We start from the raw sequence: 51,055 nt of genomic DNA on the forward strand, positions 1-51,055 counted from the left end.
TGGAAACAAAACATATTCCTCACACTAGAGTTTGAACTTTGCTTTTGAAGTACAATATCCAAATGTTGGATTGTAAAGACTTCCAGAAGGAGCCCCGTGGTGTTGGGGATATGCAACATGTGGTTGTATTTTCTGTGATGGTGTGTTTTCTGTAATGTCGTCAAGGTTTTGTGAAATGCTGCTTTGTTGTCTGAAATGTTGTTGTGTTCTCTGTAATGTTGTCTGAAATGTTGTTGTGTTCTCCGTAATGTCGTCATGTCTGTAATGTTGTTGTGTTCTCTGTAATGTTGTCTGAAATGTTGTTGTGTTCTCTGTAATTTCGTCATGTTGTCTGAAATGTTGTTGTGTTCTCTGTAATGTCGTCATGTTGTCTAAAATGTTGTTGTGTTCTCTGTAATATGGTCATGTTGTCTAAAATGTTGTGTATTCTGTAATGTCGTCATGCCGTCTGAAATGTTGTTGTGTTCTCTGTAATGTCGTCGTGTTGTCTGAAATGTTGTGTTCTCTGTAATGTCTTCATGTTGTCTGAAATGTTGTGTTCTCTGTAATGTCGTCATGCTGTCTGAAATGTTGTTGTGATCTCTGTAATGTCTTCATGTTGTCTGAAATGTTGTTGTGTTCTCTGTAATGTCGTCGTGTTGTCTGAAATGTTGTTGTGTTCTCTGTAATGTTGTTGTGTTGTCTGAAATGTTGTTGTGTTCTCTGTAATGTTGTCGTGTTGTCTGAAATGTTGTTGTGTTCTCTGTAATATGGTCATGTTGTCTAAAATGTTGTGGATTCTGTAATGTCGTCATGCCGTCTGAAATGTTGTTGTGTTCTCTGTAATGTCGTCGTGTTGTCTGAAATGTTGTTGTGTTCTCTGTAATGTCGTCGTGTTGTCTGAAATGTTGTTGTGTTCTCTGTAATGTCGTTGTGTTGTCTGAAATGTTGTTGTGTTCTCTGTAATGTCTTCATGTTGTCTGAAATGTTGTTGTGTTCTCTGTAATGTCGTCATGTTGTCTGAAACGTGTTGTGTTCTCTGTAATGTTGTCGTGTTGTCTGAAATGTTGTTGTGTTCTCTGTAATGTCGTTGTGTTGTCTGAAATGTTGTTGTGTTCTCTGTAATGTTGTCGTGTTGTCTGAAATGTTGTTGTGTTCTCTGTAATGTCGTTGTGTTGTCTGAAATGTTGTTGTGTTCTCTGTAATGTTGTCGTGTTGTCTGAAATGTTGTTGTGTTCTCTGTAATGTCGTTGTGTTGTCTGAAATGTTGTTGTGTTCTCTGTAATGTTGTCGTGTTGTCTGAAATGTTGTTGTGTTCTCTGTAATGTCGTTGTGTTGTCTGAAATGTTGTTGTGTTCTCTGTAATGTAGCTGTGTTGTCTGAAATGTTGTTGTGTTCTCTGTAATGTCGTTGTGTTGTCTGAAATGTTGTTGTGTTCGCTGTAATGTTGTCGTGTTGTCTGAAATGTTGTTGTGTTCTCTGTAATGTCGTTGTGTTGTCTGAAATGTTGTTGTGTTCTCTGTAATGTTGTCGTGTTGTCTGAAATGTTGTTGTGTTCTCTGTAATGTTGTCGTGTTGTCTGAAATGTTGTTGTGTTCTCTGTAATGTTGTCGTGTTGTCTGAAATGTTGTTGTGTTCTCTGTAATGTTGTCGTGTTGTCTGAAATGTTGTGTTTTGTGAAATATTGTGTTTTGCCCTTAAGGGCCACCGTAGCTATAACAAACTTTTGTGGCATTGACAAAGTGTGTGAGCTTTTCTTCTTTTTTCTGCTGATGTTTTGTGAATGCCCCACACTATGTGCATTATATGCATATAACTATCTCGCCTTTATTTCAATTGTGTATGCTTACCAAGACCAATGTCCCACATGTGGCCTGTACTCACCCATTAAAATGACACTTGTTTTAGTTTACTCTTTGGTACAACAACTTTTCTTGCCCACTCGGTTTCTTTCATGCTCTCAGCCCTCTTACCTGTCCTCTCCTATTAGGTTTTCGGGGAATTCTATCTATTCTAAATGAATTTCCTGTGGAGCTCATCTGTTCCCTCTGTGGTCTGCTTGCTTTTTCTGTTGGTTAAATTAGCCCACATGGGGCATGGATATGGAGCAACATGTCTTTTTGTCTTGTCATTTTTTCTTAAATGAAAGGTGACTGTACTTATATGCCTTGTGATAGCCTTCTATGTATGTGCATATATTTATATAATATATATAGTCTACGGTATCCTCTTGTTAAGGGGAAGGATCTGAGTGACAGATTACCAAGCCACTGGGCAATAACATTGAAAACAAACTATACTAAAGAGTCTATATTTCTACCAGGTTACAACTTCCATTCCTAAAGCCAAGCTGTTTACATTTAGCTTATTAAAAATGTCCTATCCTGTATCCTGACTCCTACATGCTTAGCTCAGAAAAGCCTTTCTGATAAGCTCTTGATAACTTTAAATTGACAAATCAGAACACAAACTCACTAGACTTCTTGTTTCTTCTTAGTTAGTCAAGAGATTGTTGATCTTTTCTTCACAGCCGTTTAATTTCATTATTGTTAGGAAAAATGTCAGGGGCAGCATTAGGTCAGCAAAACACATGTTGAAATGTTGTGATTTGACACATAATTTATATGTATTGTACATATCATGTTTTTTGAGGCAAAATCCCCTGCATTGACTTTCTGTGTAGTCTCTCTTTTCTATGTTGTAAGTCAAGTTGTTTCTGACAATTAACTTAAAGAAACTAGTGAAACTGCTTTAAAAACAGTAAAGCATGGCTGGCATCCACTGGCATTTTCTCAAACTTATACTAATGCACAAAGAGAAACAAATGTGATGTGTGCACAGATATGGTTGTGCTGCCTCTTTCTGTATACATGCACACGTCCATCCTCCCACACACAAAGACAAGCAATCAATATAAGAGAGCATTTCGCATTGTTTTAATGACTAGGCAATCAATGAAGCAATTGGTGGAGGGCACTTCTGATAGAATTGCCCACAATTGTTCCACCTTCATGTCAAAGTGGAGTGCTGCCTGTAAAATTATTATTTTGTGTTTTTTTTCTCTCTTTAAATTTATGCTCACTAAGTTTACACTGCCATAGATTTAAGCTGTTAGTACTACCATTTTGTATCTGCTTAAATAACGTCACAAGTGTAACAGATGGAGCTATTTTTGAAGGTGGAAATGAGCTTCAAGCTCAGGTTTCAGCAGTGACTTAATTCACACTTGCACTATGCTGCAGGCAAATTTAGCCCAAGCTCTTTAATTGCCCCCCCTGAGAAAACAACAAAACACTGCATCCAATGATTCACGATGCATTTAACAGATGATTAACAGAGGTGCATTATTTCTGTGGAGTTTTATTGGGATTTGTCCCACACTTCGCCTAATTACATTGATAGCATTAAACTAAGGGTATAAATGCAATTCAATTCATCAAATATTGGCAACACAGGAAATCAAATACAACTGCCCTTGAATATCCCCTGCTGATTGTATTCCACAGCCTCCAAAATAGATATTTTTGGTTTTAAAAACAAGGTTGATTTAACCTTTTGGGTGGCCAGATTCTCCAGGCTGTAGAGACCACCTAACAACATTTAGTTGCATATTTTAAAGTTACTGGTGGGACTCACTGGCTCACTGTCCTATAATGCTGAGAGTGTATTTGTTTTACTATAAGGTTTCTGAGGCTTTACTTGCTTGAAGTTCAACTTGCCCTATGTGTTGTGGATCATCAGAACCCTGGGTTACTCAGAACTGAGACCTTTGAAATCCGAGTAGATGTAGCATATAGTTTTCCTTCGGAGGACAAATGACCCACCATTAGCATAATGTGTTCCATTATTCAATTATTAGTTATTTTGACAAATTTTATAAAAGGAAAATCTTTCAGTGTGAATGGCTTTGTGAGATTGTGAGAGCTTCAAACGTCTCAGTAATCAGACTTTTGTAGAAATAGAGATGTCAGCTGACTGGTGGAAGGTTTTAGTTAGCTTTGAGGTAACATTATTTTACATTAGAAATAGGACGATTTGTTCGTAAAAAGGCTTGACAGCACTCTTCACAGTAAAGTATTATGACTTTGAATAATTTTTCTGTTAGCAGCCCCTCAACATACAAAGACATAAACGCACGAGGAAGTTTAGATTTTGATATAATGACCATGTAACCAGAGAAAAATAAACATTTATCTATTGAAAACAATAGCTTGTAAATATCAACAACAATGCTCAACCAAATGTTGATTTGGTTGCACACTATAGGTTGTGCATTAGGCATGTATTATCATAGAAATGACTCAACAAATATATTCTGTTTAAATGCATTTTTTGTTTAAATCCTTAGCAAAACAAAAGCTTAAGTTTCACAGTTCTTCTGTGGTAGTTTTTGTGTATACATCTAGAGTTTTCAAGTTTGCTCTCATCAAGTCTCAAACTGTTTGTCAACTTAACTGTGCACTAGCTTTCAAACAAATCTCCGCAATGACAGGTGCAAGCACATCTGTAACTATGGCTGCTACTTTTCTATGTTGACATGGAACTTTTTGAATTTTTTTGGTAAATCTTAAGTCTGGAAAATTATACAAGCTAGCTTTCTACCACAGTGTAATAACCTGTATCAGTTAATTTATTCTCTATCCAACCACAACCACGGCACATTCCCCAAACTTCTTTTTTAATTAAAATTTTTAATTTATATTTCGGGATAAATGTATGTATGTTTGTGTGAATGTGATAATGTCTACATTGCTGCTGTGCAGTTATTGGCCTACCGTGTTCTTATACCACTGCTCTCTGGCCGTTTAATTGCCCCCGGGGATAAATAAAGTATTTTGAATTGAATTGAAATGAATTGAATTGAATTGAATTGAATTGAATTGAATTGAATTGAATTGAATTGAATTGAATTGAATTGAATTGTATGATTGCAAGACCTGCACGGTGTGGTACCGTGAAATCTGTAACATAAGTTGCACCACTAAGTCAGACATAGTCCTCTATTCGGAGGCTCAAAGAGAGAAAAAGGCTTAAACTTTGTTCCTTCGCAAAGACTTCCACTGCATTTAGCAACGTGCATTTTCGCTACAGATGTGTAGCTCTTTCTAGTGCCATAATAATTACAGCCCTTTCAGCTACCTAAACCGTAAAGCCTATACCTAAAGCTCATCCTATGGTGGTGTTGAGAGTCATGAGGTAAAGTTGGACCCAATGCCAGCAACCAATTTGCAGAGACTTGTTTTATCCCTCATGCTGGTCACTTATCTTAAATTGAGGAGTCTTTTCAATTAAACCAGAACTCCACAAGGTTTCTTGACTCCAATGTACACCCCCATTTTCTTTAATGCATGATCATAACCTAATGAGGGAGAAAAGTGTTTAAAGGTGGCACTGCTAGTGTGGTCGGCCTCATTATGTACCCAGCATGCTTCCCAGACATCATGCAGAAAAATGTCTGCCTGCTTCAGGGGAAACACACCATAAGGCATTTCATACAGGTATATTGGACGCAGCTCACTTTTTATGACATTCCTTACACTGTATACTATTATAGCTACAGACTCTCTCTCCACCTCTCTATGCTCGTGTTTAGAGTATTCCGTATTAATACTGTCTTAAGCTACAGTTTTATATTCTATAGCATGTCAAAAAAGAGGCATGAAACCTGGCTAATGAGCGCTAGGTGCCAACTTATTTCACCCTCATTGCAAAGATTTTCCACTTTAATACCTTTGGATGTGTGCAGTGATGTTTTAGTGGTTCCCTTCCTTCAGGTTGTTGAACTTGTCATTGTTTATTCAGGCTCTTGGGATTTCTCTTACTTGGCTGGAAGCATCCACTGGTGGATGGAGGTGGGGGTTGTCATGGTAACAGGCCACTGGAACGGGACTTGGTGCAGACTCCGGCACATGCTTTGAAAAGCTTTCATTGATAGCTGTTCCAATGAGCTGATTTCTAGTCTGTTACTAGGCTACCCTCTGAGACGACATAAAGACCTGTCCATTTTGGGCACACTAAAGGACAGCTGCAGATTTTGTTAAAGTAGCAGTTTTAATGTACAGGTTGAGAAATGTCAGACTGCTGCTGCTTGGTTGTCCTTTCTGCATCATTCTCAGCAAAAAGACACAGGTCACTAAAGGATCCATGACATTCACTGTCGACATCTACCGATATTTCCATACATGAAATTAAGCGAAAGAATAAAAAGTTTTAATCCATTTTATCATCAATTTTCTAAAAGCATAATACACTCAAAGTCAAGTCAGTTACTGGCTGTAGTGTTACATTAGAGTCAAGGGATTCTATTAAGGACCTATTATTTATTTCAATCGCCTCTTTAAGAGGGTTGAATAAAACAATTTATATTACAAACATTTTTATTACAGTCCAATGTAGCATTAAGTTTATGTTTTTAATAATTAGTTAATAATCTAATGCCTGGTTTTATCAGATGCATCTCATGGTCTCCATCAGGGAGTAATACGAGTAAGACAGTATATAATCGATTAAAGTCATAAAGAATAAACTTGTTCAAATATAAAAATGGCATTACCGTGGTCATAATATTTTTTGAGAAACTGTGATCACGGTTGTGTTTTTTGGCAATCAATTATTAATTGTTAAAGGACAAACACTACACAGGAGAGCATGAAAGAGAATAGGCATATGGTCAGGGGAGGCTGAACAGCAAATATATAATTGCATCACAAAGCCCAAAGCTGTCACTCAATACCAGAAACAAATCAGAGTTTCCAGGCTGCCACAGACAATCCTCTATTTTTGTAGACAGCAAAGCACTGAGATCAGGATTTGCAATATGGTCAAGCTATGGACTTGGCAAAGGCATTGATATGTTGTAAGTAACTCAAACAAATTACCTTCACCATTGTTTATACTGAGCGAACTTATTTTTAACTTACATGTATATTTTAATGAGAAAAGATTAACAAAATGTGTTCATATAGTTAAATTAAATAAGAATTTAAAACAGCAAAATTATACATAACTGGAGTCTCAAGGTTTACAAGACTTCCTTACCACATACAGTATAATGCGCGTATAATGTAAAACTTTGTTTGATTATAAAGAGGCTGTTGGTGACAAATTATTTTTGTTACCTGCACTTGCTGTAACCATCCTTTATGTTTCCAAAGTTTCCTTCTTCATTTGCACTTTTTTTAAAATTTTGTTCTCTTTATGAGTGGTGTCTGGTGTCATAAAGAAGAAAGTCTACAAGATGCTGGCAATATATCGACTGTCTTAGTTTGGAGGGAGTAATTTCATTGTTCCTCATATGACTGAATTCTAAGGAATATTGTGCATTAATTATATTCTACCAGGGCTAGAATTTCAATGGTTCCCCATAGGTTGCTTTTCAGAGGCCAACACTCCAGTCTGCATCTTCCATTTTTTCTCAACACTTTTGTTGTAACATAACCCCCATAACCATGCATCACACTGAATTACGAAATCAAAATGTAACATTAACAAACATTTTTTCCCCTTAGCATTATATTATGATTTAGAAAATGTACTTCCGACCTGCTAAATATGAAATGTGTTTAAATACAGCATATAGATTTTGAGTGTTTTTCAAAGTAACGATTCTCTGTATGAAATAATTGTTTGAAAAATATGAGGAAAGATGATTTTATTAAATTTGCTCCTCAAAACAGCATGTTAAAGTGGGCAAACCATAACAAAACCAGTGATTGTTTACATAATGTAGTAAAATAAGAAAATAGAAAGAAATTTCAAAAGCCTTACTTCTGCTTATCTAGTCAATAACATTCATTTTCTATTGCTGGTTTACAGTAGCTGCTCTGCAAACTTAAAGTCTGAATCAAAAATACTGTTATTCAATGTACAAAAAGTAATTCAATTCATAGCTGATACAACATTACAGAGGAATAGCTAACATTATTCAATAGACAGTATATCAAGTCTAAACATACTTTGCCAGCTTATATTTGAGTTGATAGACAAATTAGTATATATATATATTTCAGTGCACAACAGTCAACAGTAAAACTGTTTAACAAGAGAAAAAAGATAACTGTCTCTAACAGTTCTGCCAGAAAATGTGAAAAAAGATGCTTTGAGATCAGCTCCTCCTTTGCTCTTGTATGCTACATCTGTGACAATGCTCATGCTGTGTTAATCAACACAAGTACTAAAGAAAGCACAGTGAATACTAAGTCCAGACAGCTAAACAAAGCTGTCAAATCATGTTACAAAGTGGAGGTACAAAAAAGGTGTATGCTAAACTAAAGATCTATAAATCTCAGTTTGTGAATCACTTAAAGAAAAAAAGTCTTTAAGATCTGAAGATAGAAATGTAAACAGAAACGAACAAAAGAGTCAGTTCACTTTTACACTAAGAAGCAAGTATTTCTATTTGTGCTCCTGAAAGAATCTTGTCTCTGTATCTGCCACTGGAATGCAGCTCTCACCACATGTAATAGCTGCGTGTAGTGTCCACCTGACTGGGTTTGGTCTCAGATGAGCCCTCCTTCTCCTTTTCTGTGTCAGCCTCCCACAAGTTGATAAGAGGAGGGTACAGTTCATTTAGAGGTATAGAGGAAGTTTTCTGCATGTACTTCTTCAGAGAATGATGATAGTTTTTTCTCTTCAACCTCTTAGCAATGTACACTCCCAGACAGGTCAGACTTATGATTGTAAACATTGTTGCCATAACTGCTGCGAGGGCAGTGTTGGTACCCTGGTCAGAAATCTCAACAGTGAAGGGTAACTGCTTTGTTGTCACATTCACACACGACTTCTGCGTTTGTTGATAGATATTGGAGACAGTGAGGCACACCTCGTACTCAGTTGCTGGTTGTAAATGCGTGAGGTTGTACTCATGGACATCCACAGGTACTCTGGCAGTGTAAGTAATATGTGGGTTGTCTATTTTCATGGTGGCAGATGACCACTTAAGGTTAGAGGTCATTACATTGGAGTTTATTTTCCATGAGACCAGTAAAGAGTGGGATTCAGTTTGTTTGACATAGATCTTCATAAGCTGAGTGTTGTCTAACAGAGTTCCATTCACCCGTATAGCTATCACTCTTGTATCAGCGCCCTCTGAATTTTGAGCTACGCAGGTGTATCTGCCAGATTCTTCTACTTGGATTTGAAAAATCCTCAATGTGCCTTCATTGCTGAGGCTGTACTTTTCAGATGCGGTGTCCATCATTAATTTGCTCCCCAATGGTGTTACCCAGTAGATTTCAGGTTCAGGCTGGGACATAGCTCTGCAGTCTAAGTCCACAGTCATGCCAATGTCAAGGTTTAGGTGGCTTGGGAAAGTATCATGAGAAATCATAGGCAGACACATGTTTACTAAATGATTCTGCAGAACCTCCCTCACATGCATACCTCTAACCTCTGCTGGCATGGCACAAAACATGGACTGAGGTTCCATGAAACGTACAGTGGTTTTATTTGAGCTCATCCATTGGATGACACAGTCACAGCGCAGGGGATTGCTGTGAATGCTAATCTCACGTAAATTTGGGAGAGAGTCCACTGTGGACTTATAGAGGGCATTCAGGGCATTGCTGTTCATCATTAGACTCTCCAAGGCCGGAACATCACGAAACGCTTGACGGTCAATAAAGGAGAACTTGGGGTTATTGGTGGCCTCCAGCTTTGTAAGCTCAGGAAGGTTGTCCAGGCCGTGCCTGTCAATAGAAACTAGCTCTCCCATATTATTTATGCCCAGCTCCTTCAGTCTCAGCATGTTCTTGAAATCTCCTTCCTGAATCTTGTGGACTGGGTTTTTGTTCAAATCCAAGAACTTGAGGTTTGGTAATTTTTGGAGGGCTGTCTGAGGAACTTGTACCAACTTATTGTCATAGAAAGAAAGGCTCTCGAGATTGTCAAGTCCTACAAAGGCATTTCCAGGAATTTCAGTCAAATCCATCCCAGCCAAAACCAAGCTTCTGAGATTGCCCAGTGGCTTGAAATTGAAGTTCACTATTCCAACAACAGGGTTCTCCCCAATCATGAGGATTTCAAGATTGGGAGTAGATTCAAACCACTGGCTGCTTATGGTCTTGAGCTTGTTAGAATTGAGGTGAAGTCTGAGCAGGTTGTGGAGCCCAGAAAAGGCATTAGCAGAGATGATGCTGATCTGATTGTGGTTTATGTAGAGCTCTTGCAAGTTGCTTAGATCCTGCAAACAGTAATCAGGCATTGCAGTTATTTGGTTTTCCTCCAGATGAAGCGTGGTGAGCTGAGACATATTGGTAAGGCCAACATCCTGAATACTACTGAAGTTGTTTTGCGACAAGTCCAACTCAGTCAGGTTGAAAAGCTGCTCCAACTCCTCACTGGTTCTTGCGATGTAGTTGCTCTGTAGGAGGAGAACCTGAGTTTCACTGGAGAGGTTCCCCGGAATGCGTGTCAAGCGAAGGTCATTGCAGTCCACAGTAATGGCTTCTCTGTAGGTGGACTGCGGGGTAAACCAGGGTCGGATCTCACATACACACAGCTGGGGACACTCGTTGCTCTGGACAAAGGACTGTCCTACCAATAATAGTATCAGGCCACTAAACACCTGGTCCAAAAGAAAGCAGTCTAACCTCCGTCTCGCCATGCTGAGAAGGGACAGGAGGAGGGGCAGAGGACCTTGGGAGTGAGTGTGTTACATTCATCAACCAGCTTTCCACAGATGCAGTGCTTGAATGGAGTGAAATGGTCAGGACTTGAAGCAGAGGGCCGAATTTTAATCCAGATCTTGGAGCCTCGGAAATCTATAAAGAAAAGACAAACATATATTTAATAAGAGAGAAAACAGAGTCGCTCAACTTATAAGACTTTTTTTCTTACAGCTTGTACCATGCTGCCCAGTGGATGGATTCTACCGACAGTGATGAAGCTGGTGTCATTGGCTTTTAGCCTAATGACTTTGTTCTGTAGCTGTCTTTGCCCTTCACACTTACGCAACCAACCAATCATATCCACTTGTATGACAGACTTTATGCCCAAGGGATGGAGTTGTCAGTCTGTCATTCATGAGTTGGACCTACCATTAAGACTATAAAATGTCAAGAACCTCTTTTTTTTTTTACTTTATTTATTCATTTTTACAGAGTCATGGTACCAAGAGCCGGCATGAAGTCAACACATTTTGATTTGAGTGAAATATATCAGCCAGAATTCAATTAACTTGTGAAATCTGGCACTGCCATCAGGTGATATTTAAGTTTGACAAATGTTGTAGTTTATACCAAAATATATTCTGAATGAAGCAATACAATTTTATTCAATGTGATGGTAAACGATGTAAAAAATACCTACTTAACATCCTCAACATACTGAGCATTGGCAGCATAATGACATTTGACTGCTCAAAGCATGACTGCACCAATTAAATGCCTTGCAGATTATCTAGTATGGCTGTGGACTCCTCTTCTATTTGTGTCATAACGAGATGCATTATCACACTATCTTTCATGTTGCTTGCAACATAACAATATACTAAAACAAGCAAATGCTTCTTAACGGTCCATTTGAGAAATAAAGTTATGTTCAGTAACGACAGTTTTGAAAAAATGGAAGTTCAGTTTATTCGAATGAAAGTACAAAACATATCTGAACTACCTGGAAACAGATTCATTCCATTGAGGGCTTCTGTCCGTTAAACAGACCCATAAGCAATTGTTCATTAGATTCTTGAACATCATTGGGCACTATGAGAAATAAGGATGAACCACACCCTTAAAAGAAAACAAACAGATGCATGTTTTAATTTTTAACACTATTTTAGCATTATGAATTTGGGGCAATAAACAAAAACAGTTTTGGTGATACAGAGTTTTTCAGAAAGATTAGCTTAAGGAGGATTTTTCAAAACAATGCAGCATTCTTTAAACCTAAAAATACATACGAATAGAAATAGAGATTTTAGGGGGGATTGTGAGAGGACTATAAACTCAGATCTGGCCTATTTGCTTGGTTCAGCAAGTGCACACTGCTAAGAGGTATAGGTATCTGCCTTCCACATCTTAGAACAGCTTACACCAGGGACTGAAATGAGAAACCTTTATTCTGGTAAGAAATACCCTTTACTCCATCATTTTCTCAGTAACAGTTTTACCTTTATAAGAAAGTCAAAGATGTGTATCCTGGGATGGCATTGTGTTTATGAGACAGTCCAAAGTCTAGTTCAGACTTGGGTATTTCAATAACTCCTGGATCGATTGTAATGATTTTTTCAAAGACATTCAGAGCTAATTTATTATTTCCCATGATACTGGTTACTTGTTCAAATTAAATTCCAGTTCCCTGCCTTTGTCAAGCTTGATTCCTCTCACACACCTCACACTTTTCAGCAACCAAGCTCTGTGAAAACAATTTTATATAACATTACTAAATGGTGTCCACATATTGCAGAGCAGATCGACATGGGGAATAATTTTGACTTCGACTCTTATCTTTAAAGCTTAATTTTTCATGTTTCCAATTATTCCATATGTGTATCTGAAAATCAGTGTTTACAGCATTTCACGTTCAGTCACCCGGCTCTGACTTTGTTCTCTCATCTTAAATGTCATCCTGCTTGGAACGTGAACTTCCTGCCTTTATTGATCACTCACACAATTTTTGATACTGATGAATTCACCCACTCCCTTCACCAGCAACTTGCTCCAGGCACCAAAGCTAGCTAGTGCTTTTCTTTGGTTATGTTGGACCACACTAGGTGTGTCTTTACAACTAGTAGTGGGGGTCCATATAAAATTAGCAGTGCAACTGTCAAGTTTTCCAGCCTCCTCCTCATTGGCATCCACTCCAGATTTTTCTCACTATATGGAAACAGAGACATGATTTTTGGGCTCTACCTTCCCTCCTTGACATCATCCCTTAATGGCATACAGGGGGGATTCAGTGTAACTTGTTGGCTTCTTAACCTTCAAGTAGGTGAATTTAGTTCCTACCAGGATATACCTATGGGGCTGATGACCACTTGTCGTTGTATAACACATACAGTAGACATAACCCTTAAATCTTTTTTTACCATGCCGCCACCCTACTGTGACCATAGTTTAGCTCAAAGTACCATCCCCATTTCCCAACACCCCTCAGCCTCCAGCATGGCCTTAAATTCCCGGTGTTGATAATGACGATACACAGTTAACCATCAGGCTACCATGTCCTTCTTGAACTCAGTGACAACAACCATGAATCGTACCCACTAAATAATATTATCTGCAGCAAAACTTCGGAGATCCCATCACTCAGACAAGTGAATTGACTAAAGAAGGCACCCAGCCAGTGAAGAGCCATACGGCAGAACCACAGTACCATCACAGCCTTCTTTATCACACCGCTTTATGGTCAACAGCAGCTTAAGGAGACAGCACTTAAGAGGCTTTCAAACAGGAGAGCTGACATATTCATCTGAACGCAAACTGCCTGGCAACAGCACCAGGGAGACAGGAGCACGTCTCTGCTCCTCCTATACTAGGTATTCTTTATAGAATGAGGCGGAGCATGGGAGAAGCAGGGATACAACAGTATATGCTCTTTAAGATAAAACCATGGTAGTTGTGACGATTTCTCACAAGTTAGGATTAGCAGATGGAGATACTGTAGTGGAGATTAGCAAGAGTAAGTGTGCTTTATTGTAACTCAGAGGAGGGAAAGAGGTCACTTTATTACAGCTGAATCATAGAAAAAAATACAGTCTGAAGAAGTGGTGGTAATCTAATTTCTAAATAACTGCTTGATTGTTTGTTTGCAATTTGAAGGCGACCAAAACTGTTGTTCCATTATGATATTTGATCTAAACAATAAATTACTCCTGATAATTTAACACATGAATCAATGCAGGATATAGCATGAATTAATGCTGCTCATCGCCAATTAATGACAATGCCACAATGACTTTCTAAAATGAGCTCAAAGTTAACAAAGTTAAGGAATGCTGATGTATAAAGTTACTGTGAATTAATTTACAGTATAAGCTGATTTTTATGTATGATTGCTGTGTGCTGTTTCTGATGCATGTGGGTGTATTTTTTATTCTTATATATATTTCTGTATGTTATCCACAACTGTGAGCAACTGCTATTTATAGTTAAGTGTTGTTTTATCCTCAATGTTAAGCACTTTGAGCTTACCTGAAATGAAATGTGCTTTAAAAAAGAAATTGCTATTACTACTATGAAGACGACTTTTTTCAGTCATTTTAGGGACAAATATCTTTATTAGAGCAGGTACTGTTCTGCTCTAATGGAAGCTAAGCTCATACTTAGGTTACAATAAAGCTAAAATAGAAGCACCTTTCATACTTGCTCATCTTTTTTCCCTGTTACTAGAAATTGGGGTGCATCTAACAGTAATTTTATTTGGTAGGTGCTGACTGGAGATGGGATTGCTCCCCATTATGCAATGATAGAAGTCTCTGATCCTGGCTTTTGCTGGACACACAGAATGTGAAGTAAATATTGTAATATAAATGCTGGAGGAACAATGAGTACCAAATGGATTTAAAACAACAAAAGCAGTGTCAACATCCTACTGTTTGATTGTTAAAACAACTAAAAGTTGTCAGACATTCAGTTCACAAGTTGATTGTAATCATAATCCCAGAACAACAAGAAAGGTTTTAACAGACAGCAGGTGGAGTAACACTCTCCAACACAAACAACCTCAAAGGCAGGAAGCCAGGAAACCGAACTCCCCAGAGGTTTCAACCACGGACATGTTAAAACTTTTGGAAAGGAAACTTAAAAAAAATACAAACAGCTGCAGACAGAAAACACTATTTCAACACATAACAGCTGAAAGATGCAGAACAGGTTTGTTGTGCTCACCTCTGACTATTACAACTATTATCATGTTAAATACAATTGAGCAGAGAGACCACTTAAGTACTTGTTAGTGTTTTCAACCACAGCTGATAGTCATGATGTACTTAAATGGCATTAAGTGTTCATTGGCTGCCCACACATAGTACATTATGATCCAATAAGGGGACCATGTGTTTCAAGAAATCAAATTACTTTGAGTGTAGAAATCTGGGAACACATTACAGCATACTTCATACGTATAAGAGGCAAGTTTCCTTGCATAAAAGTCAATGCTCTTATTCCATTTAAGGGAAAGTAATGATTATACCATTACACGTTGTTCATAAGCATTTTGATGTAGGGCTTTTACATAGACTTTGTAAATGTGCCTTCCAAAATAAATGTCAAAATATTGACTTATCTGGTGTCAAACAACCATAACAGAAGTTTGTGATGAGTTCTGTTATGGTTCTCCAATTTTTTAAATAAATCAATCAAGCCTCTCTCTAAAACACTGAGTCACTTCTGAGTCAAAGGCTGACTTTTCAAATTCCTGTCCAAGTCAGTCTGAGGACACTCAAGGAAATCTTCAGCTAAAACTTGCCTTGAATGGGATACAGATTGGGATTGAATTTGGAAAGGTAGACATGTTTTGAATGGTTTGGGTTCTCTCAGTAGATTCTTATTTAACCTGCTGGCCAACAACTTCCTTTCAACATTATGTTATTCCTTACTCACAAAGACACACAAAAACATTAAACAATAATGAAGGGAAAGAAATAAGTTGGGCAGGTGAGATAAGAAAACTGTAGGAGCAATCAACACCTGTAGTCACAAACACAGCTGAGGTGACAAAACACTCTTGAAATAGAACCTAGGTGACAGGAACAAAAGCAGCATGATACTACACATGGCTCTTGCATACTGCCATTTCAACACAGGACATTTATGCCCCTGTTATGTCTCATCTGCAATGTGTGCAGCAGGGAGGCGTAATGGTGGGACAAAGTTCTTCTGCCTCTATCCTTCCTCTGAGGTAGTAACAGAGAGGGTTAAGGCTGATTTATACTTCTGCGTCGAATCGACGGCGTAGCCTACGCCGTAGGTCCGCGTAGCTCCCGTACCTACGCAGAGGCCTACGCACGTAGCTGACGTGCACCTCCTCCAAAATGTAACTACGCGTAGAGCCAACGCGGACCGCAAGCTCTGTGATTGGTCCGCTCGACGGCTTTGTCTTTCCCGCATTCACAGCACTTCCGGGATCCCGGACATCGGCCACACATCGGCCGTGTATTTCATCTCCTCCTCTCTATTCTTCATGTAATCATGTCTGTATGATAAACAGCAACATGTATCAGCTGTAGATTAACTTAACACGCTCTGAATCGATGTGGAAAAGAAAACAGAGATCGTAGCAGGACCGGAAGCAGGCGACCGGCTATCAGAGAGACCACACTGCCCTCAAGCGTTTCGGAGGAGAATTGCTGCGCGACACGGACACATCGACGCAGAAGTATGTGGGGCTCATGTCCGCGTCAGCCCCTGCTGCGTAGGGCGACGCAGAAGTATAAATCAGCCTTTAGATGGTGGCAATGTGTAGCGTCTGAGCCGGCAGGGCAGAACAGTGCTGTTTGGTTGCATGTCTGTGTGTGTATGGTTGGTGGCGCTGTGTGTTTACAAGCTGTGCTTCTCACACACTGGAACACCAATATTATGCTGTTTGGAGGTGCAATGTATAAGTACAAAGGTAGAGGGACGGCAGAACTTTGCTTCTCCGTTGTTGCAGAGTTGTTATATGTAAGAGACTATAGAAGACAGGCCAGGATTAGTTGAAGAAAATATCCATCTATTCTTTTTCCACTCAATCCAAACTCCTGGATAAGTAGAGAAAGAAGTGATTGCAGCATTTTGGGACGCTCATCTCAAATTAGAATCCATCAAAAACAGCTACACCTTCTCAAGCGGGTCATGAAAAGTAAATATCAAGAGATTTTTTTCTTCAATGTATCATGACTGGTTGTCATGATTCCTCTGGTTGTGCTCACACCTGCCTTAAATGCTCTTTGCTTTCGTCTCTCAAAGGATGTAATATCACACACTCTGCTCCCTCACAGGAGTCTCAAGTAAGCAGAAGTGGGAAAATTAGCCTGAATGCAAAGGTTACATTCAACTTTCTTAAGTACAAACCCCATTTAATGTAGATTCATAACACATATGACAACAAATATAACACAGTGAAAGAGTTATTCTGGTATGTGTGTGGGTGTGTGTGTGTGTGTGTGTTTGTTATTTGAATGACAGTGAGAGTTACACATTTGATGACTCGCATTAGGTCTTCACTGGTTGTAAACAACTGGGACTCCTAGTACTTAGCAACACTTGTGGTATTGATTTAACAGCAGCTTAATTGCTGGTCCCAGTTCACCTTCGACCAGAATGCACAGGATCTGTTTGGACACTTGAGGGAATAGAAAGATGACAATTCCCTGCCTCTTGACAAGGCTATTGATTTGATTTGTATACTGAAGGTCTTAGAACAATTACTTATAAGTACCATGTTAAGCGGGGCAAACTGTCAACAGAAATGTTGTACAATTGTAAACAGAATTTTTGCAATGTCATCAAAAATTTGGGAAAAATAATGAGAAAGAGAAGACCCGTTGTCTATGGTGGCCATCACTTTTGTAAAACAGGCAGCTGGCTCTGATATTTTATTTTATAAAACCGGACTGAGTTTTAGGATTTTTGAGAACCGCCAATCAGCCTCTAAATGCCTCTCTGACACATCCAAATAATTTCCTGCACATAACTAGCAACATTTGTTGATTTTGGGGTTTATAAAAGGTAGGGTGAGCTGAACTGTGCCTTCTGTGTCTGAGACTTTAAGCCCATAGAGGACAAAGGGTTAATGCCTCAGCCTTTTTTTCTAAGGGTACAAGCTAAGCTCAATAACCTATACCCCCCACCCCCAGATACCCTTTGCTGGTGGATGGGGGGGATGAGGTGGGGTGGGGATGAAGCACTGTGTCCCCTCTCATGAGCCCTGTTCTTGCCTACTCACCACAGACACACACACACACACACACACACACACACACACACACACACACACACACACACACACAAAGATAAATAAATGACACAAATGCCCAGAGCACTTAATGCAATCTAAAGAAAGGATATGTCTTCAGTGTGTTTTTGTGCCTAAGTATACTATTGAGTACTTTGTCTATGTAAGACAAAATCTCCCCTTTAGCAGAACAAAATATTTTGGATCGTGCCCTGTTCTGCTCTTTGAGTTCACTTAGAAAGTGCTCTGTGAGACAGCACCTCAGAACCAGAGTTGTGTAAGAAGCTATTGCATACTGTGAGACCAGACTCTTAAATATTTAACTGAAATGGCTGTTTTTGTGTCAACAATGTTAAGTCTCTAGGCACTCACCTTTATTTGACCCACAAAAAAGAGAACTGTCAGCACTTTACTTTTGTAAGAGGTCATAAACAAAGTCATATGAGGATATACTCTCATAGTATAAGCAAAGTCCAAAAGTAACACTGATAAATGTATGTTTCTATCATCTCAACTTCTAAAATGTGTCCCTCAGCCTAGGGTTGAGGGATTCAGATCAGCAGTCTCCATCACAAAAGCGCAACAGCTGCAGCGACAGGAACAGCGTTTGTGAACCACAATAGACCCCCTGCCAATGCAACCCCATTCTTATCACCCAATCTTCTACAGAGCGCCTGTCTTACCCCGAGGAAGACTCGGCGATTTCTTGCTCAGAACAGAGGCATCGAGACATCTGCCGACATACTTTGACATTAATATGCAAATCACATTCACACAACGTCGCGCACATCGCACGCAGCCTCTTCTGCCAAGGCAAGTACCGCGAACGAGATCAAAGTTTTTTGTGGAATATCATTTGACGCATGGTAAAGGATTGTTATATTAAAACAAATAATGCCTTAAGCTTCAATGTTTCATGAATACAAACCCCAATCCATCCCAGAATCCATCCCAGATCGACAGTTCAATCCGGGCTGCTTTGAAAAAAGAGATCATGCCCTTGAGTGTGTCTGCATCCCAAATAATTCTACACTCTTCATGTCCCTCACCTTAAATATGTTAGAAGTAAAAACACATTTTCAAAGCAAGCTGTGCATAGTTTAATACTACAAAACAAATACTATGAACATTTGACTAAATTCTATCCAGTGTTTTCGGACTGTGACTATTATTTGAACCAATAAAAGACATTTCTTATACTAAATATGCAGTCTAGAAACAAGCTGAAAGGCTACAGCTGAAAACAGTCAGTCATTTCTATTCTGCGGGGGCTCACCTTGTTGGCATTCCAGTCCTATGTTCCCAAGCAGGCAGGTCCTTTATCCAGATATCGGCCCGGCGTCAATACATAACAATAAATAAGATCAGTGTTGTTGTGCCGAGGGGAGGGGGGTATCATGGGGGGTCAGCTGGTGGCTGTTTACAGCGATTTGTCGCTTGCGTATCCGATCAGTCCCAAGGCGCCTCGGAGAGAGGCATGGTGCGGTCTGCAGAGAGATCTCCAACCTGCTGCAGCACACCGCCGGCCGGTAGTCGCTGCAATTTTCTTCTCTGTCGCTCCCGCCGCCGCCTGCTCGTCCTACAGATGGAGAAGAAAATGATAAAAAAAACACCTGGCGCTGTCCAGACTAGTCAGCTGATTCCCCAGCAGGCTATTGGCTGAGAGCGACTGTCTGTCACCGTCGGCCAAGCAAAGCAGAGCACCATCTGCTCCGGGCTTGTTGTGATGAGAACAAAGGCAGGAGAAGGCGGCGGGGCATGGGGCGAGGGGGGTGCTGGGAGATGGGGGGTGGTACACGGCATTATCGCTGAAAAAAAAATCTGTGCCTCTTCTGCCTCTCACACTCCTCTCTGATGATGGCATCAACAACCTCTCAATATAACCTATCGCCTCAAAGGCTTTTTTTTTTTTATCCTCATACCTACTTTTCATAAAAGCCCTTCACAAAAAATGTTTGTCTGCACATCAACTTATCTGGGATGAGTTTCCTAATAAGCTACATATTTCTTTTTTATACTGAAAATACAGCTTTTTCAGTGAACTCACATCTTTTTCCCTGGTGTAAAGCTGCTTGCAATGTTTCCTAGAAGCAATTTTCCTGAGCGTCCTTTTCTTTGAAGCTCACTCCTTCACATGATGGAGCATTGTAGCCTTGAAACCTTGAAGACAAACTCTAAGATAACTGTCAATACTGGTATTTCAAGCACCATTTTTCACATATCAGCCTGCTGTGGCTCTGTCAGAGCAAAAAGGAAGTGGATGATGGTTAACAGACTCAGTAAAACAGAGATAGATATCAGGTTCTCTGCATGTCACAAGACTGCATTGTCTTCCTCAGTGGAACTAGACAGATATATGAGAGGGATCTTTTAAAAAAGGATCTGTGTAATAGCCTGCATCCATGTGGCTATTTCTGTTTATTCTCTTGAGTGAGCTGTCAGTTTGAAACCGCAATCATAGGGGTAACTCTGCTCTTTTGCCTTCAAGATACCAACCAAAGAAAGAAAGAAAGAAAGAAAGAAAGGTTGATGCTGGTTCAGCACCATGGACAGCACACATACAGCTCACCTGTGACACAAGAGACACAGCTTCATATACTGTAGAACACAATGTTAAAGAACATGTTGGGGGGCTGAAACCTTCAAATGTTTAGCATCTAGATAGATGAGATAATCCTGATGGGCATTTTTCACCCCAGTCTCTGCTATCACTGTATGAATGTAATGTGAATGGGTGAATGTGATATGTGGTGTAAAAGGGCTATGAGTAGTTCTTAGACCACATTTACATTTACCATTTAAATTGGCTCATGTCAGTTTATCTTTTAATAAATTGCAACCACATTATTACCTTTGGGACTCAGTCTTCTCGGTCTCTTTTTGAAGTTAAACCTGTACAAACATCAACACAACCGCTTTAGGGAGAGTAAATCAGCAGCGTTGAGTCAGCGGATGAATATGAAGCTCCTTGTTTACCATAGAGGCTGGTATAGTTTCCTTTTTGTTCAAGAACATAACCGGTCTGGTCTCTTTGTTAGGTGAGAGTTAATTGTGTTTTCTGCTCCCAACAGTATAACACACCACCATCTCTCATGTTACCTGTGGTCACTCTGCTGACATGAGTATAATAATAATACATTTTATTTATATAGCGCTTTTCAGAAACTGAAAGACACTGTACAGCTGTTAAAATCAATACAAGCACCAAACAAGGAACACCAATCAAACAAAACAAAACAACAGTACAATCACAAATTAAAAGCTACATTAAAAAGGTGAGTTTTTAATAGGGACTTGAATGTTGAAGGATCAGAGCGGTTTTGGATATGAGTGGGGAGTGAGTTCCAGAGGGTGGGGGTGGCTACGGAGAAGGCTCTGTCCCCCCAGGTTCAGTGCTTGGTTCTGTGAGGTGGAGACAGGAGGTTGGCATGTGAGGAACGCAAGTTACGGGAAGGAGTGTGATGGTGGAGGAGGTCAGTGAGGTAGAAAGGGGCCTGGTGGTGGAGGGCTTTGTGGGTGAGGAGGAGGACTGGTTGGTAAACAATGTGTGTGTCCTCCGTATAATGTTCATCTAATTATTCTCTCTTAAGTCTGTTAATGATATAGATCTATGTTATGAAAGTTTTTTTAATTTTGAAAAGCCTCTGATTTTTGTATCATGCCCTCCTTCCTGCCTAGGGTGGTGACACACTTCTGCTTCAGACCATTTTGGATTTTCAGGCCTTATCATCTCCTTTAAAGATGTGACACTCTGCTTCACATCAGTTATCAAGCTTCTTAAAATGTGTGTCAGAAACAGACATGCTTTTGTGTGTCTTGTGTGTTGCAGTTTTTAGCAACGTGTGATCTCTCAGCCTTTGGAGAGAACAAAAGTGTATGTGCAAATAATTGCCAATTGCAATCTAATAATAGTTCTGTTGCATGTCACTCAGAGGATGGAGGATCAAGGGAATAAGTATGTGTTGAAGAAATGTCTGTGAAACTGTGGAGGTTCTTGTTGGAAGTGGATGAGAACAGAGGAGCCAGTGAAGTCAATGTTACAATCAAATTAGAAGAATTTCTATGCAGTGATACACATAAAATACAAAGATAGTCTTCCCACCATGCAGTGCAAAAACAGAGATAGCTATAATTAGAGAAAAAAAAAGGATTTCTTTAAAGTTAGTTTGTAAAGTGTAGAGGTGAAGATGATGTAATCTGTTGACGTGGGTGTAGCAATGACTGAAGGCCAGACCTGAGTGAAGGCAAGCCAAGTGTGACGTGGCATTTTGCGGGCAAGCCTCTGGGAGGTCAGGCTGTCTGGACAACCAGCAGAAAACTGAGCACGAGCCAAGTGATGCAGCTGGCAGGACGTTGGAGCAGACTGAGAAACTTAATCGCTCACCATCTCACTGGCCGGCTTTCCAGGCCCAATTCTGTGTTTGCATTTTGCCCCCCATAGGGTACGAATCTTCTGTCATCCCGTGCCTCTCTATCCCTCTCTCTTTCTGTTTTTCCAAATGGACTCAGAAGCTCTTTTAACTATTTCCTCTGGCAAGGACACTATGTCCCCAGGGCCCATTTAGGTATCAGCATTTCTTGTCAGTATGAAGTTCTTTGTTAATAATATAATATGAAATATGGCATGTAGGCAAGTTACTACAGCCAAGTTATTCTACAAGAAATGAACAATAGAAAATGAATAAATGATAAATGCACCATTACAACATCTAAACCGTTTTCTAAGCCTCCATCTGGTTTTACATTGATTTTCAATGACTTATCTATAATACACCTCCTGAGTTTATGATATTTTTGATGACAAAAACATCAAGACCATGAACTTTTTGTAAATGTAGTTTAACTGTTGTATTCCGTGAATATAGTTCAACGTGTTACACATTTAGGCATACAGTGTCATCAGTTGATCTTATTTGGGTTTGGATTTTACTTACTTTATGTAGATTCATGCCTTGTTTCCTCCCCGTGTTTGTTCTGTGTTATAAGTTATGTACTAGATCTTCCTTGTGTTTGGTGATCCATGTTTTGTGTTGTATTCTTGGGTTTCTGAGTCTAGTCTTGTGTTTCATGTTTTATTTTGTAGTTCTGAATCCCTGTGTTTCTAGGGTTAGTTTTACTTCCTGCCCTTGTGTGTTTCCCTCCTTTTTTGATTGCACTCATTAGTGTAACCTGTGTCCTGTGTTCCACACCTGTGTTAATTACTATGTATTTAGTTTCTCTGTTTCTCCTTTCCTGGTTTGGAATTCAGTAGGTAGTATGCAGTATGTGAAAAAAAGCAAAATCTGCAGTATTCCAAAACTACCCGGATGTCGTACTGATTCGGGGAAAAATTCTCAGTATGCATCGGATCAGTCTCCCGTACTCTTTCCCACAATGCACAGCGCTAATGTGAAAATGATTAAATTCAATATAAAACACTTCTTAACTTTTTAAATCATAAGTGGATGTTAAAGAAGCAGTTTCACTACCAGCTTAACCATTGTTTACTTCCGAAACTGGAAATCCAGCTACGCCTGACCCAGCATACTGCAAAACAGACCCAACAGAGCAGTCATACTACATACTACCTTCAACCTCAGTAAGCAGTATGCAGTACCTACAGCATACTACATTCGTAGGTAGTATGTAGCAGGCGGTTTCGAAAACAGCCTGTGTTGCTTTTCCCCCAACATTTCCAGTGATTTCTTTTGAATTTAGTTTAAACATTTTACTAAGTTTTGTTTCTACTTTTCTTTCATTATAAAAATCTTACTTTTACGCACATGGGTCCTCCCTCTGTTTTTCCCATCGTGACTTACAGTTGATTAAACTGTACTAAGCAACAATAAAAAACCTTTGGAGGAATGTTCTGAAGTTCATCTTTTTTGGATGATATTGTTGATATCTTTGAATAAAAATTTGCTGATATTGATGAATTTCTAACAATTAATATTAATGAAAAACGTGCCAAAAACTGGATGTCCTTGAGTAAAATGCAGTTCTCTCCATCCAGTATATTTCAGTAATAATGAAACTCTTTTTTAATTTTCAATGTTGACAAGCTGTATTATTTACAGATCCAGCAAAAGTCCACTTTAAAAATAGGCTGACTGTTGCTGCTTATTAAACACACATCTATAGGCCTGCTAAATAAAGCATCTGTGTTTTGCTTCACTAACATACAAGAGATCATTTGATGTGCTCATCTGTGCATACATAGGCATGTATGAGAAATGAGCATCCACACAGACATACAATAATGATATTATTTACAGAGTGTAGACATGATCAGTGTTCACCCAGAGAGCTAATAAAGCGCCTCAAATTGACGAGCAACACAGAAGTCAACGATACAGTTTGAGGGTGAGAAGATCAAAGAGAGGAACCATGCTACAAGAGCCAAGAGTTAAACTGTGCACATATTTAAGTTATTCAGCTGATAGTTGCTGAACCAATTGTTGTTGCCAGGCAGATTTCACAGCTTTGTATGTTTTTGACAGTCTGATCACTTTCACACTTTTTTTTTGGTCTTGTTTTTTTCCCCACCTCCTTTCAATCCCATGCAGCAGCCTTCTCCCCAAGTAGCAGAGGTGTTTCATTACTCAGTCACTTCCTTCCTTGGCTTCAGGCTTGCTTCCCAGCGAAAAGGCATGCATATGAACCCTTTTAAACTCAACTGTAAATAATACTTCAGGCCTCAAGATTGCATACAAATAAAATGAAAAAAAAAACAACAACAACACTTACATGCCTCCACAAGGCTGCACAGTATCTAACTGTATCCACTTGAGGGTTTTGGGCTTTGGAATATGAATAAGCAAACACATAGTAAGAGGGTTTCTCTGTACCCTGTCAGCTGTGTGTGACAATGGCAGAGGCAGTTTCCCATCTTATCCCATGAGAGCATGCAGCCCTCACACCACTGAAGAAGTGAATTTACAACAGATCAAGCACAGGAACCCTGTCTTTAAATATTAATAACATCTGCCTAGTAACCAAACATGAGCTCCCCAAGGGATACTATACACTACTGCCCACAGAGCATGTCAAGCTTGAGAGGGAGGTCAGTTGCCCAAATGAATGGATTTATGGAGGGAAAGCCATGAAGTAGAGAATGAAGAAAATCCCACACCATGGAAATTCATATATTCTGACATGGAGCCCCAAAGACAGATCAAAAGCTAACTGATAAGCAGGCTCTTCCTTCTCTGCTTCAGCCCCTATGTCCAAAGCAGACAGCAGTGAATATCCTCCTGTGATCACTGAGCACCGTCTACCTCGAGTAAAGAGTGAGACTGCTGTTTGAATGGAGGCTCCATTTCCTTGGACATTGGACTTGGACTAGTGGAAATCACTTTCGGTATTCAGGTTCAAGTTCAAAGAGTCTTTGCCGTCCAGAGTGGAGTGGGAAACTTAGCCCCTTAACCAGATATGCTGCTTTAAAGGAGGGAGTTTCCCACAAGTATTTTGAGCCCAGGTTTTCGTAATCAGAATGTATTCCCCATATCTCCTTTATACTCAATATCTTTCCATAGATCCTTCACTGAATATGATTGTGTTTTCTATATTTGGCCAAAGCCATAGCTAGCCTGCATACTAATTTATATTTTTATTCATGCATTTGAGAAAACAACTACCACTGGATGATAAGCAAATTAAGCTGGTAAAAAAAGAGAGATTTACAAAATAAGCAAGTGAAAAATGGAAGATAAACATAATTTTGTTTTTTGTTTCCCTTATTTTGTTGTTTAATGCTACTTATTGTTTATTGACACAGATACTTCATTCATTTAACATTTTCATTTTTGACCTTTATGGTTGGCTGCTATTGCATGTTTGTTTTATGGATACTGTGTTATTGTAAATAATTGTCTTATTTTTGTTTTGTGGGCCGACCCTAGGAAACTACCACACTGTGGAAGCTAATGGGAATGCTAATAAAGAATAAAAAAGAAAACTACATTCTTCACTTTCTTGAAGCTAATGACATCAATCGATGTCTAAGAGTACATTTTATTATGGAACTAATGTTAAAAACTTGAGTTTCCAGTCAGTCACAGGCCACCCTGACAAGCCTGCTGTATGGCTGTCAGAGAACTTTACTGGATTTATTAAAACTCGAAAATCAGTTCTCCCATCCCTTGTTAGTGTGGCCTGCATGATATTTACTGTCACTTTAAACCAACCCTGGTGGCCCTACAACCAGCCCGGCCCACTGGGAATTTTATGGGCCTGAAACTGACTGTCTACAAAAATAGCAGGCCTGAGGGGGTCAAGCACTTAAAATTATTTGGCTTTTGACCACTTAAAGTAAAATAAAAACGTTAGTGTTCTTTTCATGGTCGAGTCTTACTTCTATGGGACTGTATCTTATTGCACATTGTTGTGCTATAGAACAGCAACAAATGTTATCAGGTGGAAACTCATGAGGGTCCACTGTGGTAGAGTTCAGGGGTCTCATTTATAAAAGAGTGCGTAGAATCCCTACTAAAAGAGTACGTACTCAGAAAACCCGGAAATGGCGTGCGCCAAAAATAATTCTGATTTATAAAACCGTTCGCACGCAAACTTTACGCAATGTTCTGTTTATAAATCACAAACCACCTGGAGATATGCGCACGTAGATCAGCCTCTTTTTTCCGCCCTTTTCACGCCCACATTCAACCACATACGGTCAATGCAAAGCACGTTATGAATGAAGATGCATACAAATGAGCCGGAAGATCAAAGGTTCTCACTGTGAATCACGGCAACAACTGAGAGGAAGACGGAGGAGATAAAGTTTCTCACACACAAACCGTCATCCTCGCGAATGAAGCTTAGGTCAGAGAGCTCGCATTGTTTGTTTCTTACTGCAGGAGGGACACAAAAGAAATACAAATAAAAATAAATATGTCGAGTGACTCCACGTCGCTGCAGCGTGTATCCGTCAGCAGTGCCAGAACATCCATCATTCATCATTACGCACATGTCTCACTGCAGTGTTTCATGTTTACAGGACACAGACTTTTTATTTCACATTACAGAGAGCTCACCTCCTTCAGAGATCTCCTCTCTCTGATATTATCTGACAGAAGTTTGATCCGTGAATATAAGTTTTAATGTGCTGGTTTCATCACGGGCAGCTTGGCCTGCGCTCTGACTGATTATGATAATATGTAAGATAATAACTGTGAGAACCGGGCATGGCTTTACTTCCACACTTTTCTCATTAACACAGTAAACACATGCAGGTGAGGAAGATGTGATCAGTGTGTGAGGCAGCCGGGGCCGTGTCTGTGCGCTCCGTGTGCGTCTTACAGCAGTCTTTATTAAAAGTATAACTACACTCAGTGACTCTGCACAGCATTAGAAACATTGAAAACATGACTGTCACTTTGCTCCGCGGCTGATTTACGTCCTCTGATGTAACTTTGGTTTTTACCTCCCGACGAACACGTTAGGATACGGCCCGTGTGTTTCCTCTACACCTCAGAGGAATGTAAAGGTGAGACAAAGCTGATGAAATATTTGATGAACTTTAAGACACGCTTTTATCTTTTAATGACAGCTTATTGGAAAAGACTCACAACAAACACACGTTCAAATAGAATATGCATATTTTAGTGATGATGGTGACGCGGGTCTGTTAATATGTTCTTATTCAATGAATGAAATGTGTGAAAGGCATCAAAATATAATCTGACTTCAGTTCTCCCTCTCACCAACTGCGTCGCCAATTTCCCCCTGCCTCTAAAATGTACGTATGCCTGGGTCAGAGTTTGCTTAGTCACGTAGTCACATTTTCACTTCAAGTTTGTTTTTTATAAATTGCAAACTTGGCGTGAAAACTGGCGTACGCCAGTTCCAGGCCCCGTTTTGTGCGTAAGCAACCTTTATAAATTAGACCCCAGTACTCTATGCAGCATTTACTTGTATTTCTATTATAAATAAATGCATGAATCGTCACTCTGTGACCAACAAGTGGAACTGATGCCGCTTTAGGTCCTTGAAGGCTAAAAAGAGAGCACAGAAAGAGGATTGTATATTTGCATTCTGCAGAGGAGCAGATGGAGCGCATGCCATCCATATGCATGAGGCAGAAGGCTGCCAGCCTATCACCTTGACCCTTGCAATGGGACTTGAACCTTGGACTCAATAGAAGAGAATGGGACCCGTCTAAGCTGTGGTGTTAAGGCTTTATCCTGTTGTTGAGTGAACTGGCTGAGCAGTATTCTAGTCTATACTGAGACAGTTGAGGAATGGTGTTCAGCTCCCTGACACCTGCTTGGTCTAATGCAATTATTGTATGTAAATGATGGATGGAGGGGAGGAGACATGAGAAAATGCCCCAAAGACACCTCTGTTTCTGTAGCAGATGCCTTTGAAAGAGGAAGATTTTTCAGAGAGGGATAGAGGAAAGACTCACTCTGTTGGTAAAAAAGGCCTTAAGAAGAAACAAATTTCGAACATATTACCAGCAGTGGGGTCCCCATTTACTCTTATTCTGGCTGTTTGCTTGTTGCATAATGTTTGAATCATTTTTGTAATGTTCTATTGCAAATTTTATACAGAATCTGTAGCAAACAGTATCAAAGGCTTTGGAAATCCAGGCTAATCTTGGCTGATTCTATCATAGTATAATTTAATTTATTGTGTAGTGTTCTTTTAATACTATCCTGTGTTTATCTTGACAAGCAATACATCTTTTGGGTCAAAGTGGATCAAGTCTCATAGGCATGTTTTAAGTTTCCTACAATAGATGAAACACACAGCATTCAGTATGCTTGTAGGTCTCAAATTGTCACATTCTTGTTTTTTTTTTGTCCTTCTTTGGAACAAGGAAAATGTTTGCCTCCCTCCACGAGGAAGGAATTTCTAATATCTTAAGCACAGTTGTAGGCCCTCACAGGTGCTAACTTATCCCTCAGCTTCTTGTACCATTTTAAGATGAAGCCTGGAGCTACCCATCCTCAGTCTTGTAATAGCGTGATTAATTTCATACTGTCACTTTTGGTCTGAGAGTATTATTTTAGGTTTCTGTTACTGATGATAAATGAAGTGAATGTAAGAAGGTAGCAAAGTGTGAATAATTGTCTTACTGTTGTTGAGAATTAGGTTCTTGATAAAATGACACTAACCATGTTGACCCTTCTTCTGTTTATATTCAGTCCCCTTAGTGCCAGGGTATTTTGTTGTGTTTGAAGTGTTGTCTTCTTGTTTTCTCTTAAATGGCAAATGGTTGATGCTTTACAATCCAAATATTATTCCAATATTTCTGTCAAAGAAAGACACGTAACTTCTTTTGTATTTCATGTACATATATTTTACTCATCTTTTCTTTAACCTTTTGTATTTTTTTACTCCATGCTTGAGTCTTTACTGTCCTTTTGTTCTCTTTGTAGCTGTAAATATAGACTCTCCTGTTAGGGCTTCATTGACTTGCCTCCTAATAATCACACTGGTGTTTAATTTCCACAATTTAAGTTTTCTGTTTGAATTGATAGTACAATATACGAGCTGTGGACTGAGATATTAACATTCCCAATATCACAACAGGCTATGCGATGTATTCTGTGTTGTAGGTTAAAAAGTATTCAGTCCATGTGTATACAAAATAATGTTGAGTAAAAATGTGTACAGTAACAACAACCCACCAGTGCAAGTCGCTCCACTCATGAAATGATTTTCATTTCCTTTATAATATAACATATTTTCTTGTTCGTCCTACGTCCAGTATTTGGCTTTGATGTGTCGTTTTCATTCAAATTGATGTTGAAATCGCTACCAAAGAATGTTTGTAGAAATCACATTCACCAGATACATGTATATATCAGTGATCATAGTACCTCTCAGATTTCCTTTAATACCATGGGGCGCTGGTGGCCTAGTGGTCTAAGCGCCCCATATGCAGAGGCTATAGTCCTTGTCGCAGAGGTCGCCAGTTGGATTCCTGCTTGGGACCATTTGCTGCATGTCTTCCCCCACTCTTTACTCCCCACATTTCCTGTCTCTCTTCAGCTGTCCTATGCATAAAGGCAAAAAAGCCCAGAAATACAACTTAAAAAATAATCACATGCCACTCCTACCTGTCTTTTTTTATCCAGTAAATGTTCATAACACCTCATTGTCCTCCCTGCTCGCCTTGTTACCATGGGGAGCAGAGCCTTCAGCCGCTCTGCTCCCAGCTCTGGAACTCTCTCCCACCTGACCTCCATAATACTGACTCACTCCCACATTTTAAATCCAAACTCAAAACTCATCTGTTTAAACTGGCTTACTCCATCTGACCACAACTCCACTGTCCATTCACTTAAAACTTTTTAAATTGTGTTATATTTACTGTTTGTTATTTAAACTCTGTTTGTTTTAATGTTGTAAGGTGACCTTGAGTGTTAAGAAAGGCGCCTATAAATAAAATGCATTATTATTATTATTATTATTATTATTATTATTATAAGTGTTATTATTATAATTATTGTTATATAACCACATCTTTTCAGATTTTTTGACCCCTCTTTGGTGCCAGATTGTGTCGTAATTTTAAAAAAAGGCCTTCAAATCGTTGATGAGGCTGCAGCTCCTGCTTACTATCTGCCAGCTGATTCGATTCAGTTCTTTATCCCACCCTCTTGGGTCTTTTGATTCCCAGTAGCAGTGCTCCTTCCTTCCGCTTCCCATGCCAAGTTACATGTATAAATGCCCTCTTTTAGATGGACCCTCAGTTTAGCCAGTATTGGAGAAAGGACCACATTTTTTCTCAACCTCAGTTGTCTCTTGATGTGGGGGGAGTATTACCATTTTTCCTTTTGTAGATCTTTTTCAACCTGTGCTCTAGAAAAATTTCAAGCTCCAGTTTTGAATCAGCTGTTGTTTGTGCTGATGGTTCACAGATCTCACAATAAGGGATATCAGGAGGGCATTCTCATCAGTTGGTCTCAGCTGGAGGGACCTGTGTGGTCTCTGCAGCTGGACGAAAGCCCCGAGCTAAATTTGAGAGAGAGCTCCTTTATACAAGCTATTTTATAAAACCAAAAAAGAGCCAAAATAAAGCTGTGATTAATCATTTTGCTAAAAATATTCATGAAAAAGTGTCCCAAGACATCCTATTGAGTACAATGCTCTTGATGGCCAGCAGTTGTCGGTTGTATTTAACACAAGATTTTGTCATGTTGTCGTCTGACTGGAGCCCACGCATGACATCACCATCACATTATGAAATAAATGTCATCTCCACACATCTTGTGCTCTGCTGATCTAGCTGTAATCACAACCTGTTTCTTGTTATAACACACAAAGTACAAGGAATGGACACTGTGCAGGAGTGTGCCTATGTGTTAGGACGCAGGAGCCTGGTGTTATGTTTGGTACGAAACCCCAAATAATGCATTACTTGTCAGTGCTTATGCATGAATTGGAATGGGATTCAAAGGTCCAAAAGTACACACTATTTTTTAAAATTCATGCTATTTTAGTCCATTTTTGCACATCCTAGTTAATCCATGACTGTATCTGCCTGCTCTTGCTGCTACCGCTATGGAAAATAATGACGCTGCTGTGCTTTTTAATGGCAAATTTCTCTTTAAAAAGCTCCCAGACATTTCAGTTGACAAGTCAAAAGTAATGTGCATTTTTTGTCAAAAGGAATTAAAATATTGCAGTTTAAGCTACCACCTACAAGCAAAGCATACATTTGCAGCTAATCAGACCGATGTCCGCAGGCAACCACAAGAGCCGCGAGAGCATTGTTTTGGACCTGTGGATGAAACTAAAATTAAAGAAGTTCGCTGTGCTTGCTACATATTTTGACCAGTCATATGTCTTAATGATAGTAGAACTTTTAAGCTTTATATAGTATGATAATCCATATCTAACTTTTTAGCCCTGTATACAATTTCATCTGGAAGCAAACAAGTGCTTGTGACCATGGAAAGGAATGCACTTCACCAGGCAGTAAACTTAGAACTGGAGTAAAGAAATACTATAGTAGACCAGATAGGCTACTTTGACTTGTAGCTAGATTTAGAAACATAGGTAATAGGTAGCATTGCTGACCATACACTTTGGCGTATGAAAGTTGACCTCAATTAAGTCAATTAGTCAGTTAAAGGTTTGTTCCATACAGTTTAAGTTAAAATTGTCGTTTCACTCAGAGGAATTGTAGTTGTTATCTTATACTCTTCAAAAACACAAGACATTATAAACCAGAGAGTGAGGTCATTCCGATGCAGGCTCTGGCATGTCTATGCCTGACGAAGGACATAATCTGGCCATAGCCATGCATTTGCAGGCCCAACATCCCAGGGAGGTGGATCAAAGTCTGGGCTCATGATTTAGGTCAGGCCCTGCCCCCTGACCTCCATCCACAGAGAGGAGGCTACGAGGCACGGTGGCCAGCCCCCCTTCCTCACACCCCAAGGGACTGTTAAATGATGGATGCTTGTTGGCAAAATGCATAGAGCCATGAGTGGCTGTCCATACCCAGCTAGCCAACATGAGAGCAGTCCTCTTGCTCTGTCAGAAAGACTGTACTTAACAACTAAGAGAGGAACACAACCCTCAGCTTTTTTCATGTGACACAAGTTCCTTCTGAGCCTCTTAGGGAGAAAAGTTCTTCAGTATAATGTTCAAATTAAAGGAATTAGCACTTTTCATATGCAGGTAAACGAGCGTCAGACTGATCAATAATACAGTAACGGGCTGAGGATAAAACGTTTGCAGATAGGCTACCCATTGTAACAAAGGATCAAACATAGTCCTCATTCAATAACTGCCTAAATGCGGGATGAAATCGACTAGTCTTGGTCTCGGTGCGCTCTGGTCTCGGTGTGCGCTCTGGTCTCGGGCATGGCTAAAGGGATCGCTTCACAACCACATACCCTGGAATCTACACTATGATTGGCTGCATAGGAGTGAGACATCTGAATGGTTACAGACATTGCCCTGCAGTCTCAAAAATTCCATTCACAAATGCAGTGAGGTTCACAAATTACAAACAGTTCGTAAAGGCAGACTGAACAGTCCGTATATAAATGTAACAAGATACAAGGCAGCCAAAGGTTGAAATAAAGCTCAACTAACTGCTGTACTGTCATTTTTAGATCGAAACTGGTTGATCTCCAGTGCTAACTTGGTATCTGGTGCGCACGAGAAAGTATCTGGTGCGCACGAGAAAGTATCTCGTGTACACGAGATATTTTCCCCAAAAAAATTTCTGCACGTCACTTTAGGGGCTCCGTATTAAATTAACTAAAATGAGCTGAATAAATAAATACAATTCTTACCTCTTCAGAAAGAAGAAGAGCCTATCTCCTCTCCGTCACAAAAACAGACACAACATTTCAGCAGAAACAAAGGAAGATAGCGGTTTCCTCTACCTCCCAGTAAAGTCACACACCTGTCCAGTCTGATCTCAGTCCAGCTTATGATTCATTCTACTACAGGGCAAACCAGTGGTCCCTGAGTATGACTGATACTGATAGGACCTATCATCATACGGATATGCATCAATAAGATTGTGTGACACACTGAAGAGAGCTTTAGGTTACAGTCTAACCCATGTTCACTGAGAGAATAGTGCTACCAGTGCAACTATTCACGTCATTGGTCAGGTGTGAGCATGTAAAAATGTAGCTTCATTCATTCAAGAGAACCATGGTAATCATGCAGCATACAGGTCTGGTGTCAGCAAAATTTCATATTGTTCTAAATGGATCACATTATTACATCACGTTTTTAAAGTTAACCACCTACCAGTCATACTACTTTACAACTCATTACTCACTGTAACCAGGAGATCCCCATGTGGTAGGAGGCACGTTTCCTACTTAAGCTATGCAAGTTCATGCGTTCTTCAATGAACCAATGCTGCAAGGAAAAACAAGGGCATGTCATGATGCTGTTGTGATTCAGAAGGGTTGAAAAGTTTTCCACGCAGCCAGAGTGGGAGAAAAGTTCTGTGGAGAGAGCTGGAGTGTGTCTCCCTGAAATGTCACGATGCTGAGGAAAGCAGAACAAAGACACAGCAAACACAAGCATTCACTGTTCACTGTGTGCATGTGCATACATGAATAAAGGAAGGAGAGCATACTGTATTTTAAACGCCTGATTGGACCAATCCTGTGTTACATCCAAATAGTAATACAAATAATAATAATAATGCATTTTATTTATAGGCGCCTTTCTTGACACTCACGGTCACCTTACAACATTAAAACAAACAGAGTTTAACAAACAGTAAATAAAACACAATTTAAAAAGTTTTAAGTGAATGGACAGTGGAGTTGTGGTCAGATGGAGTAAGCCAGTTTAAACAGATGAGTTCTGAGTTTGGATTCAAAATGTGGGAGTGAGTCAGTATTACGGAGGTCAGGTGGGAGAGAGTTCCAGAGCTGGGGAGCAGAGCAGCTGAAGGCTCTGCTCCCCATGGTTACAAGGCGAGCAGGGAGGACAGTGAGGTGGATGGAGGAGGAGGGTCTGAGGGTGCGGACGGGTGTGGCAGTATGGAGGAGGTCAGAGAGATATGGAGGGGCGAGGTTGTGTATGGATTTGAAGGTAAGGAGAAGTATTTTGTAGTTGATCCGGTCTGTGATGGGGAGCCAGTGGAGCTGTTGCAGGATGGGTGTGATGTGATGGATGGAGGCGTTGGGTGTGATCATACGTGTGAAATATCCAGTGTGCGACTTGATTTAAAAAAGATTGATGTGCTTTTTTATGAAAATTTGAGCATTTTTCAAGATTTAAATTTGTTGTTCATCGAAGTGGAAACTGGCTGGACAATTTATCTGAGCTCAGGTAGGCTTTTTTTTTCAAACATGTTTTTTGTGTGACACAGTTCTATTTTTAGGCCTGAAATGATCTGAGGAAAGGCTTTGTCTTTGATTCCTGTAAAGGTGGCTCTCTGTCTGGGCAATTAAACATGGCCAATCAGCAGCAGGCTGTCTCCCACTTCCTACTGTCTGTGGGTGGATATAACCAGGAGAAATGCCAGTAAAAGGGAGCAAGCAGTACTCTGCAACAAAAAAATAAGCCAGATTTGGAATCGCAGTTGGTGGCCCTGTGGGTCTTTGTGGGTTGATAGAGCACATCGCAGCTGCTACTTGTGCTGCTTTCTGGCCTCCTCTGGTCTCTGGCCTGCCACCTTTTCTGATAAGCATTTAGTATCCAGCTGGGGCTCATGCACAGCTGCCAGAAAACAGAGAGGCTCATCTTTTGGGTGGCTGGTAAGCAACTGATAAGAATTGCTTAATATTATTAATATTGCAGACTTAAAGCTGCTGTTGGTAGGAATGGTGTAAAAAAACGTTACCTCTTTTTTGTTGGGTTTGTGCCCAACAAAAAAATTGAATATCGGTACTCATCTGTAAGTGGAGTAATTTGAGACTCTTGCAAAATCTCTGCATTTTCCAATGCCTTTATATCAAGCAATGTTATTCTTCCCCTCGTTCCTGTTATGACGGACCAATCATAGCTAATCTCCAATCCTCTGTCTTGATTGGTTAAGGGGCGGCCCGTACTACGTCCTCCGATTGGTTATGAGTCCGGCACTATCATGACTGCACATGCCGGTCTGTGTTGGGGGGCTAAGAGGAAATCTGGTTGAGAGGGATAGTGTTGACATTCGAAGTCCCTCTCTCTGAAAAGATGTTTACTCTGTGACTACCAACAGCAGCTTTAACTGTTTGGAAATGTAAAATAATACAATTTTAAACATGCAATGGATAACGTGATTATTCGCAAGTAACTAGTGAAATTCTGTGATCGATCATGATTATAAAATTGTTTGTATGACAGCCCCAATGTAAACGTATACTGTATCATAAACCAAATATACATTTAAGATAACAGTATCAGAAGAATGGGATACTTCATCAGATTAAAAGTCTTGTATCTGATCACCTAAGTCTACATGAGGTTATGTGACAGTGTGCTAAAGCTGTTAACTACACCAGCATCAACTTTTTCTTAACCTTTGCGATGTAATCGTTTCAACACACACATTGTCACGGGCTAAAGCAAGAAAGAGAGGCCATTGTTACAACCAGACTAGATAATAAACATACTTCTATAGAGAACACAAATGGTAAAAAGTATGTGGCTGCTCAAATAAACCATTAACTGGACCAAAGCCGAAACTAACAGATAAAGATCTGTCTGCTGATTGGGACATGTACACACAGGGCCTTCAAGAGGGACTGGTGATTCTGAAGAGTCATAAATGCTCACAACATGCTTCACAACAGTGAAGACTGCTTTGTCTCCTTGGAGATGAAAAGGGGACAGGCCCTGTAAATCAAACAGAGTAAAAATGGAAGCTGATTCACATTAGTGATGGCTAATTAGCTCATAGCAATGATGGCTGGAAGCTGTCAGCAGCTTGATGGTGCTGTTCATCTCTCAAATAGGACCTCTGAAGACTCGGGGAAAGATTCAACTTCTGTTTCCACAGCTCATTTTATATTTCCCCACTGACTACTGAAAATGTCACACTTTCAGATCTGTTACTTTGCACAACAGACGAAAAATACCAATGTGAGTGAAGAGTACACATGAGCACAAGATGACCTCTTGTTGTTTGCCTCATAAAAACTCTTGTTTGGTTTCTTGTCAAACATGCAACTAGCAGCTGCTGAGCTGCTGCTCAGTAATGCAGTCTGGGTAAAGCTTCTGACTCTTTCCAACCACTGCATCAGCTCTTTCCATTGCCTGCAGAGGAAGGAGCAGTCAGGAGGTCCCTCAGCGTGGATGATTCATTCTGAAGGCAGATTCATGTCAAGAGGACTTTTAGTCGGGTAATAAAGGGAACATGTTCTGTCAGGTCTTTGAAATTCAAATCATGTCTTCCATTTTGTGTTTCACTGAAGGCTTTGAAAGTTCTCATGAAAGGAGAGAAACAGAGATGGGACCGACAAATACTGAAGGAGGGGAGAAAGGCAAAATCATCTTCATCCTAAAAATAGATGACAGTGCTAAACAGAAAAAGATGTAAAATAGTGAAAAGCTGCTCAACTAAAGCCTGTCTAAGGCTTTGATTTCTATAGGAATATGGCTATTTATATGCTAGAACAGACATTTAAAACCTGCAGAAGTTTGCCACATGCCTTTTTTGTAGATACTATGAGAAAGGACTGAAAAGTAATATAACAAATGACCAGAAAGATAATCATTATTTAAAGTTTTATCCAAGGGCCTCCAAAATTACATGAATTCAATTTTCCTGTATATTTGGGTGATATATTAACTCAGTGTAGATAGTACAAAAAAATCAAAGCATCAGAAAAATCTTGACAGAAAAGGAACAGGGCCAAAAATGGTCATGATCTTCAGGTCCTGAGGCGGCATTAAAAACTATCACGACTCTGTAGAATTCAATGCATGTGCTCCAAATCACTTCTATGTACCATTGTTTCTGAAGACACTTTGCCACTGCATCCACAAATGTAAGTTAAAACTTAACCATGGGAAGGGGAGACTATATATTCTGTAAATACGATCTAAAAATAAAAAAAATCAGTCAAGATGGACTGAGGAGAACCTGAAAACTGTCCTATGGTCTGACAAATCAAACATGACATTCCTCTTTGTAATCATGGACACCACACCCTCTGCTCTAAATACATACATACATAATATACATACTGTATATATAAATGGAATCCAAACCTTCATTCCTTAAAGGTAGAAGGCAGTAGATGTTACATGTTGATTTCCAAACAAAGGTTCAAAAGCACTAAAAAATGTACATAACTTAAATAATTTACTTAAACAGGTTTTAGTTCATTATTTGTTGCTCGGTTTGTTAAGCAGTGTGTCCTTTTTAATAGTATCAGTCAGTTATGGTTTTGTCACATGTATGCATGTGAAGCAAGGACAGAGGGTGAGCAGTCAGTTTGCTTCGACATGAAGACACATTCAAAAGTGATGTGACTACACAGCCAATGGTTTCACTTGTAAGATATCAGTAGAGCCATTACAGGGCTTCTGCTGAACATGTATCTTTCAGTAGATGTCTCCCCTTGCATGTCGACATCCACTAGTGATGGTTAATCCACTGACAATCAGGGAGAAACCAAGGTGTCGATTTTGTCTGCTGCTCATTGTTTTGACTTCTGTTGGCAAGTGAAAAACTGGCTCAGTTTTGCAAAAGGGTGAAGGCTTATGGTACTAAAATAGAGACAGCATGTGTCTTAAAAGCTATCCAGAGTGACTGGTAATGGAGGATAGATTATTGAACTAACCATATGGAGATATTTCTGGAAAAGCTTAAATATTCTTTTAGAGTACACTTAAGAAACTGACGAATCGTTTTTTTTTTTTATCAGAATAAAGGAAACTGCAGCTTATGACCCATTATCAGGAAATAACAATTTGACCAATCATTACAACTCCAATCCGTATGCACTTTGAAACAGCCTAATGTTACTATTGACAGATTGGACACACACCATCAAGTTTAGACCGTCCTTTTTTTGGTTTGTTCGATTGAAGCTCTGCACAGATGCTTTACATTTTATACAAAAGTCCCATGAATGGGATTGTCAGGTGCCCACCTGGTGGGGTGGGCATGCAGTCAAAACCTGGTGGTAGTGCTGTTTGGGTTATGGTGGCTATTAACAGCAAGTTAGTTGGCTTTTCAGTCGGGCAAAGACACCTGCTGAGGGTGTATTTAACCAGAGTTAGGAGTTCAAATTGTACAACTTCTGTTATTTTTCGTAACCCTCCATGTATGTAGCCGAGACCTCGTTTGACTCGCAGCCCTGGCATAAATGGGGAGATGGAGTGATCAAAATTGTTCTAGACGAGTGGTGCCCAACCAGTCGATCGCGATCAAACTGTCGAGACTGATACCCCGTCGATCGCAAGACGCTTGAAAAACTTTTCCCCATCTAATAACTTGGCATCATTTGGTGTATTTGTGCCCGTTTGTTCCAAACACATCCTTACACACCTGAACACATCACAGGAAAAAACAAACCTAACGTCAACGCATCCTAGTTTAGCTATTTCCTACCTGTTGCACTAGGGTGGCACTATGGGTACGTTGCCTAGCGACTCAAGGTAAACCTGTCAGGGCATGGGTGGGATTGGAAGGTGACAGCTGTCCATCATTCAGTTAGCCAGCGTCCTTTTCACAGCACGAAAATGGCACGGAGTAAACCAGCGAAGATGTATTATTTTCACCCCAAGTGAGAGGAGGACTATATTTTAGTTTTCTTGAATTCAAATTCCATTTGCCTCGTCTGCAAACCAAGCGTGGCCTTGCCGAAGAAGGGGAACTTGGAGCGGCATTTTAAGACAGTGCACAAACGCTATGAAACAGACTTCCCAGCCAAAACAGCTCTACGTAGACAGAAAGAGTGCCAGAGATCCCACTAAGGTAGACACATGTATTTTTGCCTTTCTAACTTCTAAAAGTACCCCATATTTGACCTTTATGTGGTTTACTTCTGTTTCTGCTGTGGATAATAAATATTGAGGAAGGCTTCTACTGCAGACCAGTACCTCTCTCTGTGTGTTTTATATAACTGCAGTAGACCTCGGCACACTGACAGCTTAAAAAGTAGATCTTGGTTCGAAAAAGGTTGGGCACCCCTGTTCTAGACAGTATTGAAAATATAACTTTACAGACAGATAAATGTATTTTAAAAAAAAAGCACAATATCTAGGATCCGAACATAGCATTCCCAACAGATACTTTGACAGTAGGGATGACCACAATTAATCGATTATCGATTAATTGATTGTTAAGAAATTACTCGAAACACACTTTTTTGTTATCAATTTTCCGTCACGTGGAACAAACATCATGTGGTCTCATATTACACTCATCTATCAGGGAGGTGTTTTAAGTTTAAAGCATGTTTGGATGTGAATCAGCTGTTAAAGGTGTTGCGCACAGTGGAGACGCTCAGCTGGCGGCTGCGGCTGTGCGTCAGGTCTCCACGTGCGCTTTTTAAAAGAGGATCAATACAAAACTGCTGCCAACAACAACACGGACACAAAGGTTGACAGCATTAAACAGGATATTTCCCATCTTTGGATACAAAGGCAACAGACAGGTGGGAAATTCAGGTACGCTACGTTTACAGACCAGCAACATCAGAGCCGTCTGGGGTTTTCTCCAGCGGGACTGATTATGACCCGGTTGCGCTCCCGGCTGACACCTGACTGAATACGCATGTTTATTTTTCTCAATAAGAACGAGTAGACAGAAAACTGGACACTGAGAGTCTGAAGTACTTTTCTGTTAGTATTATGAGCCTTCACTTTATAAGATTATGTCCGCGGAGAATATTTGAATGAGCCTGATCGTTGATATTCTGCGTGTCAAACGTGTGCCCGTATTCAATACCGTCAGTTATTTGCATTTTGTTGCTGCAGAAAATAAAATTTAGGGGGAAAACAACCTATTTGGCATTGTTTTTGACATAAGAATAATAATGTTTTTTTATCAATTAATCGATAATTGATCGTTAACATTTCCAAAAATCGATCACGGAAAATACTTAAAATGTACATCCCTAGTTGACAGGTATTTTAAATGTGCCACACCTAGCTGGTTTATTAGCCATAGCCTACAAGCTGATATCAGTAGTCGCAGGGAATAGAAATTGTAGTCGGTCAATGGTGCATGTTTTTATGTAAAATGCATCAAGATTTACTCTATCTTAACTCCACAGACTGTTTGCAATGCAGGTTATGGAGCATTTGCCGAATCATCAGAACAATAGACACACACACACACACACACACACACACACACACACACACACACACACACACACACACACACACACACACACACACACAAACACACACACTGTCTGTCTTTTAATAGAAATGTGGTTTTCAAAAATAACCATCTTACTTCACACATAAGAAATGGAACCCAGAAATCCTAAGTGCATCACATTATAGACAATTATGGCTCTACAAACCACATTACTGCAGTGCTAAATCTGTTCTAGTGACTTGTATACAGAACAAGCAGGCTTGTAAGTGCCTGTAAGACATGAGGTAATGGCCCTGTAAGAAATCCACCATAACACCTCTCCAAGCAGTTTCACAGGTATCAATGGCAAATAAAGAGTTTCAAAAGTGCGAATGAAAACATGGGTGAGAGACCTGGCAGCTGTCTGGCAGTTGTTGTTTTTTTATTTCCTCATGGTCTGCTCGATCCCAAAATGCAAAGCTGCAACACATTGACACAGTTTCTCTCAAACTGACATAACCTAAGACTTGTGTGCCTTACAAAGAAACACTTTGTAGCACCACAGTCCAGTCATAGAAATAGATTATAAGTAGAAAATCCATGAGGTTCTGGACTTATGAATTATTGATGACCATCGGAAACATGACAAAGCAAAGTGTCGAAGTTCATGTTTGGAGCAGCAGGAAGGAGGAACTGAAAAGATTCAGAAAGAACAGCGAGAATAAAGGATTTCATTAGCTACAGTTAACAGTAAACAGATAGCCAATTAACAAGTTGGAGCCAGTCTGAGTGAGTTCACACATCAAACAGGGCTGAGGCATGTAACAGGTTTTCACCTGTGAGCAGTGAGATGCAGGCTGACTGGAGCAGCTGGAACACAATGATTTTATTTGAGTATGACTTTTAGATTAAAGCTGAACTCACTTTGCATCTCTTTTCAGAAGCTGAAACTCTAAAACAATACTGTCATTATATATCATATTTGCAAAATAAGCTGCAGAGTAAATACAAATGTAAGTCAAACTTTCTAAGCACTGTGATTAAAATGATAAATCCTATGAACAGTGGGTACTTTTTGTTCTATAAAATGATCACATCTCAGGTCTTGCTTTTATGAGTTGGCCTGAGTGGGAAGGGCTCAATTGTCCCAAACACTGATATTCTGCTGTAACTGAGCCTTGGAAATTAAGAATGTATCCGCCCTCTATAAGAAAGCAGGAACAATGAGGTACCCAATAGGATAACAATTCTCCTTTCAATTATTTAACACAGTGTTTATCTTAAGTGTGTAATCAATCATTACACAAGCCCCATGCATTATTGTCTTAGCAAGCTGTGACATTCATTGAAAATCTGTTTTCCATGTGTATTCATTTATTTATTTATCTATTTCTGGTGAAAACAAGAAAAACCTGCAGCGTTTGTGTCTGTGTGTCTTTGAATGATCTTCACTCTTATAGTGATAATATTCAGGGGGTCAAGGATATTTGTTTGAATGAGTGTGCATCCATTCTTTGGTTGTTTTCAACTGCAAAACATTTTGTCAAGATAATGTGTTTTTTGATAACAACTTGCTCTGAGGCTATATTCATCAATATGCATGTGTGAGTTTCATGACCTTGAGAGAGTAAACAGATGAGATGAGCTATTTCTTTCCTCTTTCCCCTATGCTGAGTGGGTTTACTCACACAGCTACTGTGGTATTATTACACGGGACCATGCCCAGCTTATGGTATTTAAGGCTGAGTATAAGGAATTCTAATGGCATAAGAACCTTCACTGAAGTTCACTGTAAGCTTCAGGCACATCAAAAGAGGTGTTTGATATAATGCAAATTGATGATTAATCTGTATGGCAACTGCAACTGTACAAAGCTCAAAAAGAGTCTCTTTCAAGTATGTTGTGCCTGATGCACGTCAACTAAACAGCAAAGCACATCTTCGATTAATTACTAAGACAGGAGATTATGGCCTGCCAGCAAAACAAAGCATACATTTTAAAGACGTTTTCAGGAGATGGGTTGCTGAAATGTTGTCATGTTGTGTCATTCTAACTTGTGATGTTTTCTCCTTTTAACCTTTCCGGGCTTTATTATCATTGACATTACTGATGCAGAGCAAGAAAATAAGAAGTAGTCTGGCACTTGCTATGACAGGCCCCAAAAGATTCAGATTTGTGTGTACAACATTTTGTGTAGAACATTTTTCTGAACAAAATTATGTTGTTGTTTTTTATTACAAGATATTCCTTTTCCAAAACTAATAGCCAGAAAACAAAGCTGGAAGAAATGTGTTGAACAGTTCATTTTCTATTCAAATGAAAGCCACCTCTGCTGCTTTTACTTTTCTTTAACCTTTATTGGGACAAGATTAGTGTCATTGAGATGAGATATCTCTTTTCCAAAGGAGACCAAGAAGTGCAGCAACACAAAGTTTCAATAAAAAAAAAGGACAAATAGTTAAACTCATACAGAACATTTGAAAAAAAAATTAAAAAGATTAATTCAGATTCACAATGAATTATGTCTTTCAACATTAAAAGACAGGAAAAGTAGTCCTGAATGTTTCCCATAATAGCTTTTAAATGAAGATGTACCAATGCTCCAGCTGGGGCATTCTTAAAGCAGTCCAATTAAAAATATAAAATACAAATGTGAATCAGAAAACCACTGTTTGTAATAAACTTCAGTGCACCAGTACCCTCAGTAAAAACAAGGTAAAATCAGCCATCATTTTAAAACAAGACAGGAATCATCTGTCACATTGGGGGAAAGATTTAAGGAGGACCCAAGTGGAGATTTTAAAATAAAAAGGTTTTAATCTACAAAAGGTACAAACAAAACTCACTGAAATGTCAAAAAACTAAATCCAAAAGGAAACGCTGGGGAAATACAGGGACACAGAACACAGGAGAGACAGACACAGGGATGATGAACAGTGATCCAACCAGGGACAGGGGAAACAGAGGAACTAAATACACAGAGTAATCAATACAGGTGTGGAACACAGGACACAGGTGAAACTAACCAGGGTAATCACAAAAGAAGGGAAACACACAAGGGCAGAAAGCAACTAAACTGGAAACATAGGGATCAGAACTACAAAACAGAGAACAGAAGACAAGACTAAGAAACACAAGAAAGTACAACAAGAGACATGGATCACAAAACACACAAGGGACACAGAGAATAACTGATACAGAATAAACACAGGAGAAACCAAGGCATGAAACACATGGAAAAACTGAACTAAACATAGACTCATGACATCATCAGTAATGAGAAACACAGGTAATACATTAAAGTTCTAACATGCCATCAGTAAAACAAGATATAGGACAACAAGATAAAAAAAGATCCATAAATACTCAATACATGATAAAGAGTTTGTCTCTACAGCATCAATGCTATATTACTGTGACTTGTTGATATCACAAATGGCTACTGGGAGAAAGCTGCTTCTAAATCACTTTGTTTTACAGGCTGGCACTTCATACCTACATCCAGTGCATGGAGAAAGTCATTAGATTAGAAGTGGTCAAGTGGAGATAAACATAAGATGTTCTCTCTCCCTAGATTTCCTTTCTAGCAGTCATCCTCAGTTGCTTGTGTCCCTTATTTCTTCCCTTCAGTGCCTGTGTTCTTACAAATGTGATGGAAATTTTGAGGAAATAATTGAATTGCTGGTTATAAATGAATCTATTTTACAGCTGTTTAACAGTGAAGGAACAAATAATCACTTGCACTACCTTGGAATTAAAATCGAGATGCATCTTTGAAAATCAATATCTATTTTCTACCGGTCTTTTTTTTTTTTTTACTTTTCTCATCTTCCTTACGTTGCTTTTAATGTCCAATAAAGCCATGTTGATATTGGTTTCAAAGATGGCTGCCTGGGGGGCAAGAGGTTGTAATAACAGCTTGAAGGCATGTCTTGACCTGAGTCTGCCACTCCTGCAATACCAAACCAAGATGAATGGTGCCACATGCGGGAAGCACATGAATAATTCCCAGTGATCTTCCTCTGGCCTAAATTGGCCTGTATCCGCCATGCCTTCACCAAAGGACAGAGACTGAACTATTAAACCCATCCAAAGAAGACCGTCTCCGATGAAGATAACAGGAAGCTGACATCAGTTCATTATTTTCCATCAGCTATTTAAGAATGTTAAAATTCAATTTATCTTAGACTCATTACATGCAAACTACAATTTTTCAAGTGTTTTTGGATTTTAACTGAACTATGACTATTACATTTAATATATCAAAATATTAGAATATTTTATTTCGAGTTTGAGTAAGTTACTATTCAAGCAGCATAAATACTGTGTATCCCTCATTCTAGTTCAGTACACACAACCACAGTCATGGGGAGGACTGCTGAGGATAAAAGCCACAGAAGGTCATTGCTTAAAAGGTCTGCTGTTTGCAAAGAATCAAAGCATATTAATGGAAAGTTGACTGGAAGGTTAAACCAACCAACAGGGATGACTGCAGCCTTAGGAGGATTGTCAAGAAAAGTCCATTCTAGAACTTTGGTTAGCTTTTTAAAAATTGGACTTAGGCTTGTGTCAGTGCACCAGTGCTTAGCCGTCCTCTTTGCAGATGACAATTGGAAGTCATGGTCCTAAAGTCAGGAGGAAGAGTGGAAAGGCACAGGATCCAAGGTGTTTGAAGTCCTATGTGAAGTTTCCATGGTCTGTGATGATGTTGGGTACCATGTTATCTACCGGTGTTGGTCCACTGTCTACCAGGAGATTTAAGGACACATCTTGCTTCCATCTGCTGACAAGCATTATGGAGATGCCAATTTCCTTTTCCAACAGAACTCAGCACCTGCCCACAGTGCCCAAACTACCAGCAAACGGTTTGCTGATGGCGTGATACACCTGTGTTTGATTGGCCCGCCAACTTGGCTGACCTGAACCCCATGAAAATCCAAACATAGTATTCATGTGTATACCAAGGGTACTTTAACAAATTCTTCTGATGTCTTCATTAAGGATTTTTTTTAACAGGTTATTTAGAGAGATTTATTCATCTATCCAGTGATACATTTTGCTTCATCAGATTTTAATGCATATAACTTTTTGTGGAATCTTATCTCATCATTACTTTGTTAAGATTGTCATTTTTCTGGACAAAAAAATTATAAAGCTCTAAAAATAATTTAAAGTTCTTATCCGTAGCCAATGTTTTCTGATATGGGTATCTCTGGTTATATTTTCAAATACTTTGCTGTATCCTCTTAAAGCGTCTGGGCTTATGAGTGACTCATGCAAGTACAAAAAAAATCCTCTGGTAGCATAGTGAAGTAATTTTGTAGTCATCTGCACTGTTAATAAATCTAATCACTACAGCCCAACAGTATGTTCTTCTTTCAACCTCAGCCACTCAATTTGTGGGATCCAATCTTTTTCCAATTGTACTCATGTATCATTAAAAGTCAGTGGTGCTTCTGGGAAACTGTGAGCCTTTCAATGCAGATATCCTCAAAAGATGTTTGCAATATTAATACAATATTATGAATAGAACACATAATTTAGATAAATACAATAAATATAATAAGGTAAATGATAATAAAGTAGCTAGAGCTTGGATTTTACTCATGCTTGCTCTTTGATTAACCCAGATTCCTATTCCTCAAATGTTATATATACATCTATTGAAACAGTAATTTAAATAGTTTTAGTTTAGCTAAAGATCCTTATACACTTTTTTTTATTATAGTTTTAAAAACTTAAGAATATATTCACCTTTAAACTTACTGAGCAACTGTTTTTTGAAATATCATTTTAAAGTAAGAAGAAATCAGAAAAAGTGAGGTTGCTCATTGGGTAATTGGCTGTCATAATGAGTCATCTGCAAATAAGAATGGTAGTGCTTTTGAAGCTGAGTTCAAATAAATTGCCAATGTCAAAAAATTGTGTTTCTGGCATATCATAGTTTACAAATGAACAAACCTAATCTGGGCTTTGAGGAACATTGTTACACAACAGTTTTGAAAATCCTGGAAATCATTTTATTCATGCGGATTTGCAGCGGGGAGGAATGCTTGACATGTTCACTGGAGAAGAGCAAACTTCTGCAATATTTTTCTCTAATCAGCTTTGTTGTGGTAAAATCCCCTGAAATGGATGACAGAGACATGCTCTCTCTGCAAATCAGTTTAAAAGGAGATGACAGATGGAGACAGGGGTTGCTGGGGAAAAGTGTCTCATCAGTCTTCCCTCTGCCAGGGTGACAGGTGTATGAAGCTGTCATATTCATTTGCTCTACTCTTCGCTCTTTTCCTCCACTCACAACTCAATCCACACCAGCCTTCTTTGGCCCACTTAAATGCTGGATTTGTGTCATGATCTTCAAGCAAGTCTTGAAACTTCAATCTGTATGATTACTGTACAGAAATCCTGTCTATTGTTAAAACTCTGACTAACCTAAAATCAGTTTGGTCAATTCATTGATGGTTCTAAGTCAGTATTGATCCTTCTTATTGAATATAGTGATGTGAGACTTGCACTTTAAGTAGTAGTTGTTTGTTTAAAGAATTCTGCGCTTGCATTCTGAACTAAGAATCATTGCATTTTAAAAATCTTTTTTTGCTGGAAAAGGGCAAGCTGGTTCAGTGCAAAGGAAAAAAAAACAAGCAGTGCTAAAAGTCACCAATCATAGCGTTAAATTTAATTTCTTGTTTAATCTTTATCATAATTTGATTAGATTATATTCAACTTTATTGTTATTGTGCATGTCAAAGGTACAAACAATGGAATACACATTACATCTAACCAGAAGTGCTTAAGCAGTCATTAAACAACATAAGATACAGAATTATAAAATTATCATTCCTCTGTCTCTTAAGCTTTCTAACACTGAACATCTTCTTTATTTCTTTAAGCATTTTTCCCTTTTAGTTCCTGCTTAGGCATCAGTGTTCCTCACGTTCTTTGGCTTAAATGTGACTCTACCAAATGTAATATTTTGGTATTGGCCCTTGAAACCTGAAAATATACTTCCTGACCCCTACTTATTTTACCAGGTCGTTTATCAGAATCCTTCCAGGAAATTCATTGTGCAGTTAGAAATGTTCACCTTTCACCAGTGGCAGCAACAGGCATTTTTTTGCTGGTGTTATGGGGATGCTCATCTTAATAGCGGTAGTGCTCTCAAATTTAAGATATTTAGATTAATGTTCTGCCAACAATCCATGCGCACAAGCACACGTATGCACATAAACATACCTAAAAACGCCTGTGCACAAACATACCTATGCACATACACACTGGTGCATTAACACACGTCCCGTGACATTTATAATGTCTTTGGCAATATTTCTTGGCCCCTCCCTGGTGCAGCATATGCCTTTCATTGTTTGATATTTTATCCCCACATTGCTAAACACCTGCACATGGAAGAAAGACATTAACACTTATCTCGAGAAAATGTGGAAGGAGTTTGATTCCCATCTTTGATAGCGGTGGTGCTACAGAAAACTTAGCAATAGAGATAGCATTTTACCTCCATAAGGAAGAGAAAGCATAGAAATAACAGATAACTTTAACTTTACCCTGACACAACACACATGCTGCAGGGTACAGTCAATGGCAGGAAGCAGAAAACCACTGAATTCATTCAAAAACATTTTACATCTTTGTTGTACAGCCATTACTTTACCATAACAACAGAACAAGCACATATTTTTATCACTTTCCTTCAGGATAGCTTGGAGGAGGTTAGAGGTTAGAAGCACAGATGCAAACCCTTAAGACACACAGACATCACTGCATCGTGCAGTGCCTATTACCCCTGTCAGTGACAACTTGAAATTTAGTTAATCAAAAAAACATTATTTTTGCATAGATGTATTTGTTCTTAGATTTTGCAGTGACTTGTCCAAAAACACAAAACTGTGGTGTTATTAAGAATATATAATATGAATTATTCTTTAAACAGATAAACAGATATTTTTTCTTTCACCTGCCTGCATGTGTTATGTTGTGAATTTGGCTTGATCAGCGAGGATCAGTACACATGTCCTACCTCACATTGCCATAATCTAGATAAATGATATAAACTACCTGGCAATTTGGCCCTCTAGCTGCACACAGCCCACTCTGCATCCATTCAAGAACCTGATGAGTGTGGGTCTGTCCTAGTCCATCATACTGACTGGGAACATCCTCTAATGTTGCTTTGAATGTCACAAATGTTTTGTTTTTGTAATATTATTATGATTATGATTATGATTATTATTATTATTATTATTATTATTGTTGTTGTTGTTTTTGTTATTATTATTATTATTATTATTATTATTATTATTATTATTATTATCAGTATTATTATTATTTATTTATATTTTTGTTATTACTTTTATTATTATTTTGTTAACTTATTCTGTCAACTATGTTTACCATTGCAGTTGGTTAATAAGAATCTGACAGAGACACATCAGTAGTGCTGATTCAAGTGTAGTTTAAAATCTGGTCTGTGACCTTGGACGGTGTCTGCTACTGCCAACCTGATGGCAGATAGTCACCTCATCAAAGATAGTGCAATCGATCTGGCTTGACTCACTAAGCCTCCCGCTGAAACCAACATTCAGTAAAAATGAAGTGTGATTTCTGGTTCTGCAATCATTCACATGTTTTTAATTGATTTACTAAGCAGTTAGTACTCCTGAAGGCTCAGGGTCTGACTGAAAGGATGATCATTACCGGATTAAGTAATTAGAAGTATGACCACAATATACCTTTGAAATAATCTGACAGCGGCTGAAGCTTGATGTCAAAGTAAACTTGTTCATTGGTTCCTAATGAACCAAATTCAATCCTTTGACATTTTCACTATTGTGACAAACGCTTTGAGGACAGTATAATCCTACTCATTAACCAGTTTTCTGTCAGTTACTCACAGCTCTGAAAAATGTTGACATCACCCACAATCATGAAAATATGTTCTTTGTCTTTTCAATGCATATTTGGCATCGCTGTTATCTCCTGGGCAAACACAGCTTCAAGAGGGAAAGTACAATACATATTATGCTGAACTGACCTGTTATTGTCTCTGGATGATCAGAGCTCCATTCTGATTAAATATATTTGAGTATTTTCATTTATTGACATGAAAGCTCTTTGTAAGGTATTTCATCGACTTCAGTGGTGTTGACAAGCAATTTCCTCTAGAGGGCACTCCCCCTCTGGTTACAGGTGAGACCACTTTCAGTAAGATCTGTCAGTTGAATCAATGCACAATTCTTGATCATGAAGCACCAAGATATGGTTATTGATTACTCCAGTTTAATTTAACACAAACTAATCTTTATATGGAATGGAAGCTGATTCACATCATTGTTCTGATTCTAGGTGCTATACATTTATGTTATCATTAATGCTTCTGCTGGGTATATTTATTTCTTTTCAGTAGGAAAGATTGTCTGCAGAGACTCTAAGTATGGCTGACAGTCACCTCAGGTTTACAGGATTATTACATTGCAGAAAAACAGTATCTTGTAAATGCTTGACAGTTTGTTACGAGTGCAGATTCTCAGATTTGATTGCTTTAGGCAATGTCTGCTGTTATATTTGTGTTTGTTTTGATTGTTCGTTTTCTCTTTCTTTATGAATGTATTTGGTGAGAAATAGAGTCTTTGTCTGCTCTGAGGCCACAGAGAATAAGTTGTTCTCTGTCGTGTTTAGCATAATAATATATTTTTGTTGCAAACAAACAGCTTTTGTGAAGACTTCACTCCTGTTTACACCATACATTACTCTCAGCAGCTCGTCTGTTGTATGGCTGTTAGCGAGGCTTACCTTGGAATTACGAAGCTATAATGTATACACTTTTATCAGGTCTAGTAAATACTGAAAGTATCTATTATCAATATACTCCGAAATGTATCTGCTTTAGTAACATTAATGTTATATTTGTTCAATGAGTGATTTCTGGTGCTGCAAAATTGAGGGATGTATATGATCTGAAAGGGTAAAGTCAGCTCTTCTTTAAGAAAATAAAATTAGCTATTTTCATTTTCAATTAAGTATTGAGTTAGTACATTTTTAAGACAAGGGGAGAATAAAGGGGGGGGTATATTTGTGTTCTATTGTTGGCGGAGACCACTTTTAACTGCTTGTAACAATAGTGCATCCATCTTATTCAAAAAAGAAAAACAAGAAAGAAAAGAAACACCATAATGGAGGAAAATAACTGTCCATGTGTCCTCTTCCCGCAGAAAAAACTGAATCAGGATGATTGTTAGCGACCAGCGTCTTTTATTTTCAGTGCTAGCTTTAATTGATTGTAATGGTGCAGGAGGAAACCTGAACTGAATGTGGTTCAATGTTGCCTGGAGAAGCCTGAGCAGTTTCAAGCAAAGGAGTAGATCTAACAAACAGCTCACAGAGCAAGAAGCAGAAACTCCTGTTGCTCTATCTCGCTGCGAAGCTTTGTGTTTAGTAAATGGGGCTGTAAGGATACAAGCTGGGGGAGAGTGGTGAGAGATAATAGGTTGGGAAGAAATAGCATCACACATTATACACTTG

General features: G+C 39.1%; 1 protein-coding gene across 1 annotated transcript; it reads right to left on the reverse strand.

The window, feature by feature from the left end:
• Positions 1 to 7,616: 7,616 nt before the first annotated feature.
• Positions 7,617 to 29,020, reverse strand: lrrn1 (leucine rich repeat neuronal 1). The gene is made up of 3 exons (XM_034688418.1): positions 28,911 to 29,020; positions 19,127 to 19,429; positions 7,617 to 10,739 (listed from the first exon to the last, which is right to left on the reverse strand). Exon 3 carries the CDS (start codon positions 10,580 to 10,582, stop codon positions 8,429 to 8,431), a length of 2,154 nt encoding a protein of 717 aa, XP_034544309.1. The 5' UTR covers positions 10,583 to 10,739; positions 19,127 to 19,429; positions 28,911 to 29,020; the 3' UTR covers positions 7,617 to 8,428.
• Positions 29,021 to 51,055: the final 22,035 nt, after the last annotated feature.

This window comes from Notolabrus celidotus, chromosome 1 (assembly GCF_009762535.1).
Source record: "Notolabrus celidotus isolate fNotCel1 chromosome 1, fNotCel1.pri, whole genome shotgun sequence".
NCBI classification, from domain to species: domain Eukaryota; kingdom Metazoa; phylum Chordata; class Actinopteri; order Labriformes; family Labridae; genus Notolabrus; species Notolabrus celidotus.

Coding starts and splice junctions, on each gene's coding strand:
- lrrn1 (XM_034688418.1), bottom strand. CDS start 10,582: ATGGCGAGACGGAGGTTAGACTGCTTTCTTTTGGACCAGGTGTTTAGT.